This window comes from Leptosomus discolor, chromosome 10 (assembly GCF_034619465.1).
Source record: "Leptosomus discolor isolate bLepDis1 chromosome 10, bLepDis1.hap2, whole genome shotgun sequence".
Lineage (NCBI taxonomy): Eukaryota > Metazoa > Chordata > Aves > Leptosomiformes > Leptosomidae > Leptosomus > Leptosomus discolor.
The window spans coordinates 12,945,817-12,997,751 of NC_141400.1; the positions used below are offsets into that span (position 1 = coordinate 12,945,817).

The window sequence follows — 51,935 nt, forward strand, 5'->3', positions numbered from 1 at the left end:
GTTTGGCCCTAAGCGTCCTGTTGAACCTGAGGATTAGGCCCTCTGTGTCCATTGAGACTACACTCTTGATAAAGACAGGTACAAATGAAATTTTTGTTTCAAAATGCAGTACTAAGTCAGTGTGGAGCAGATACCCTCTGGGTTCTTTGCATTTTAAATTTATGTCTTATATCAACATTTTTCTGCTTTTCTGCTTCTGTGGGCTCATAACTCCATTTTCCAAGTGCAAGAGCAAAACCTCTCATTTGAGAACTACTGCATTTTGTAGCTTAGGAACACAAAAGCATGAGTAAAACCTTTCTACATTGCAACTGTGTTGTAAACAGCCCCCTGCTCCCGCTGCATCTTTAATGCAGATGAATCATTAAGAGGAAAGTCTTATAAATAGAGAAAATATCTGTTCGTTTCTAAATTATCTTCTCACTGAAAGCTGATCTGGCCTGCAGGAATGCCTGTGGGCAAATGTACTAATTCCTAAACAAGTATGTTTCAGGATATGAAACATCTGTTTGTGGGGTCATTCTCTAGATCTAACTCTCCTTCCATTTTTCTTTTTATACACTATGGAGCAGGATACAAGACCTATTTCAATGCACCAGCATCTAGAACGGTTGCTTGCCACGGATAATACGAACTTACTTCCTCCTATATGGGCGTGTCCAGCACTGTTTGAAGGGAGGTGCCTCAGAGCTGCTTGGTTTTACCCTGTGCGTGTTGTGAACTCGGTGCTGATAGCTCAGAGTGAGTCTCAGTGGGCTGAAGGATTCAGCATTTGCTGTGCAGCATCCATCTGCTATTGGGACCTTTGCTGTTCGCGTAGGAAAACACAGTATTATACCCTCAGTAGATATCTGTTCTGCTTAATACCACTAAGGCTGGAAGAAGAGAAGACAGGTTTAAACATCCTGGATATATTAATGGGAAACAAAATGTAGGGCTGATCCCTCCTTCCCTTCCAGCTAGAGCTGAAGTCCTGAATGGGTTGTATGGGATCTGTATCTGCAGGTCTACAGCACTGGACCCAGCCCTCAGCTGAGCTCTCTTGAATATTATGTCTTGTCTACAACAGAAGTGGAAATTATATGAACAACCCACTCAAACCTGGCTTCCTCTGAATTGTTCCTTAACATGCTCTGCAGCCCTGTACAGAGGAATTCTCTTGTGACAGAAGAGGTTTTTAGCTCCCATTTCTAGGTCATTTTCAGTCTCCCATCAAACTTACCTCCTAAGCACAGATTCCTGAAGTGCCAGTATCTGTGCTGTTATTTCTCCCCTTGAAACGGGTTGTAGGCAGGGCCAGTCCCATGGCAACAGAGGGTATTTGAGATGTGAGACATATTCCACTCTCTTATAATTCTTTTCTTCTTTCTGTGCTGTTTACCTTAATCTAAACTAAAAATCATCTTGCATGCTTCTGAGCTCGAAAAACAGATCAGATGCAGATTTTCCAAAGTTCGTTTTCCTCCTGCTGCGGTAAAAGCCTAGAGACATTCAGTAGTGCTTCCCAGTGTGTCACTGCCTGTGGCTATCCATTTGCAGAGAGAACTTTCCAAAGTTACTGGACAGTTTTATGGATTGGATGTTATTAAAAGCCCTGGTGCTGTTATACCCATTCCCCTTCTCTTACGAGAATAAACTACATCAGTATAATCACTATTGTGTTGGGCAATGTGGAGACTACAGTGCTTTACATGTACAAATACAGTGAAAAAGATGCAAGGGGTCCTCATATACAATCTTCTACCACTAAGTTCACTTGCCTGCAGGAATGAAGCAAAAGTAGCAGCAGTGACCCACCCTTTAAAAAATGCAGAGTGCTTTGATATTATTTCACTAACAGCACGTCGGGACAAGCCCTCCTCTAGTACCTGATCATCTTACAGCACTTCTCCTTCTGTGGCAGGACAGCTGCTCTAGGGCTCTTCCAAGTATTCCCGCTGTCCTACATGGGTGGTGGAAAACCAAAGCTAAACCGAATATCCTGGGTCAGCCAAAGCTTTTCTCAACTGTTAAGACTCAGAATAAAGAACTTTGCTGCTAAATCACCAGTTCCCTACGTGGATCCACAGCCTTCCTCCTTTGATCATTTCAAACGATCTGAAGGAGCAAAGAGTTCTGAAAACCAGAAGATTTCTCATTCCACTCAAGTCAGCCAAAGACATAAATTTTTTTTTCATTGGTGCAGGTGTCTGTAATGCAGGGGTTAGCCAGGACAAAAAGCCTTCTGTCTTCTCCTGCTAAGACTTTGATTCTTGGTAAAATTTTCTCGAGTGTCAGCAGGAGACTTTTCAGAGAAGTTTGTTCAACAACCTTTACTATTTCTGAAGAGAGAGTTCCAATGAAGTATTACTGAGCTTTTAGTCTGACACATGTCCAAGTCATTCTCTGCATAAGTCTGTATCTTGAACAGGCATTCTCCTCTGTAGGTCTGTCTTTCTGTTTTGTTCTAGGTGGCTAACTCCTGATTTACTATGGACAGAATGGGACAATCATCATCTTTTGCTTTCAAGCTAACAACAGTGTTAAATCACCTTGCAAACTGTTGATGAAGTGCACAAACCCCACTGCAAAAGCATTCTCCTCGGCTTCACCCTGGAGAAACTGAAACGCATAGTTTTCAAGCCTTCTGATCCACATGCACTGACCCTTGCTCTGGGTGCTGCATGGAGGCTGCAGCTAATAGGTGTGTCCATCCCTTGATCACAGGGGATGTAACAGATAAGGGAACAGAGCACAAATTCCCTGTTGATATTTTTAATCAGGTAGTTGGGATCCTGGAGGAAATGAGTCTGAGTCCATGTAATTCCTAGATAACCAAAAGCCTGACCTCTCTCTGTGAATCAGGCAAATGACTTTGGTAAGAGCTTTTTGAAGAGATGGGTACAGGCAGGATCTGACTCGTCCTGTGCCAGAGGCAGGAAGTTTTAGAGCATCTGAGCACTGTTAATAAGGCTAGAATGTCCTGAATCTTTCCATGCAACAACGTCTCAGTAATGTAAGTGATATATCATATATATATAGATTCAACTATATATAACGACTGCACAGTCTGTGGTTGTATTGTTATAGGGGGAGTTTCTGGTGATTATAAATTAAGATATCAATTCTCATATTACCAAGATCCAAAGATAAAAATATCACAACAAATGCAAATAGTGCATGTATTTCATTTTTATGATACTTGAATGCTGACAAAAATCACAAGCAGACAGTTATTGGCCTAAGTATTTTAACCATCTTAAAATAAGGCTCCTTTTATTCCATTTTATGCTTTTTTTTTTTTAGCTGGTCATCTTTTAGAGAAATATATGGAGCAGTCCTTGGCAAGATTTGTTGTACTGAGAAGATTTGTGACAATCTTTCAGGGCAAATATACATATTCCTCATCAAAGATGTTGGTTTTGTTTTTTTTTTTTTTCTTTGGGTAGGCAGAAATTTTGTGCAGGGATGAAAGCCGAACAGCTAAATTTGTGTCTAAATTTGGCTTGCATTTTCACTTCTTTATAATAAAGGCATCAACAATAGTGTCATTGTTTTCTTCTGTATTACAGGCAACAATAAATAAATGGGAGAGCTCACAAAAAATCAAGGTTTCCCTTCACGATACTCCACATGATTAGAAAAGACCTGAAATATGGTCCTCGGATTTTTGCTCTTGGAAATAACATGATTTAGTTCTGTAATGAAAATTTGTGACCTGTCTGTGGGTCAGCTAAAATGTCATTTATCACCTGCTCCCCCTGATGATTCCCTCTAGGTGACACACTCTAGGTGACTCCAGGATGTCCTAGCTTTCTTCTGCCGGAGTGATATTAGAAACAAACTGACCTTCACAAGATCACAAAGGTTCAGTGTGTGAAGTGCTGGGGGAGAAACGGGATGTATGTGAAAGTCATAAACCAAGATGGCATCTGCAAATGGAAACAGTCACATTTCCTTTGGGCATAGTGGCAGGAGTCAGCAAAGACCTTTAGCAAAAGATAGCTCAGTGGTTGCAATAGCATAAATGAACCTCTGGATAAGAGACAAAATCATTACTATTATCTAGCAAACCTTTGTTCTAAATGGAGTATTAATTTCCTATCAGCCTGATTTACCAATACACTCTGAAACATAGCCAGGTGCAAATTCTCCCCATTTCTTAAGCTGATTTCCTGGTGGTTGACCTACACAGGCACTTTAAGTATAGAAATGAATGGAAAGGGTTGTACGGATAATGCGGCTCAATGGCTGGCTGAAGAGTATGACTAAGAGGCTGAGAGTAGGACTTTTCCTGCTGCTCTGAGCAGGTCAGCTCATGTCAGTCCAGCCTCGCAGCCTCGCTAGTGTGGCTGAGGTTGGGCTGGCCAGGAGTCACAGCAGAAATACACTGACATATAGGAAAGCAGTTGCTTCTCTTGGGCTCAGCATGTGCAAGGAGCATCTACAGCACCACAGAGCTCATGTTTTGCAGCTGGTGACCTCAGCATGGCCTCACTAACTTGGACTGTCCTCTCCACGCTGGCTAACCCAGAACATCCCCTGCCTGTCCTCCAGGTGCCCATCTCCTGAAGGGCAGAGGGCCAGCAAAGAGATGATGTGTGGAACACGACACACGGCTCAGCCCTGAAGGATGCAGGAGAAGACAGGGATGCCTCTTTGGGAGCCTCATGGAGTAAGTGGATATCCCTGAAGGGCAGCACAGGGAATATGAGCTGTGGATGCTCCCAAGCCCTTCCCCAGGCCCAGCCCCTCCATCTGCCTTAATGGGAGAGAGGCAGTGAACATCTTTTCACTTCTGCCCTCTTATATGGGCACACAAAAATCTAGTCTAGGGGCAATGCATTTCCCAGGAGCAGAGGGCTTTAGGATGTCTCTGCCCATGGGTCAGCTATGGAGCGTTTGATAGGATTACACACAAATATAACAAATAAATAAATAAACAACTAAACCCATAGCACAGCTCCTACAGGAGCCTCTTGACAACGATTTGGCTCCTGCCCTCCACCAGGTCCCCCCTCTTTGGTAGCGTTTGAGCCACGATGGGTTTTCGTGCTGGCAGAAGAGCTGGGGACGGGGCGAGGTTTTGCAGGGGGAGCCCCAGGGAGGTGCTGGAGGGACAGCCCAGCCCAGCCCAGCCCCAGCGGGGCAGAACCGCTGTTGCAGCCGGGCTGCATCCCCGAGGTGCTGCCCGGGGTGGAGGAAGAAGAGGAAGAGGAGGAGGAGGCACCCCCACCTCCCAGGCAGGGGGCTGCAGGGGCGGATTTCGGGCCAGTGGTGGGAGGAGAAAGCGGCGCCGGGCGGGTTTATACGGCGGGGCGGTGGCGGCGGAGCGGCGTCTCCTGCCCGGAGCCATGCGGGGCCGGGGGCTGCTCTGCGGCATCGCCCTCTCGCTGCTGCTGCGGCCGCCGCCCCGTGAGTGCGGGGTGCCCGGGGCGGGGGGGGGGCGGCGCCGGCCGCCCCCCACCCCGCACAAGTGCCTCGGGCTGCAGGAGCCCCCGGGGAGGGAGGGAGGGAGGGAGGGAGGGAGGGAGGGATGGGTGGGTGAGTGGATGGGTGGATGGATGGATGGGTGGATGGATGGATGGATGGGTAGAGGGATGCTTCTGCTCCCCCTACAACCAGCGCAGAGCTCTCCCCACCCGCCCCGGCTTCGTGTTCTGTCGCTGGTGGGGGTGCGGATGGGGTCGGGGTCGTGAGCGGCTCCTCTTGTGTGTCCCCAGCCGGAGGGGTGGCCGCCGGCGCGGAGCTGCAGCCCGAGGCGGTGGTGCCGCGCTGGGCAGCCCTGGGCAGCCCCAGCAGCGAGAAGGTAGGTCGCGCCCAGCGCTTTATTTGTGTTGTGTTTTCAAACCTCCGTGTCCTTTCCAGAGGCGGCGGGGAACGATGTCGTGGTCAGCACAGGACCTTGCGATGTGCGTTTTGGTGTTTTTTTTTTTTTGTTAAAACGGAGCTCTGCGAGAAGCCGCAGGGATGAGCCCTCTGCAGCCCGGGGAGCTGCTGCAGCTCCTCCAAATCCCGAGGCAGGCTGGGCGAGCTGGCTGGCACATCTCGGGCACTGAGCGTGAGACCGCTCCTGGCGACTTGCATTCACTCTGTGCAGAGGCTTGTAATCGTTTGCCCCCTGCCACGCCTTAGAACCTAGACCAAGTCTGCCTGATGGATATGCCTGTGAAGGGGAGTGAGGCAGAACGGTCAGTGGCGTTTAGAGAACAGCCGAGTAGAGGTATCTGCTTCAGGAGCAGATGAATCCCCGCTGTGAGGGTGCTTCACTAAGAAAAGCCAAGCAGCAGCTAGGTGTGTCTAACTGCCTTAGGCACCATATGTATCGATACAGATCTCACCCCAGCTTCTTGTAGGAGGATGGATGAAGTGGCGTGTCAGTAGTGTGCGGCCGTTCTGAGAACTGCTGGGGTCACAGACTTAAACATCAACCACAAACGGCAGTTCAGCTTCCCGGTATTTGCATTGCCACAATCAAGAAGTTATCAGTTGCACGGTCAAATGAAAAAGGAAAATCCAGATGGTGTTATTTACTTTGTGAACCAGAAAAAGAGAAGCTGCAGTATTATACTAAAGAAAAATCATGGCATCTCCCCATAACTGGTGTTATTTTGGGGTTTAAGTCCTTCCCATATGATGAGACTTTCTAAAACTTTTTTTTTTTTTATGCCAGATTAAAAAAAAAAAAAAAAAAAAAAAAAAAAGCTACAATGATCTCATGATCGTAACTCCCTTTAAAATGTCCTTGTAGTGCTGCCTGGAAGTTGTGATTCTCTCTATTATTGATAGTAATACAAATATATCTGGACAGCACTTCCCCTTATACAAATTTGCTGGGTCTCAGGGGTCGTACTTGGTTTGTTTCAGGCAAGTTCCTGTTGGCTCTAAAACTGGTGTTAGCAAAGCTTATGCACAGCTGGGATATTTCAGTTACACAGTAAGTGAAAGACTGCAGTAGTGGGATTACTGAAGGGAAAGCATTATTAGTAATAATGATGTTTGCACAACCTTTGTGAAGAGCCTTTTATGATGATGGAGACCCACAGACCTCCCCAGTTAAGGGCAAGGCAACCTCCATTGCTTACATGTTAGTTAGCAAAACAACAAACCTACCCTGAGGTGTACTGAGCACCTGTGATTCCATAAACTAAACTCAGTCCCTTGGAATTAGCCCTTGTTGTATATACTAAATGTATCGACTTGTTTTGCATCATCTGCATGGCCCTGGTTCCGTGTCCTGCAAACTGAAAGGTGAACAAAACCCAGAATATGAGCAGGGAGCTGATGAAAGGAGAAGTTTGTAACTGAGTTTGGAGTTGATGAAGTGGCAAGTAGTCATATCTCTGGGCCAACAAATCTTTCATCAGAACATCCTATTCAGTCAGCCTTCCTTTATTCTGCTTTCAGTCAATCTGTTCTGCAAAATCCCCTCCAACACTGAATAAGGAAATACTATGGGTTAATCATCTCACCACTTTTTATTATTTTTTTTCTTTCATCTGAATAGAGAAGTCTGTTCTTACCAAATGGATTATTTCTGTTTTGAGTTTATTCATCCATTTCCTCATTTGAGTTTATTCATCCATGAGAAAGCACTCATACTCAGAAAACCCTAGCTGACCTTATCTAGTGGTCCTGCTTTGAGGGAGGTAAAACTGGAGACCTCCAGAGGCTATTCTGGTTGGTCCTCTAGAAAGGACTATACTATACTTTCAGTCTCTTGAATGATTTTTTTTTAGTTAGTTTTAGTGTATACGTTTGCCATTGCACTAAGAAATTAGGGTCCTCTCCATTAACACCAGTAGGTCTTGGGGAGCCAGCTGCCCTGTGCCCTTATTCAGACATGAGCCAGCAGTGTGCCCAGGTGGCCAAGAAGGCCAACAGCATCCTGGCCTGTATCAGAAATAGTGTGGCCAGAAGGAGTAGGGAGATGACCATGCCCCTGTACTCAGCACTGGTGAGACTACACCTTGACTACTGTGTCCAGTTCTGGTCGCCACAATATAAGAAAGAGGTTGAGGTGATGGAGCAGGTCCAGAGAAGGGCAATGAAGCTAGTGAGGGGTCTGGAAAACATGTCTTATGAGGAGTGGCTGAGGGAACTGGGGTGGTTTAGCCTAGTGAAGAGGAGGCTGAGAGGAGACCTTATTGCTCTCTACAGCTACCTAAAAGGAAGTTGTAGTGAGGCCAATGTTGGTCTCTTCTCCCAAGTAACTAATGACAAGACAAGATGTAATGGCCTCAAGCTGCACCAGGGAAGATTTAGATTGGATATTAGGAAAAATTTCTTTACTGAAAGAGTGGTTAGGCATTCAACAGGCTGCCCAAGGAGGTGGTGGAGTCACCATCCCCGGAGGTGTTCAAAAGACGTAGAGATGTGGTGCTTAGGGACATGGTTTAGTAGTGGGCTTGGTCGTGCTAGGATAATGGTTGGACCTGATGATCTTAATGGTCTTTTCCAACCAAAATGATTCTGCGATTGCGAACCAGAGCTGTGCCTGTGTACTTGAACACACTAGAAAGTTGCTCTCATGGTTTCCAGTCCCTTGGCAGCCTGGGGCTAATAGAAAAGAAGCTGTGAAACACTGAACAATGACCAGAGCCTAAAGATGTCTAAGGGACCCTGTTGCATGCCTTTTCCTAGCATTTTCTGTGAGTAAAGGAACTATGTGAGAATCTCTGGAAGAGGCATGAGTCCTCCTCTCCTGAAACAGGCTTCTAAAAATGTTTTTTTCTGCTATGACAACAAAGGAAGCCTTGGTTAACTAGCTTCTGTACTAGAATTGTAAACCTCTGGGGCAAGCTGGGCTGTCCTGTGATGTGGTCTTGAGCACAGTGTACAGGAGAAGGGGATGCAGCGCACCCCTCCCATCCAGCTGCACCTCAAAGTGCTCCAGCCCCAGGGCTTGCTGCCTCGTCTGAGCCCGTTATTCCTCCTGAGACACCAGGATCACTACCTCAGATACAGAACCCCACCAGCGTGCCAGTACTGCTTCCCAGCTCCGCATGGCTGTGCCATGGGGATGTGGCAGCATGCCTGGAGCTGGGAGCCATGGCCTGTCCCTTCCCTTCCTCAGCACTCCAGGTCTGAAGGTAGTAGGAAGGTGAGGAGCAGTTTAAGGTCAGCTGCAATTTCCAGGGGAACAATTTGTGTTTCTGGATGTCTTCATAATTACGATGATGTACAAGTAACAGGCACTGTCTCTTTCGCACGCAGCATCCATTCAGAGCTGAAGTTACAGTAAAGGCAGAAGGCCAGGAGCTCATCTTGGAATTGGAGAAAAATGGGTAAGTGTGCTTGTGCCTTGCATTGTGGTCTCACTGAAATAATTAATAAGGATTACAGTGAAGTCAACAGGAAAACCTCCACTGACTTCAACGGGGTTTTGATAAAGACAGGATGAGGAAGTTCTTTTCTGGATTTCAAGGTTATTCCAGGTCTGAGTCCCCACTGATGTTAATCAGCCAAGCAGTGCTGACTGTAACAGAGCTTTGTCAGCAAAAAGCAGACGGTGACCTGGCCCTCAGTGTGTAAACCTATTTGTGCATCATAATTCTTACTACATTAGCTAGAAAATGTTGCTGATATGAAGTGCACTATTTACCAAATGACTCGATGCTTTAGAGTCAGTGTGACTCTACTGAGGAGTTCATTTGCTGTGATCTGAAGAGGTCCTGCTCCGTTTCCTTGGAGAAAGGATCTGACAGTTTCAATTCCATTAGTGCCCTTCATGCTAAAGTAGACTGAAAAAATGCTTTTGCATTAACTGAAATGCAACCTCCTCTCAGGCATGGTACAGCAATGCTGTGTGATATCATAGGGTGTGATGTGTATTACATTCAGCTGAAGCTGCAGGAGGTTAAGGCAGGTTGAAGGATTCTGGTCTAGAGGCTGCTCCAGAAGCTCTCTGCCCTGTGAGTACATTAGTTTCCAGTGGTGGAACAGCATCTGGAAATTTAGCTGCAAGAAACTTGTCTTTGCTAAGCAGTCTACTTGCACTGTTGGTTGTGTTATTTATTTTTAAATGGGTCTGAAGATTTATCTATGGAAACACAACCAAATGATACTGGTATCAGTAGGAGTAATAACCTTGGAATAATGACCCTGGTTATGTTTTAAAGGTATTGCATGGACATCCCAACCACAGGGCTTGGGGGCTCAGCTTTCCTCCTGAAAGAGTCAAGTGTCAGAAGATCTTATTAGTCCTGATGGCAGTGCATAAACCTAAATGATATTCAGGCTGTTTTGGAGGAAAACCAGGTTTTTCTTGCGCTGTCTGCAGCAAAGACTGAAATCTGATGGCTGATAAAAGGCAACTACATCCTACGAGGTGTTTTCTGTAACAGGCCACGGAAGCTACTGGGAGTGCTGCAAAACCAGCTGTGTTTCCCAGGCAGAGGCCAGACATTCTGTGTGTTTTGGCACCTGTCATCTGGGAAAATAGAGAAGTGGTAGATAAGACCAGGCAGCATAAGCACTAACTCAGGAAAAAGGGCTGTTGCTGATGGCAGTGGTCAGCAATGCCAGTCTCTGAACTGAACCTGGAAGCAACGTAACGGCTAATGCTGCTGGGGGTCTCCTTCCTGGTGGAAGGGCTGTCAGGTATTGCCTATTCTGCAGTACACTTCGCAAGTATCACTGGCAAAGGTGAATTTATTTCTGGCACACTAGAAGCTGGCAAGAGTAAGGATCCTTGCTGAATTAATCTATTTGTGCTCCGAGCATGATGACATAATCTCCAGGTGCCTTGCGGGAGCTATTTCCAGTGCAGACAAACTCATTGCTGGTGTTGGTAAACAGAGTTATAATAACAGAAGGTTTCCATTGTGTTACATCCTGAAATGCATTTTCATTCATTGAGATGTAAACACACAGGCTTAAGTGTGCGCACACACTTCCACTGTGGGATGAATTGCCTTACTAGGACTGATGAAACACAGCAAGCGGTTTGGAGTTTTTTGGTTTTATTTTCTGTGGAAAATACAAGTGATTCCTAGATAGCAGCGCTTCACATGGGAGTCTTGCCAGGCCTCAAGTCCTCGTTCAAGAAAGGTGATGGTGCAATCCCAAAATACAAGCCTGAACTTGATTAGCTGAGAGGCTCTGGAGAGCCACCACTTTTCAGAGACTTGTGAAGGTGCAGAGTTAGTTTAGAGACACTCAAATTAAAAGAGAAACAGTGAAGCAAACAAAAACATGAGATCCCTGGGAGCCCTGTGTGTGCTGTAATTATCGATATCCATAGAGCACTTCTAAGCGGAGGCAAAACGCTTCTCCTTATCAAAGCATACAGAAGGCAGAGTCCAGGCTGGCTCCTCAGGTTCCCAGCCTGGGGTTGCTCCCCAGCACCCCTGAGCTCACCGCTGCTATTGCTTGTCTCATAGGGAAGCCTGAGGTTCTAGCTGAGGTTTGGGGTACTGAGTAGTTGCAGCATTAGGGACCTCTTCTCCGAAGGGCTTGTTGGGCACCGAGACGCGGAAGAGAAGGTGAAATCCCCCAAGTGTGAAGTGTCCCTTCAAAGTTCTCTGAAACCTGGATGTTCCTGGTTTCAAGTTCACAGAAAATTGGATATGACTGAACTTCAACTTTAAGGAAGATACTTGGGGCTTTTAAAATTAAAATAAACCCCAGAGTTCTGGGTCATTTAACAGACCCAGTTTAGAGGAGCCTCTGGAAACCCTCTGCCAGGGTTGGTGCTCTGCTCCCCCTCTGTCCCTGAGCTCGGCACAGGGGTGCAAATGCACCCGCCTGGCTCCCGTTTTACTCTCATATGCACATCCCAGACTCCCACCACTCAAAGAAAGCATGAAATGATTGCCATAATTTGGGTCTGGTTGGGATATGATTTACCCAATGGTTCCCAAAGCTAGAAAGGAGATACACCAAGCTAGTGAAACTGTTGTAAGCGATGTTCTCGGTGGATCAGGCAGCCTTGTTACACATTCACGACTCTCCTTATGGAGAGACAAACTGATGAGAGTATGAGCTTGCTATGAAAGGGCGGGGCGGAGGGAAGAGTCGTAATCTGTATGGCTTTGGTAGCAATGCACTAGCTTTGAAAGAATCATGCTGTTTTCAATATTTGAAAGAAATGCTCGCGCCAAGCCTGTGATTTCATATTCCATATGAAAAGGACATTGTGTTCATCCATAGAGGAGAAACACAGAAGTTATTGCATAACTTTCTTCAGAACTGTGCACGACTCTGTATTTTGTAACAAGCTCAGCACACATATGAATTTAGGCTTCATATATCAACAAATACAATTATTGCATTAGCAGTTAACATAATATTGCATTATTTCCTGTTCAGGAGTTTGATAAGAAGGTGGAACCACGCTGTAGTTCCAAGCAGAGTTCACAACACTGTTTAACATTTCTTAATAACGATAAAAGTATATCCCCCAAACGACTCAAGCTTGTTTAAAATGACTCAAAACTATGTCCTGCAGCTGCAGGACTGGAAAGCTCAAAGCTGCACAAACAACAAATATATGGAGAGATGCCTATAAAGGCAGCTTTCAATTTGGCTGGGGCTTAGGAACGGAAGAATCTGAGATGCAAACCTTGGATGAAAAGTGACTTTTAAAAAAGGCATTTGCATTTGTTAATAAAAAGCAGCTTTGAGACAAGCGGGGAGAAGATGCTGAGACACTGAATGTCTGTGGCAGCACTGCCTGGTGTGAGCCTTTTCTTTCTAGTGAAAAGGAGAGCTCATATTTGCATGGCAGAAACCTGCATGGAATTTGTCTTTTCACCTGACTGCAGGAAAATTATCAACAAGACTTCCCTCCCTCTTCTCCTCTTTGTCTTTGTGTGTCTCATGGGGAAAGCAGACTTCGGAAGGTCCACTCAGCTGCCAGGCACAGTGGAGGCTTCTCCAGGAGAAACTGGCTTTTCTAGGGGATGTTCCTGCCTGCAGGTGAATCCCATGGGCAGTGTGGGGCATGGCTGAGTGTTCTGGCTGCATGTTTCAGCTGCATGTTTTGGCTGCCACCCACCTGCAGCAGCCATGATGGCGTGGGACACTCGGTGGCAGAACCCCAGTGGAGATGTGCAGCAAATAGCTGAGGACACTGCAAAAAAAGTCCGAAGCTCATCTGGTCTGACCTTGGGAGCAATCCAGATAGTTATTTTCAGGCAACTGGATCTGATAGGGAGCAGTCTCGTTTCCAGTCTCTTCTGGCCCCACCTGAGTAGGCAACGAGCACTCCAGCCCTGTTTGATGCTCTCAGCAGTCTGATATGAGATCTGTGTCACTTGTATTTCACGGTTTCCTGCTTTTGCTCATTTTCAGGGCCTCTTCTACCAACTGAGTGAGGAAGAAGAGAGGTTGCTGCCCACTTCTGAGCAGGAAGGATACATGAGATTATTCCACTGATAGGCTATACATCATCAGTGTCTAATGGGCTTCCTGCATGGGGAGGGGGTAAGGGTTACGTAAAGGAGGGAAATTGAGTTTATCTGGCTCTACTGTCTCTTGGAGTCATCAGAAAAACAGGGCTGGGATCTGGAAAGCCATAGCTGCTTTCAGCCTCCTAATGCCCTTGGGATATTCAGTGATTTCTCTGTGTGGAGCAGGGAGGAAGAGACAAGGAAATGGAGTCCTTTAAATCTTTTGCTCCCTGACTCATTGCCAGCCAGTTTCCCATTTATTTTATTTCCTTTCACCTCTCTGAGTGACCTTTATGGTTCCCATTGGTAAGCCAAGGGGCTATGTGACAAATTTTGCTTTGGTTCTGTAACATGATTTACACAGTGAATGTCACATATGATGTGGATGGCAAAAGGGGATGGAGAGTCTTTAGCCTGTGATACTTTTCCCAGGCACTGCAAATAGCTAGTTTAGTTCCACCTCAATAGCTGGGAAGCTACTTTTCGCTTCCACACTGCTGCTGTTCCCACGATAAACATATTCTCATATATATCAGCAAAGACTCTTGAGGAAGGGAGCTTAAGAGCTTCAGGCTTCGTCTGCATGAAACTCACCAAGAAAAAAACTTCTGGATTTCATTGATTTTATGAAGCGCCAGGTTTTGGCTGGAGGATTCCAGAGAGGTGAAATCTCTGATTTCCCACTAGTGGCAGATACAGAAAGCAGGCCTGCCTGCTTGTGTTGTCATGGGTCATGTGTTGGTGATGTTCAAGATGGGGTCTTGGTTTTGATGATAAAGTCTGACGTTAGGGAACATTTAAGTGACTGGGAGGCAAGGGGTCAAATTTCCATTCTTACCCTACTTGGATTCTGTTGAGAGGCAATGGGGTGGGACCGCACACTGTAGATGGAAATCTGATGTCTAAACTTTCTTGGGAGAGTCAATTCCCTCCACGTCCAGATGCTGGCAGCCTGGCTGGACAGATTTATTGTGATTTGAGGAAAGGGAGAGGGAAAGAGATGTAAGAGAATGCAGGCTTCACTTTTCTTGGTCCCATGACTAAAAATTAAGTCTGTGTTTCTCACGAGGGCTTCATGGACAATTTGGCTTTTGTTTTTTGGGAGGAATTAAAAAATACGTCCATCTCCTAGATACTCATGGGTGTTTTTAAGTTGGCAGTTGTCCATGCAGACTAGCCCCTCTGTAAAATCAACCCAAACAAAGTTGCTAATGGGACTGAATTATAAAAAAATAATAAAATAATCCTTCTTGCTCCAATTAGCAAAAGCAGTAGTGTGTCTCCAGGGCCCTCCCTGTGCCCATGGGTGATCTCTGGCTGGTGGAGCTGAGCATGTTTATGGTGGTCCCCTGGGATGGGGCCTCTGTGCTAACATGTGATGTTTCACAGACGAGAGAAAACTGCTCTCATTTATCAGGAAAACAGGGCTGAGGTTCTCCAGAGCAGCTGGGAAACATGCCCTCCCTCAAATGAACATGGTTGTGTGAGAGAGGCCCCAGCTTTCTTTCTGCTGTTTTGGAGAGTTTGGGTGTGCCGTGCAGGCCCTCTCCCCGCAGCTGCTTCTCTGCTCCTCTGTGGTGACCAGATGAGCTGGAGGCCATGCTCTTGCACCGTCCTGGAGTGCCACAGGGGCAGCTGCCCGCCGAGAAAGCTGGGCTTTGGCCCACGCCCTCCGCCTGCCTCTCCCATTGAATACCATCGGCTCACGTGCAAAGTATGTGGCCTCCCTGGCATGGCATCTCGCTGTGGCATAAGGGAGCCACGCCGCCCTGTAACGTCAGCTCTGCACGGCAGGGCCCTTCTAGGGAGCAGCACGGCTGCACGGGGAGGAGGGTTTTGTTTCAAACGCTGATATCATTGACAGGCTGGAGCAGGACCAAGATCACTCCATGTTGGTCATCAGCAGAAACAGTCTCAAGCCATCTGTACATTATGGCACCGAGCCACTCCTCCTTCGTTTGGCTTCCTCGCTTGTATTTAACCCGGCTCCTAAGGCTTTCTGGGGAACAAATCCTGCCAAGAGCAGACTATTCCATTCTGAGCTGGATGCTGAGCCAGATCTTGGGGAATGCCAGATCTTGGGGAACGACTGACCTTGCCAAAAGCTGGTTGCTGTTGGAAAGGTGTGAGGTCTTCTCTAGAACATCCTGAGTGCTCGTGTGTAGCTTACCCTGGCCTTAAACAGCCCCAGGAGGTTTAGTAAAGGAGAGTGCTCCCATCCAAAACCAGCTTTTCCTCTGATTTCATCAGTTCTTCATGCTGATAACTCCTCTGATGAGGGACTCCGTGCTGCCTTTTAGGAAAAGGTGTGCTAGCAATCTGCCAGCTGCCTGACTGGACCTCAGAAGCCTTTAAACGATGTTATTTTGCATCCAGACTTTTGCAGCTTCATCTTGAGCTGCTGGAGAGGTAGTCACTGACACATATAATCTAACAGAGAAGAAAGGATCAAATCATGCTATTTTTTCCAGGCTTTCCTTCTTCAGCAAGGAGGTAAGCTCTGTGCTTTTCTGGAAATGATGAAGCAGGTCCATCAGCACTTTGCAGGGCTGAGCTCCCCTGGAATCAGCTGTACAGCCTTGCACTGATGCTGTCCTGAAATGATGGCAGATAAGGTTTTGGGGTATGTGTATCTCACTAATCTCTCCTGTTTATCCAACAACTGGTACACATGGAGAAAAGGGACAAGACTGGCTGATAGCTCTGGTGCACTCCAAGATGGAAAGAAGGCTTTTCTATTTATTTACATTTTGGTGGAAAGCTTCATGCCAGCTGAGGAAGTGAGCTGGGATGGGAATGAAATTTCACAGGCTCAAAGTGAGATAGCACCCCAAGGGTGTTGCAAGATGTCCTGTTGTTTTTCCTCTTTCCTCACTGCCGTCCCCACCGCACACCATGCAATGCGTTGTGATAGCCCTTCTCAGCAGTGCTGCAAGAGCTCCACAGCTACCCTGCGTTAATGCAGGGAAGGGTCTTCAAAACAGCACAGTTTCAAGCTGAGAATAAGAATTTGGACTTTTCACAGGAAGCCTGCAGTGTAGGACAGGAGTCAACTGGTGGAGGGAGGCTTGAATTTCATCATGTGGCACCACTCAGCCAGATGATACACACTTTCAGCTCAGCAGCTGCATAAGTATCCCTGCAAATCCAGGCAGACCTCTCAGCTCATAATCCACCCTAGAAGGGGCTAGAGCCTGAGACCGCAGGTGGGAAGAAATGTGCACACACATCTATTGTGTGTTGTGTGGCATCATCCTGTGCCCTGAAACCTGGTGTGCTAGGCTCAGCATGGGTCGGCTCAGCACCAGGGATGGATGGCAGCACCATGGAGCTGGGCAGGAGTCAAAGCACTGAGGAGTTTTATGGTCGATGCTGGAGGAGAGATAAAATAGCTATTCATAGTGAAAGCTTTGCAAGAATAAAGGAGCAGCAGGGACACATAAGCGTGCTTGTTTGGGACTGAAACAAGTAGGCTGTGCAAGTGTCAGCTACTAGAAATCCATGGGCTGGTGTCTGATTCTGGCTTTAGTAGCACTGGGCGGATGCACACTGGTTTACTGTCTGCTCTTGAGATGACAGTCTTACACAGACCAGATACCTGCCAGAGCACATTGCTCAAGGCAATTTCCTGTGAGTTAATGCAATCTGTTGATTAAACATTTGTTTCTTGCAGCTTCATGCTGAGCAAGCTATTGCAGTCAGAGAGATGAAGGGAGCTATTTTCTGTGGGATGGTTCTTCTGTGCTTATCTTCAGTTTACGTTTACAGGCCAGAGATAGCTGAACTGCAGCAATCTCACCTTCTGATCACTGACAGGATCTAGTGATGAGAATTAACACATCAGAAGGAAACAAAATAAAAGCTGTTGTATTCCTGACATTGAATGCTTTCAAATACACAGTGGCACAGAATTTTGTCTGACACTAAGCCATTGGTACTTGTTCAGATGTCTGAGCCTTTGGATGCTGGGGAGGCACTCTCAAACACTCTGATGAAAGGTTGCATTTCCTGTTGCTCTTGCCTAATTTTATTAGATGTCACAGGCACTCAATCCCTTATTTAAGCAGGGAGGCTTTCAAGGTAGATTAGACCTGACTGACACATACCAAAAAACCAAGGCAGATGGAAAAATTTTTGCTTCTGGTACAACTTTATTCACCCAGCCTAAAGAAATCAAGCAAAGAAAAGAAGTTTTTCTCTCTTGCAGGTCATAGTTCAAAAATCTGGTGCACGAAACACAGTAAACAGGGATGCAAAAGGACTGAACTGCAGCTGCAGTGTTGCTGGCATCGCACTGCCCAGCATCCACATGGCATCCTCATGGCATGGCAAGTGTGGTGCTTCAGTGGCCTGACAGCACTGCAGGGTTGCTGTAGAAGTGTGTTTAATAGATGAGGCATATTCTGTGATCCTTCTCCAAATTTTTGGAAGTAAGGCCATTGTTTTAAAAAACTGTTTTAAACCTACATTTTATGGCTGCTGAGATGGACACAGGATATGACCTTCTTGGTTTGGCCCAGATTTTGAATTGCTGTACTTTTTTTATATCACTGTTTAGAAAATGCAGATGTTTAAGAAGGGGAAGGCTGTTTCCTCTGGAACAAAATCAAAATGCTTACTATTCAGTGCACAGGAGCTCCTTTTATAGACTTTTGGTCTGATCCTAGGCTGAAGACAGGGAGAATATTGTCTATATGAGGATGACATGAACAAATTCAAATTGGGGAATCAGCATTTTCATAGGACAGAGATGTGAGTTGGCTTCTGAGCAGAAGTTGAAATGCAGATTTATAATTGTACTCAGATCTGGGCACTGGAGAGAGTCTGGGTTTGAGCTGAGAACTCACACCAGTGCCCAGATGTGTTCTGAACTGGACTGTGGTGTGCTGGCTACGCTAGTCTTGGTGCTTTGAATCTAATCCCAGTGTATCTGGGACATAACTTGGAATGTTAATGTGTAAAGGAAACTCTGCACACAGACTTGTACCCATCAAGGGATGATGATGATGTTGGGTTTCTGGTTTTATTTAAAGTCCTCACGTAAAAATTGAGTTGTTCATTTGCAGCTATTGGAACTGGATCTTGGCACCTACTTGAACCCAGGGACAGACTCTTCTTTACTGTTTTAATTTAATAAATGTCTTGAAAGATCACTTAGGAAGATGGCTTGCTGCACCCTTTCAGAAGTGGATGAGCTCCATGAGAAGTGCTCAGCTCCTGCCAGAGCAGCAGATAGATGGATGTGGCAAGGTCAACTGTGTTTCTATCTTCTGACCCTCTGCCATCACAGCGCACTCTGCACAGGGAAGCACAGCCTGTGGCACCAGTCCTGCAGCAGCTCAGGTGGCTCCTGTGCTGCCACCAGGAAGCCATTAGCTGCTGCCTCCCAGGGGACAGTGTGTTAACAAGTGCCTCGCAGACAGAAAGTGCTGGTCTGGAGCAGAGTGTAGAGATGCAGCACAGCTGATGTCCTACAAATTCTCCCGCCTGCCCTCTCTGTGTGTTGCGGTTGGTTTTGCACTACAGGTAGCAGATAGCGACCGCCCCAAGTCTATAACAGTGGTTCACAGCAACAGGAATATTTATACTGACTTCAGAAAGAGCAGGATCTAGCTGATTTTCTAGCACACCTAGGAAGCAGAAACCCAGGTCTAAAGAAAGGTCTTACTGTCTTTTTTTTCTCTTTTCTTTTGCCTCCTCTGCTGTGTCTGCAGAAACCTCTTTGCACCAGGCTACACTGAGACTCATTACAGCCAGACTGGACAAACCCAGACTGTCTCTCTGACCCACACGGTGAGTGCAGAGAGCACTTTCCCTCCCACAGCGTGCAGGGTTGACCAGGCAGGGGGCCCAGAGAAGCGGGTGGGCTTCTTTCCCCAGAGCCTTTCTTTGAGGCCACAGGTCCCCACAGCTTTAAGCTGAAGAGGAGGGCAGTCTGGCTTTCTGAGCTGGAAGGTTCCAGCGAGAAAGTGTCTGCATCCCCCAAAATGGTAAAAACATCTTATTGTTTTGCCTGAGCTCTGTTATGAGAGCCAAGGTCAGCTGCCAGTATTTCTCCCCTCTCTCTGGGTGCTGGGGAATCATTTATTCCTCCTGCTGCTCATCCTCTTGCTTAGTTTTGCCACTGGTTACTCCATGCTGAGGATGTTCCCAGCCTTTGGGGAAACCAGCCCGTGTAAGCTTGCTCCTGTTCCATAAAAATCCTATAAATTACTGATCTCACACAGACCTTGGCTGACTCCCTGCTGCAGTGGCACAAAGATGTGCATTGGTTGCGATGCAAAAATAAGAGATAAAAACCCCATGAGATCATCTGTACTAATGCTGCCCCAGGGCGAGGGGAAGGGATGTGATGAATACGTTGGCGTTTTTGCCCCAAAGCCTCCTTGTCCCTGCCAGAGGCTGCCTTTGTCTTGCCAGGAACTCCCAGACAGGGACTTCCCCCACTGCCTGTGGCATCACCCTCTCTGGGGCTGAAGGCACGTCCTTTGGGGCCTGACCCAGGCCAGCTGCCATTGATAGGCATCTCCCGTTACAGGCAGAAAGCTTTGGGTCGGCCTTAATGCTGCAGCCATCTGAGTTGCTTCCTTGGGGATTCAAAGCTCTTCATTTTTACTGTCAACAAGGAGCTGTTTGATGCACTCGCACAGGCCACACATGGCAGCTGAAAGGCCAGATTTCAATGCAGACTCGCAGAGATTTAGTTACGATAGTCAACTGCCAAATGCAGTGGAAAGAGAACAATTTCTGGAGTATCAGCAGTACTCGCATGGAACTCAGTGCTGCCTAAATATAGCACGCGTCCATCCCAGAGCTGCATTGCTAACCCTGCTCCCCTCTGCCTTCCAGGACCACTGCTTTTACCACGGGGTCGTGCGGGGCTGGGAGCACTCCAGCGTCACGCTCAGCACGTGCCAAGGGCTGCGGTAAGTGCCTGGTGATGCCAGAGCTGCGGGAATGCCTCTGCTCGTCTCCTCAGCGTGCTGCCACCCGAGCTCTGCTCCCCAGCAGCCTGGTTGCTGTATTTCTTTCTGGACAGGTGGACCTGTTCTCAAAGGCCACACAGCCAAGGGTCCCGGGCATAAAAGGGAGTGTGTCAGGGGAAATGCAGAAATTTGGGTATCATTAGTAACCATGGCCTCCTAGCCAGCTCCTACACTTCTTCCTCCTTTGTGCTAGCAATGTGGACTTGTGCAGTAAGTGAGTTTAACTCAAGAGTCCACTGGAGCGAAAGACTCTCTTGTTAGTGACTTGGGGCTGCAACCCTTACAAAGGCAGGGGCAGGACCCACCACACCCGAGCCAAATACTCTGCACTAATGCAGAAACCAGCTCCTTCTCCCAGCCTCTCGCAACTGGCAAGTTTTTTTGTGCTTTTTGAGGCAAAGTCTTCAAGTCTGAACTTCCTCTTGAGTTGTCAGCCCCGCTCTCTGCTTTCTCCCTGGGAGGTGCTGGGGTTGTGTGTGTTATGCTTTTAAAACCTTCACTTTGGTAGTAATGGAGCCTTTGGCAGGAAAAGATGGTGTGTATCCTCAGCAGGAGTAAATGCAATGGCTCGTTGCGACCAAGGAGCTGCACTCATTTACATCAGCTCAGAGTTTGTTTCCAAAACACCACACAGGCTTTATTGATGTTAGTGGTCATCTGCTCTCGAGCAGTGCTGATGGGACTGGCTCCAGCCAGGAAACAGCCCGTGCCAAAGCAAACCTGAGACATCTTAAGTGGATGTAGCACAGGCCAAAGAGCCCAGCGAGATAAACAGGACAGTGCAGCCACCTGTGGCTTGCAATAAATAATCCAAAAGCAAAAGTTGTCACAGGTGTGCCTTGCTTCTGCCAGCCTGTGTTTTCCTAGGCTCTCCCTTCCAACTGCAGAGGAGATAGAGTTATCTTGGTATGCACATGCAGTAGGGTTCCTGCACCCCTGAAGTGTGAGCATGTGCTGGCAACTCGACATTATTTTCTAATAGCCAGGGAGGCACAGGAGCTGAGCACATACGGCTGTTTTCTCTCTGAGCCTTCACAGGGAGGTGTGCTGCCCGTCGAGCCACACATCTTCTAGAGGGCATCAAACACAGATTTCCAGCTCTCCTGCGTGAAACATGCTCATTGAGAAAACCATATGTGCAAGTCACAGAGAGAAATGTGGGTTTTGCTGTTGACAAACAAAATCTTCACTTTTTTAGGTCAGTTCTGTAGAAGAAAAATTTCTTCAATGGGTTGAAAAGCTTCCACTGCCACTAAAGAAAAAGGTGAACTTTAAAAACCCCAGTACTTCTCAGGTTAGCACTGTTGCAGCACATGCTCCAATAGCCCCTTGATTGAATGTCTGAGGCCCACTGAATAAATTTTAATATACACAAGCTGGGGGATTCCCCCCTCTGAACTCAAAATATTCCCATCTTTTTTATTGACGAACTGAATGGCCTGATAAGGATAAGTGCCTTGCTAGGGCTGAACGGGAACTCAGTAGCAGAAGAAGGATTTGTCTCTGGTTGCTGTGACAGTAACTAACTTTCCCTCTTACTACTTCTTGTTTCAACAGAGGACTTATCGTATTGAGCAGCAATTCCAGCTATATCTTAGAGCCGGTTCCCGACAGCCCAAACCAACACTTGATCTACAGGTTGGATGACCTGAAGTTGCAGAAAGGAGCCTGTGGCTACCAGGGCAATGGGGGCGCAGCTGAAGACTGGCTCAGGGACTTCACAACTGGGATGAAACCACTCCACCAGAGGGTGAGAAGGGCTCAAACTGCTTCCATGCATGATGCTCCAAGTTTCCCACCCATTCCAAGCTGGAGGAGTGTGTTGTTCTCTGGGAGCATAGCTCAGAAAGTGAAATGAAGAATATTTAAGAGTGTCTGTAGCAAGCTGGTTGCCAAATAGTGGCTCCAGCAGGGAAATAAATGAGTGTTGGGGACCATTGTGCAGTGTGAGGAATCTGGGCTGTAGCTGTTCCTGCCCAGGTTTGTGCATCTGATACATGAACAAGTGGGTGGGCAGAGGACAGGCACATGTGCACTTGTAGTAACTACTTGTCATAGTTAGTTTCTGTAAATCAGTTACATCTGGAGGTCCCTGTGTATGATAGTGTGGAGTGAGTGGCCCATGAAAAACAAACTGGGAAAAATGACATGTACATATGTTTTGTGAAGAATTTTTGGGGGGAAATTGGGGAAGTAAACTGTGTTGCTGCTGCTGCAGGTGAAACGAGAGACTCTGCAGGCTACAAAGTATGTGGAGCTTCTGCTTGTGGCTGATTATGCAGAGGTAAGAAAAGGGATCATGTTTATACCAACTGAGCATCGGGCCCAGAGCAAGCATCCCACCCACAGCATCTCCTGGGGCAGGGAGGGCAGCTGGAGCTGAAACTTCTTGCCATACCAATGGTCCTGCCCCCACCAGCAGATGGAGAGCTGTGTCTTGGTCACTTTTTTCCTAGCAGCCATGACCCCTCTGTCACCACTATCAGCCATCAGTGGCCAGGGAAGAGATGCGGGTTGTGATTTGGATGAAGGACTAGGGTTGGAGGTCAGTTCTGGCCTCCCAAGGTACCAGTGGTCAGCCCTGGTTATTGGTGAAAGACTGCCTTCAGCCTAGGGTGAGTTGTGAGTTTCCAGGAATGATGTGCTTCTACCTCTGCAGTACACTTAATCTCTGGAGAAGATAACCGTGATTATCCTCTGCTCTGAGCTGCTGGCAGATATATAAATAGACACTTTTAAGGCTCTAGATCATAGAATAGGGCTGGAAGAGACCCAGTGAAGTCAGCAATCCCTCTCCCATCCCCAGCCTGGATGGCACACCATGCATACTTACTGACAGTGCAAACCGTGCAGTTTTTGCTGATCATTTAATCTCCAGCACAGATGGGAGTCAAGCTGGTCCTATTCATAATTTACAACTTGAAACTCCGGTAGTGAAAGCCACGTAGTGCTCTGGGCTATCATTTATTCTGAACAAAACTAAAGAGGCAGAACCTATTCTGGTTTCTCTATTAGGCACCAGGATACCAGGGAAACTATGAGAAAACACATTATACCCAGGAACTGCCATATGTTGTTCACCATCTGATTAGATGAGCTGGGGTAGACACCCTCGCAGTGTCATCCTCAACTGCCCTTACTTTACTGTCTCCCTCACTAGGAGAAAGGTCCTAGATTTTGTTGCCTGTTTAACAAAAATCTAAACATTTTGCAACTTAAATTGCTGGAATCAGTTTGCTAAAATTAACTTGGTAATTGCCAGGTTGTTTTAATAGGCAAATTCATTGGATGAGTGAGATGCATCCCCATGCACTGGATGAGTGAGTTGTCGTGAGCAGTATGGCAGCCTTGACCTCAGGCATGAGGTCATGTTCCCATGTATTTTACCTGGCACATTTGTCAGTTCTTTGTCAGCCCCTGGCTCTGGGGGCTCTGATGAGTTTGGATTGCTCCACTGTGTTACTACCACCATTTGAGCAACATCACTGCAGTGAGATGCCAGGCATGGATTCTGAATATACGTGTATGCGTGGGCGGATTCTGAATACATATGTATGGGTGGGCTTGTAGTCAGATGTACAGTGAAGGAAGGCTTTTGGGCTTTGCTTCATTGTTACCTTCTTATTCCCAGAGTAACGTGACTTTTTAAAACAAATTTCAGCTCTTTCTAGTTGCCTTTGTGCTCCCTGACATCTTCATTTTGTTCAGTTTCAGAAGCATCACTTCAGCATTGAAGCAACAAGGCTTAAATTAGTGGAGGCTGCTAATTACGTAGATAAGGTGAGATCAGGTGTGTGTGAACTGTGGAAAGCAAAGTCCAAATCATGAATTATGAGAATTAATTGTGGCGGAAGAAGACTGCTTTCTTGGGAGACAGAATAATGTTTCAACAGTTCTCCCCAGTGACTTGGGGAGCGTAGAGCATCTGACAAACAATTCTGTTGTTGGACATCAAGGATGGGGTGGGGGAGTCTCCATTCCTTACCTTGGAGCCAGCATGAGCATCTCTGTGTTTTAATACATCTCTGTGTTAACTGTGTTACCTAAATACTGCTTTTGACAAGAGACTAAGGTATTTACTTCACATTGTAGAAATCTTGGCAAGTAGAGCTGGAAAGCGCCTTCAGAGGTCATCCTTGCAGTGATACCCAATGCTGCTGAAGTAAACTTCACTACTTTTCAGATCTACTTCCTTCATACGCCTCTTCTTTCCTTAAACTCCTTCTACTACTCCCTTCACCCCACCGCCATGAAGATTTGTCCTGTTGGTACTTGACGTGGGCAGCAGATTATTTCCTTCCTCTTTTGAGGAATTTTGACATATCTAAAGATAAACATGATGTCAGTCTCCAGTCTTTGTTTCTCTAGATTATCTCTTTGTCGTTCATTTAAAAATGAAAGTTCAGCATCTCTAGTTCAATCAAGTTTAGGTTTGTGGTGGTGCACATTCCTCTCTGCAGAGCTGTGGCGCTAAGTTCCAATGCAGTTCCAGAGGAAGCATATTCTTTCGACATGTGTATCTGTAGTAGCATTTAGTAGGATTTATACTGAAGATTTAAAACACAGTCAAATAAATTAGTGGTGCTCATTTTGTCGTCTCTTTTCCTTCCTGTATCTTAGTTTTACAGATCCCTGAATATCCGGATTGCCTTGGTGGGGCTGGAGATATGGAGTAATTGGAATAAATGTGATGTAACTGAGAATCCCTACTCCACCCTGAAGTCCTTTCTGGCCTGGAGTAGCAAGGAGCGTTTGCACAGAAAACACGATAACGCCCAACTAATCACGTAAGTTTATTTCTCCTGAAATAACCTGTTTCTGACAAGTTGGTTGGTTGGGTGGGAAATCAATATGTAAGATTATATCGTTCTAAGATTCATAGTGGCAGATTTATGTAGTGGCTCCTCAGCCAGCATTAAGCTCTGACACCCAGAGCACAACCACATTCAGAGAAGTGGAGGTCCCAGGCTATGCAGCAGCCTCAATACACATGCCTCAAAGTGCATCATCTTTATTGTGTGTGTGTATCATGAGCAGCTGCACGTGATCTGTCACTGCTATGTGTACAATTTCAAGAAAATCTGAACCATAAGCAAGACCTGTAAAGGGGAGCTAAGCCCTTTGTGGAAGGCATTCATTCCCAACTCATCCTGCTGAGACAGAGGGGACACCACCCTGGGAGCTAGCTGATGGCCTGTGACTCATCCTGCTGATCTCAGTAGTGCCAGTAGCTAAGGCCAGCAGTGCAGTTGTCATTGGAAGAAAAATTTGCAGCAACCGTTAGACCTCCTTACCTCGTCCATGGTAATTCATCCATCAGTAAATAGTGGTGAGTCAGAGGAGAAACCTGTAGGACTGAAATGCAGAGATACAGTGCCTTTTCCCTTGTTTTCTTGGCTGATTGGATGTTTTTTCCCTTTAACATTACTGTGCTTCATCTTCACCTGATCGTGTCCTGAGCACAATTTCCAGAGGTCCCATCTTAGACATGTGGGCAGGGACAGTGCAGAATTCCCGCTCACCAGGCAGGAGCTGAGCATGGCTGTACCTCAAAGATGTTATCTAGTACTCTGTCAGGTCCCTGAATCCCAAGATGGCAAATATCAGGCTTAAGGTAAATTAAATATTCACAAACAGTACCCAATTAAGGATCCTGAAATAATCTTTTCTGTGCTTGTTGCAGAGCTCAGCAGAAGCACTTTTTTGGCACTAGACAGTTATAAAAAATAGGATTGGATGGTTGGCCCATAAAACAAAGTAGTAGTCCAAGAAAAATAGGTCTTAAGGCTTTGTAGCTCTGCTATAATGTCCTATACTTGAAGATGCTACTAAAGAAAATGTATTCACCTGACACTGTGTATGTATAAAGCTGTGGACTGCAGGATGCATTTTTCTACCTTGCCTTCTCAAGCGCCTCAGTGCCATTTCATGGTCTTTCTGGGTTGATTTTAGGGGTGTGCCTTTCCAAGGTACCACAGTAGGCTTGGCTCCCGTGATGTCCATGTGTTCTGATTTCCAGTCAGGAGGAGTAAACATGGTAAGTAATTGCTAATACCTAATATGATGTTTCTTGCCAGCAGTGAATACATAGGATAGATGCCTCCTAAAGCCCAGGAAGAAAGTAATTCCCATGAAGACCTCTAGCTCACCCTCTCATAGGCAGGAATACCTTCAGTAGATGTCTTCTACATGTAGAAACGAGAAGTGCTGCTTACCTCACTGTTTCAGAGGTGCACAGGACAGGCTCAGGCAAAATGCTGACGTGCCTCTTTGACCTTGCACAGGATCACTCTGATAATGCCCTTGGTGTTGCTGCTACCATTGCCCATGAGATGGGACACAATTTTGGCATGAATCATGATTCAGCTGGCTGCTGTACTACCCCTGCAGAAGACGGAGGCTGCATCATGGCTTCTGCAACTGGGTGAGTTCGTCTTACAGGGTCTCACAGAAAAATGCAAAGGGCTTCGTTACAAGAGCCTTGATGGAGTAAGAGCTAGAAACGCAGACTGACGGTGGGTCTGTTGCTGCCTGTTGGAGCCAGCGTGTTTGTAGAGAAGATACTGCTGGGCAAACCCTGGCTCATGTTTCAGTAGCAATTTGCTAAATTCCAATGAATTTATTCCTGCCTGAGATTTGCCTTAGTTAATGTAGGGACCTGGCAGAATTTAGAAGAGGAGCTCTAAACTGTCTGGTAAAATGGAAAATTTGCCTATCATCTTCTGTGCCTGAGAGACTGTCTCAGGACCCCCCTAATCCCTCGTCTCTGAGTTTATGCTTCCCACTCTGTCATAACAAATGATCCATCACCCCAAAGCAAGTTCAATGCATGTATGCACACGTCCTTCTGCAAAACCTGGACTGCCTGTTGCCAGCGAGTACAGAGAAGTGAGGGGTGACTGCAACATGTGTGACCTTGGCCTGTAGAGGTTTACATGGGTTTCATTTCTGTGTTGCAGATGAGATACGTAGATATATAGTTGATAGGGTTTCTAAAGCATCTCATGCAAAAGCTAACATGGGTTGTAATGTGGTAAAAAGAGAAAAAAGGATTGTTTCAGGAAATAACTGATTTTTATTAAAAGGCACAGCAATAGGGCTATGTTTCTAAGTCAGAAGACATGAAAACAGACCAACTACATGTTGTCTTAAGAATAATGCTTGGTTTCAATAAGCCACAGAAAGCCTGTGTTTAAAAGGGAAGAAATAGTTGCTTTGAGAGAAGAGGGAAATGAGAGTGATTCTGGAAACCCACAGGGATTCCAGAGCTCTTTTTGGACGAGAAATCACAACAGCTTCTATAATTCATTTACATAAAAAGTTCAGATGAACGCATTCACTTAAAGCCACATTCCCTGTTTCCTCAAGCCTTCCTCCTTGGGGTTCAGCAGGTTTTAACAAAATTTTCTCCATAGATATCTTCTTTTACATGCATGATTTCCTTCAAATAAGGAAAAACATTTAGGTGAGAGGTGAAAACATAGTGGCATGCAAGTAGAACACACAACATGAACTCGCATATGCACTGTCATCTATGGATTGCATAGGTTCTGGCATTGTAGCAACAGAAATTAGTAACTCACGTAACAGAAAATATTCACATCCTTTGCAATGAGGCAGTAGATAGAAAACAGAAATATTTTTAGCAGTTAGATTCACAAGCAGTTATTCACAATCTGAGTGCTGGATTCTCAGCCTTGTTCAAGCAGTTAGGAATAAACCACAGCTTCAGTATTGAGCAGGTAAGGACAGCCATACTTGTCAGCTATCAAAGTCAAATCTAACTCAATGTATTTTGTTTCAATAAAGTTTATTTTTTAAGGTCATTATATTACTAGACAGTCTTGCAGTGCAATCTCACCTTACCTTCAAATGTAATCCAGATGGATCTGATTTTGAACAGGCACACAAAATCATGATGCACTTTAGCACTTGTCAGGATTTACATGTGCTCGTTTTTGGTTCTCTAAACCGTTGCCCAGATCTGTCTTGATGTTTTTCTACACTGTCCATATTCAGGCACCCATTCCCCAAGGTGTTCAACCAGTGCAATAGGAAAGAGCTGGAGAAGTATCTGCAGTCTGGTGGAGGGATGTGTCTGTCCAATATGCCGGATACCAAAAAAATGTATGGTGGAAAGAAATGTGGGAATGGCTACTTGGAAGAGGGGGAGGAGTGTGACTGTGGAGAGGTGGAGGTAACAATTGTTTAGATCCATCCATTTGGGGTTTAGTGGGACACAATGGTTTTAGTATGTGTTTTGCAAATACAGTTATGTGATATGTAAAGAGCTCTTGTTCATGCAGGAGATATGCATACCTTCCCTGCATGTAAATGTATACACAAAGTAAATCAAGGTTGTAAAGTATCGTGCCTAACTAAATTCACAGTGTGTAGCACAATGCATCCCAGAACTGAGGGATAGTGTAATCTGTGGCTGAGCAGAGGTAATGAAAAATTCGTTTTAAAAAGAAAAGAAGTGATCTCGGATGTTGCAGTTTCCTGTATAATAAGTTCACTTTACCTGCAGCTCCATTCTTGATAAGGATGGGGCTTCTCTTGGCGCTGCATCTCACTTCCCCAGAGCCACACTTTTCCTAATAAGACAAAAGAGAGCTGGAACTAGCAACTCATCAGATGTAACGAGCACAACCTATGGTACCCAGTCAGTCCAGCGGAGGATGCGGTTATGCAGTACCATAATTCAGCACATGCTGGGTATCATAAGCTCATTGTGGAAGGACGGCTGTTACCTTGTTTGCATGTAATTCATCATGTACAAGAACAGATTAGCGTCAGCCTCACACTTCGATGCTCTGGCACGTTCTTGTCTTGAACATCTGCCTTGTAAACTCTGCTGCATCTCACTGTCTTGCAGGAATGCAATAACCCCTGCTGCGACGCCAGCACTTGCTCCCTGAAGCTGGGTGCCGAATGTGCCCATGGCAGCTGCTGTCACCAGTGCAAGGTAGGACCTCTGGGTTTTCCTAATAATGGTGGTGGAAGTGTGAGGCTGAAAAATAGAGGGGAAAGGGGAGCAGACACAGCCAAACATGGAGTTCAGCTCCTCACCTGCACACAACGTGGTCTGATTATTAGGTACAACAGCTATGAGTAATCAAACTAGTGGGGTGTTTTCTTCTAGCTGACTAATTTAATTGACTCCTGTGATAACTTAAGATGAGCTGTGAATGCTGCTGGAGTGAAGTCACACTGCCTCTCTGAAACACTTAAGGATGGGATGAATCAGAAGGCTGGTTAAAATGTGTTTCTGATTTTTGAGCCAAAGAGCTCAAGCTTTGACAATCAATTATCTCAAAAATGAACATAGGTGAACATTTCCCTTAAGCCCATTTTTGTGTTTGTACATTGACTACATGCTCTTACTGACCTACCTCGAGCGTGTGAAAAATAATTTTCCAGGAATCCACATGCACTCACTTTTTTTCAGAAAAGACTTGGAAAACCTCCTAGATGTGACTGTGTATGCCCTTCCATGTCCAAGAATGAACGGGTAAAGTCATAAGCAAAGGAGACATAAGTTACACATTAGGAAAATGTCTCCAGCAGAAATGACAGTCAAACACTGAAACAAACTTCAACAACAGGGAGGTTTTGGGGAATGGATTACACAAACATCTGTCAGAAATGGTTTAGGTAAATCAGATCCTACCCTAGAGTAGAGGGAGATGGATCGATGTCCCCTTGAGATCTAGCAGCTGTACTTTCTGTGCATGATCTCAGTGCTACCTGGGGAAGGGATCCAGTCATTGATTTGATTCTACACAGCTCACCCAGTTAGTGAAGTTAAAGAGTCACCTGGATCACTGCTGACCTCAAAAAAACCTAAAACAATGTGGGTGAAGAGATGTACAAAAGATTTTTTTCTTACTACTACTAGGGAGTCATTGTGCAGACATGAAACCACAAAGGAGCCGAACAAGAATTCATTTTTTTTCCCCTTTGTATATTTTTAGCTGATGTCTCCAGGAACTCTCTGCAGGGAAAGATCAGGACTCTGTGACCTCCCAGAATACTGCACTGGCGAGTCACCGTTTTGCCCCCCCAACTCTTACCAAATCGATGGGTCTTCCTGTGACGGAGGAGAGGCGTATTGCTACAGTGGCATGTGTCTCACATATAAAGACCAGTGCTTGCAGCTGTGGGGGCCTGGTAAGGACACTACTTGCAGCAAAATACATTGTCCTTTGAACAGACAATATTATGTGGCACCGTACTATTATTCACTCTGTGTAAAGCAGTAGTACCTTCCATACCTGTTACTGGTAGCAAAGTCTGAGGAGCCTTTTCTCCTGCCTTGCTCGCTTGCAGGAGGCAGCAAAAATTCCCCATGCTCAAACCACCCCAGAGGAAGAACAATTGAGCGGTTGGCATGGGGTGAGTTGGGCTGTCAGGCTCCACAGGAATCAGCCACGTGAATCTTTTCCATGCAGGAGCAAGGCCGGCACCAGACGCCTGCTTTGAGAAGGTTAATGCTGCTGGAGACATTTACGGGAACTGTGGGAAGGACATCTACGGCAACTACAGGAAGTGTGAGATGAGGTAGAAAGCAGAGTGGCAGCAAAGCGTTGCTTATTGGAGGAGATGGTTTTATATATTACAAAATTACGGGCCAGTAGATAAAACTGATCCATGCTTTGGTTTCACTCCCTCCCTCTGCTTTTTGGGAAACCAGCTGCATCCTCATTGGACTTAAAGCCCTTACAACTGCAGCTTTAGGTTTACCATTTTCCCTGCCTCTTGCATTTTAAAACATCTAGTTGATATTTTTTCAAAGCAACAGAAGAGGGGATTTTCAAATCTGTAATTTAAATGTAGCTTTTTAACTGAAACAAAAACTTAGTCTTATGTGTGATTTTGTTGGGGCTGGCCTACCCTCAGGGACAGTGAACTGGTACTATCAGTACCCACCAGACCCTGTTGCTTGGGCCAACTCTTGGGAGATACTTGTTCTTTTGACATTGAACAATGACTCAACACTGCTGCTTTAATTTACCTGTAAAGCTGGTAGCTGCAAAACATCCAGCAAGCCAGAAATAATCACTTTAGCCTTTCCTTTGAAATCAGAGATGCTAAATGTGGGAAGATCCAGTGCCAGAGCTCTGCTTCCAAACCCCTGCAGTCCAATGCAGTGGCCATAGACACAACTATCCGCATGCAGAGGACAGAGCTGAGGTGCCGAGGGACCCACGTGTACAGATCTGAAAGTGAAGAAAAGGAGATGCTGGATCCTGGCTTGGTGCTGACGGGAACAAAATGTGGGAGCCATCATGTAGGTACCGGCCTGGCTGCAATGGTTTTGGGGAGGTTCAAGGTGTCACTTTTCCACCTGGAAAGTGCTTTATGGCTATGAAGCCACTGATTGAGTAAAGCAAGAGAAAAATCATTTCTTACAGGTTTCTGAGAAGTAATGGAAGAATACACACCAAAGGCTATACCTTAAGTCTTTGCCAGATGAAGTCCAGGGCCAGTGGTACGCTTGGGATTTGCTAGTTGGTTGAGGATGTCTTGCTTGAGGTGACACACAGTTAGAAATCAAGACCCCTGGGAGCTCCTCCACAGACTTGCCACACGGGCATGGCCAAGCTATCAATTTCTGAGTTCTCTGACGTGCATTATCTGGGATTTAGGGTAGTGATTAAATGTTTGCTTGGAAACCAGGTTAACTTCGTGGCCTGTTGTCCTGCCCATGGTATTGCTTGTTTTGCCAAGGAGTCTGGGACCCTGCAAGTCACAAAATAGTAAGGCAGTAATATGGTACATAACCCAATGAGTTAACACTAAGTTTTTTGACCCTTTCTCTGCAGGTTTGCTTTGAGGGACGCTGCCAGAACACATCCATCATCTTTGACTCTGAAAGCTGTAGCAAGAAGTGCCACGGGCATGGAGTAGGTGTCTTCCTTTTCATCTCCATTTCAGACTGAAGCAGGATGGGCTGCCATTCATCTGTGGATGGTTGTTCAGCTCAGTTCTGATACCACACTTAGGTTCGCTCCAGGCTTTGGCTTCTTGATTATTAATTTTCACATTCCTTTCATGTTTGATGCAGTTTCTGGTCCATGAGTGTCCCTTTGGCATAGGATTTAAGGAGGGATGTGAATTACAAGGAAGGAAAAACAAGAAGGGGTAATCTTCCAGAAAAATATTCTGGGCCCAGTTTAGATTGAATAAAAAAAAAAAAAAAATCAGACTTACTGAAGGAAAAACATAGTAAAAGTCATCTTTAGAACAGTTTATCCCAAACTGTGCTGTGCCCCCAGAGGATGGAAAGAAAAGGCTGGTGAGAATTTTTTATACCTTTTTGCTGATGTTTCTGGCACAAAACATCAGCATCTCTCCATCTTTAGGGCCCAGTTGGGTAATGGAGAGGAATGATAAATACAGCAGTGTGCAGCAGTGTGTGCCTCCCTGAGCAGCTTGGGAGGCCCCATGATGTGCCTGACAAGGAGAGACTTGAAGCTGTGGGAAGTGATTTTCGGCTATTCCACAGAATCAAATTAAATGCTACAATTAGCACAGGACATCCCTAATCAGAGGGATCAGCCCCTCCTCCGGGGGCCACCTAGATGATAAAACAAAGAGCAATGGGCCAAGCAATAAACAATAAGAAATCTGCACTGGGTGGTAGGGACAGTTTAGAGGTAAGAACAAGAGAAAGGCATTTCTAAACGCTGCTTTTCTCCTGAATCCAGGTTAGTGGCACTTCAGCTGAAAAACCCTTGTCTTTTGGAGAAAGGGAGGATTTCTGAGGAAATAAAAGACACTGTCACTCCCTGAAATAAAAGTGTTTGCCAGCACTTAACTCCCTATTTATGCCAATAAGAGTTTCTTCTGTAGTGTTTTATCCAGCAAAGGCTTATTTTTTTTTCAGCTTGCAGATTCTTCAGGAGCTGGCACTAAAGTCTCTGTGTCTTCCTCCTCCAGGTCTGCAATAACAACAAGAACTGCCACTGCAATCAGGGGTGGGCCCCCCCATTTTGTAACAAGCAGGGTAGGGGAGGAAGCTTGGACAGTGGTCCCCCCGTGCCCAAAGGTGAGTGGGACCAACTCTGCTACAGTGGTGCTTCAGGAGGACTTGAGTTAGATTGGGAGCAGAGAATTTTCCGTTTAACTAACTCTACTTTCTTTCCCTCAGGCCCTTCAGCAGTCGTGATAACTCTCGCAATCCTGGCTCCCATTCTTGTTCTCATTGGAATCATGTTTTTATTCTATTATCTGAAATGCTGGAATAAATTTGCCATCTGTTCTCTAGAGAAGACCCTGCAGTTCAGGTAAATTGTCAGTGCTATGCCTTGTCCGCTTGCATCCACCCCTTTCAGTGCCAGGACAGAAGAGAAATTGCAAAGGCTGTGAGGAATGTAAATGGGTTTGTTGGTATAGTCAGTATTTGCTTCTCATTTTTTTACTTTGTTTAAAATATAATGGAAAATAGAGCAAAGAAAGGAAATAACATTTACTCTTTTCTTTCTCTCATTGTCAGTGACACCCCTGGAAATGGGCATGCAAACCCTGCCTTCAAGTTGAAAACCCCCCAGGAGCAGAGGAAGGTAGGGGCAAGGTCACCTTCCACCTCCCTGGGGAGAGATGCAGCTGCCCTAAGATATGGGATGTGGGTCCCTCTCACACTGCAATTAGGGAGTGGTTTTATCAAAGGATGGGAAAGATAGACAGAAGTCACCCATGGCTGAAAGTCAGCGGGAGCTGAATGTAGTATCTATTTCTAGCAATCTCCTTAAAGGCAGGAGCTGGGATTTGACCAGGCTGATGTGGCCACTTGTCTCTCCTGATAGATCCTCTTATGTCACGGTGCCCTCTCAAAACTGTAGAAATTGCAAACCCTGGATTTATTTGCGAGGTCACATACGATGCTACTGCCTGAGTTATTCTGTTCTCTTAATTCCCATTTCTGCCTCATGATCCCAGTCTATCTAGTCAACACTTAATAGACATGTACAACACATACCAGTGTCACAGGCAATATTTTCTATGTGGCTCATAGACCTCATGTAGATCGTCAAAAGTATAGCAGAGAGTAAAAAGGTGGTTTGAAGTGGAAATACCTAACTCCAGGGACTTGTGGGTCTTCTGCACAGGTGATCGTCTTCCCTGAAATCCCATCAAAACCTCCTCCCCAGCAAGCTCCAGGGCTCCGAGTAAACACGCAGCAGCCGCCCGCCATCTCCCCTGGCTGCGGCGTGGGGCAGCCTGCTGGGCCAGCACAGCCAGCACCTGCGAAGAACATTGCCCAGCGGACACCCCCAAGCAGGCCAGCACCTCCTGCTCCCAAACCCCCTGTCTCTCAGGTATGGAGTCGTGCCACTGTCCTGCAGATGCAGTTTGATGGGAAGTTTGTTCCAGGTGAGGCTGGGGAAGCCTCTCTAACCCAAGCAGGGGTGTAGGAGTTACTGTGCTCACTAGCGCATGCTCTGTCTCACCACAGGACAATTACTGCTGGTCCTCCTTGCTTTGTAGTGTAGCTGACATGACCGTGCTGGGTGCTAGCACACATAATTATTCTTAATTCAAGTCCCCTGGTACCTCTGACCTGGACCTGAATCAGGTAGCTTGGATCACTAAGCAGCATTCACTTTACCAAGGCCATCTCAACACTTTTTAGCTGCAAATCAAATAGGTAATTTGCCAGGAATGGAAGGACTGTACAGATTTTTCCCTAAGCAAGCCTAACATAGCTCCTCTTACCAATTGTGTGCGTTTTATCTCCTGCAAACAAGCCGTTCTCAGATTACCAGTCAGCAACAAGTCTGAGGTTCAGTACTGAGTACAGGATCTCCATTCCTTGGGATGATCCTCCAGCTATCTTGCATTTGGCCATTCCTGGACTAAAGCCTCGGGAGCCTCAGACAAATTTTGATGTGGAACAGAAATGGGACCTTTATCATGTTGCATAGGAAACATTAGACTTAACCCAGACTGACCCCATCTTATGTGAGCATCCTTGCCATAAGGTTATTTTGAGGGTTATAAGGAAAGGGTATTGATTTACTTCTTTTGCTGGCAATTTTGTTCTAAGTTTAGTACAGACCCCACATTCTTATGGAAAAGATGGCAAATCACTCTGACTTAAAAATATTCCATACTAGCTTTATTAGATTAGAGCCAGTGAAGAAGCAAAGGGCTCAGTTACAGGGGACAGCAGGAGGCTGGCTCCCAGGCAGTCTCTCTCTGAAGGATGTAGAGAAAAACAAACCCAAAATATTTTAGTGAATGGGATTTGTTTCTAGCTCCATTGTTCCTGTGAACGGCCGGCACTTCAGCAGGAAAGAAAACTAAAACAAAAGCAGGAAGCTGACTGTAGTAAATAAAGAATAGGTATCCTTCCCAGCTGGTTGTTGACAAGTTCCCCCCAGTCTCCATTGTGCTCCCCCCCCAATGCATCCAGTCTCTTTATCTCGGTCAGACCTACTAGATGGAACACTTTTCCTAGGATTTCCAAAAGAAACCTTGCCATTTCCAGGTTGGAGGAGAGCCACAAGATGCAGAATGTACAGGGGAAATAATTCATTTCACTGTTTGCTAGTGTCAGTGTCCTTCCTAGATGTTTGCAGTATCTGCCAGATTTGCTCTCTTGCTATTCCTATAGGAGCTCTTTGGACCCAGCGGTTGGTGGGATTTAGTCTGCCTTGTCCTTCCTGCAGTCACAGGGCAAGGTCCTTGGAGAGCAAGATATCCCCAAACATTGGCTGATGCAGCCATCAAGCCTTGCATTTATGCATAGTCTAAGGAGACTGCAGGGTTTTTAGGTGCCCTCCAAGTTGTGAGTGCAGCTGTGTTTATTAAATCAACACCTGTAAGCCAGTGACTTAGCACAGACACTGAGCAACAACAGGCAGTTAGTTCTTGTGTGGGTAACTTCTCCCCAGGGGCATGCTTTACACTGAAACTCATTAGACAAATGGAAAATATAATGCTCTGAGTATCCTATTAGGGACAGCTGCGCACACAAACAAAGTAATAACTGGTTGTCAGTGGGTGCAGGGCTGCGCGTGTTTGTACGAGCACACACATATACGTGTATATAGGGTTTACAGGCATTGTAGGGGCAATCATATGGTGAGTGTATGTGCGTGAAACTTGCTTCCAGCCTGACGTGCATCAATAATGGGGCTAATGAAAAGGCTCTAAGCACATAGCTTCCCTATTACTTGCAAAATTCAAGGCGTAAAACTTCTGGATCCTCTAGCAGCCAGAATATGATCTGCTTTCAGCCCACAGCCCCATTTAGGAGGCAGAGCGAGGTAACCCTGTTAACCCTGTTTGCTTGTCTTCTGTTTGAAGCCAGCTGCCCAGCAGCCTAAAACCAGTCTTCCTGAAACTTGATAGGTGAAAAGCTCTACGTGTTGAAAGCCACTAATCACTTCCATAATGTGATAAGTAATAGTGGCAGCCACCCACACTCCCTCCTTGCTTCAGAAAGAGAGAGGTCTTTGCAAGCATGGGTTTACCTGTATCCCTTCAGTCCTTTGTCTCAGGCAGCGATGCTACAGGCTGAGTTGTGATGGGGACTCCTGCCCAAGTCTGTAAGGTTTTTTTCATCATGCAGCAACTCCAAACCAGAGACATCGAGGTGTGCAGCTGCATACCCAATCTGCTCTCTCAGACTTACAAAATATTAAAAATACTGTCTTTTTTTTTCCAGGCCAGGCATCTCTCCAGGCTGAGAATTGAAAACTCTTTCTTTCTTGTGTAGGATATCTCTAGGCCCCGGCCACCCCAAAGAGCTTTGCCAGCTAATCCTGTCCCAACCAGACCCAGAGCCTGCCTGGGGAACAGCCCTGCCATCTCACTGCCTCCCGCGCACCCCAGAACCCCAGGACAGCTCCAGCCTGCAGGAGAGGTAGGCACTAAATGCAGTGATAGGAAGCACAGCAGCATCCCCTCACCACTGGGGAATAAAGTACTCTGAAGGGAGTAACCTTGCTATCATACCACAAAACACCTTCATGCACAGCCCCAGTGGGTGGAAATGGAGAGGGTTTATTGGTTGCCTTTATTGCAGGTGCCTCTGTTTTTACTTGTTCCTTATTAATCATTTACTGTGTTAAGCAAAACGGTTAATTCAGTCCTCCACATTCCTGAGCACTTCCTCAGATAAGACATTTGTGTGCGCGGGGCTGAGTGATGGAGGGGGTCAAGGTGTGTGTGACCCACAATGGTCAGTGAAGAGCAGCAAAACAGAAAAGTCCACACAAGACTTGAGGACCTCAGTAATGAACAGAAATTTTCTCCAGTCTCTCTAGCCATGGCTAAGGAGATGCCTTCTCTGCAGGGAGTGTTTCCCAAAATTGTCCTTAATAAGGACAGTTAATAAGGGTCTTCGCTTGCTGAGTTCAGCTCCCTACAAACTGGACCCCTTAACACAAAACACCTCCACTCCACGCACTACAGGTGCTGCCTCCAGCCTGCAACATACTTGAGGCCAGCTGTGAAAAACAGAGAAAACTGCATGAATTCCATCGTGCCCCTGGTGGGAGAGTTTCCAATGTGATGCATTAGGGCGTGATTGCATGTGAATGGAGACAGGCTTCCCCTGGCCAGCTGTAACATCAGCTCCAGGAGAGGGCAGGGGCAGCATTTGCTCTTTCATCAGTGCTCACTCGTCTCTCTTTTCCCCTGTTTTCCATCTCACCCAGAATACTGGTGTCAGGACGGCTGGAGCAGGGAATGTCTTGAAAGTGGGACAGCCAGGCTCCTGTGGGCACTCATGAAGCAGTCAGTTCCTGGCTTGCCGTGACCTTCACAGGGGACTGGATGGCCTTCATCACCCAAAAAAGAGATTCACGGCCACAGACAGTGTCTTGGTTCTTCTCCTTTAACCTCACCTGTTTCCTATGTGACTCAACAAGCTGCAGTCAGGCTTGGCGAGGGCGCACCCAGGAACTGCACCGGTACATGCCAAGCTGAACTCAGTGCTCTCTGCTGATAGCCTTTTCCATATAGGGATGACTTGTTTATACGGTATTTAAATATTATTGTGCAATATCCAATGCAGGGATGGGGTGATGGGGGTTTCACATGTTTTTAATCAGTTATTTAAATGTTACCAGGGAGAACAAGCTGTGAATGCAGGTGCTGGCCCCAATGGGCTTTCATGTAAGACCCAGCCCTGTTGGCTTCCTCAGCCCGTCCATGCAGCTGCAGGAGCATACGTTGGTGCTATACAGAAACCACTGCCTCTTGGGAGAGCAGAAGGCAGCTGTTGATAACTTTCTTCAGCTTATTCTGAGTTTACAGTGGGTGGGAAGTGGGGCCACAACAGGGAGCAAACCATGGAAATATTCCTGGTTAAAATAATTTGTGGGTCACTGTGGATTTTGATTAGCTTTAATAGAGCAGATTAATTATTTTTCCCATACTACTATCTTCAGCAAGAGCATTGCAACCTGTGTGTCCTCCATCACTCGCTTGTCTTGCCTCAGTGCTGTAAGACCTGACAGCATCCCCAGTGTGGCCCGTGTGCTCTCATCTGTGTCACTGGGACACAGTCAAGGTACGACACAGAAACTCTCTGGCCAAGAATACAGGGCAAATGGCCAGAAGGAAGCTCAGCAAAAGCTAATCCTGAAACCTCCTCTCCAGCATACGGTACCGTGGGTAATCAGTAGGCACTTTTGCATGGGTCTCCTCAGGCTTCGGTCTGTGCTGAGCAGTAATTCAGCATGGGCTGTCTGCTCCCCATACCAGTGAGAAACCTACCTTAAAATTGCCCAGGTGGTAAAACAGCAGAAATATTAATGCAACACGTGGTGCTTTTGTAGGGCAGCTCTCTTACCCCAGGTTTTTTCTCCATGATGCAGATGGAGAGAGCTGTCTGTGTGCACTTTAAGTAGCTGATTTTCTCCTAATGGTTTGGGCTTTTGTACATTTTTTCTCAGGATTTTAAATGACAACCTTTTGTTATGCCATTTTTTTTTCTTTTTTTTTGGTTTGAAATTATTTCCTAGGAGAACACAGGGAATTCTGGAGCTATGGTTACAATAACAATTCTGTTGTGTCTGATTTATTATGGACAAATCCTCGAATGGTGTGATTGCTGCTGCACATGTGAGAAACTGTATTATTGGCATAAAGAAAAAAAAGTCTTGTCTGATAGTTCTCGTTCCCTAAGCTCTACTGATTGAAAAAACAGATAAACCCTGAGCACTCATTAAATTTGTAGTTATATGTAGCAGTATAGCTATAGCATGACTTAAACCATACTAGTTTTTGCAACTTTACTACCTCTTTCTCCACAAGGAAACAGTACACAGGGTGTGTGTTGATTTTCTGGTTGATTACTCCTTATCTTGATCATTTTGGGCCTTTTTTTACCTTCTGTATGCCTGGAAACAAAGCAACCTAAAAGACTTCTCTCTGAAATAATGGATGGCAAGTGAAAGACATCAGCTTTCTAATCTTTATATGTCTTTTTTCTATAGTTGGATTATATTACATATAAACAACCTATATTCAAAAAACACCCAAATTTATTGTTTCTTGGGGTGCAGGTAATGTGGCTGTGTAATGTTGTGTTTTACTGCTCACAAGTGGAGCAGTAAGCTGGGCGCATACTGTACACACACTGTAGTACTACAGATGCTACCACAAGAACTTGATCTTATATCTGAGCCCTTGCTGAAGACAGCAGCAAAGTTCTGCTACAGCCCTTGATCTTTATCAAATGGCCACCAACAATCACTAAGAATATTCTCACTGCATTTCATGTAAACATGGGATGAAACTTTTAAAAGTTTCCCCTGAACACACAAAGCTCAGAGAACAACTGGGTGTGCCCAAACCCTAATGGAAAACTTTATTCTGGAACATCATAAAGTCTCCAAAAGGTAGTTTTAAGTAAGCCATTTTAATTTTTTATATGTGTGCAAGCTGAGTGAGTAAGAACAAGGGAACTGCAGGAGGAGTAAAAGATGGTAAAATGTGATTTTTTTTTTTTTGAAAATAATGTTACTTGGGAGAACATATACCAAAATACATCTCACTTTCTCCTGTGTCCACATATTAAAGGTTTACAATAATGCTCTCTGTGCATCTATGCAAATACTTGAAGAATGCAATTCATTGTGCCTTTTGCTAGTTTTAATAAATTTGTCTGTTGTCATTAACAAACATTCTGTTACTGTGTACTATTTGGTTCAAATCTTCATTTTCTGTGTGGCACTTGTCCAGAGATGGCAGGATATCTGAAGGAATTGCTTTTACGAAATGCAGTTCTAGGCAGGGAGAAGGACGAGTCCTATTCACAATCTATTTCTAAAATAAAATGCATAAAACATTATACCTATTAGGATGCCAAAACCAAAGCCAGGGTGCACGAGTTGGATTATTTTCTGCTACCAAAGGAGGGCGCTGCTGTTTTACTCTCTGCCCCTGATGCTCTTTCGGCTGTACTCAGCTGCCCTTCAGCCTGTTTATCCTTCACGGCTACACCAATAAGATCAGAGAAATCATTAAAAACTTGCAGATCCAACTACAAGGTTTGGGTTGGGGTTTGTTTTTTTTTTTTTGTTTGTGGTTTTTTTGGTGGTTTTTTTTTTTAGAAAAAGCCTTTATTTCCCTTTCCACATTTAAAAAAAAAAAAAAAGGACTGAAATGTTATTTAAATAAGAGATTGCATATTCCTCTCCCCCCCAAGCTGCATTTGCTCAGGGATGCCCAGACTCAGGTATAATCAGGTCAGCATCTCAGACAGCATCAGGGTGTACTGTGGTCCAGGACTCACTCAGCCAGAGCTGCCTCTGTCCCGAGCCAGCCTGGCAAAGCCAGCTCAGGCTTCGCCGCTCCTGGTTTGGGATTTGCTGTGAGAAAATGGGCTCCAGCCTCCCTGTGCTACCAGACCTAGCAGCAAGATGGGAGAAACTTTTAACTGCAGTAATACCTTCCTTTTTCACCTTCCAGCTCGAAATGTTATTTCTCCTATCCCTTCATCCTCACCATTGATATACATCTCAGGGGGTTCTGAAGGCAAGCTGTGAGCAAGAGTCCAGGTAACATCCATACTATATTGAGAAACATGGAGAGAGGTGAACAGGACCGCTCTGGGATAAGCTGCATCCCTACAGCTCTGCAGAGCATCACCCACTTATGCCTGTTTGGCTTTTAACATGCAGCTCAGACCTCCTTCTGAACAAACAAACAAACAAACAAACAAAAAAAGAAAGAAAAGCTTTTGGGCTTAAATGATAGCAGGACAGGTCATGGGGCTCAGAGAGTTGGGAGGGTCTCCAAGGTCAAGACATTTCCAAAGAAAAAAAAAAATCACAGCCACTTGGTCTTTCAGGCTGAAAGATTTTCACAGACCACAACAAGTCTTGAAGATGGTGGCAGTGTTTCTCCTGACATGAGGTTTACCCTGCCAGAGTTCCCCAGCCTGAGTAGGGGCTTCCCCTTCCTCAAGTGAAGTCTCAATCAGGCCCAGTGGCTTCACCAGCCGCATCAACATAGTCTGGGCACCACAGCTGCTAAGGAAAAAACCCAAACAAACAAAACCCCACATAAAACTAATTAACACCGTGCTGCAGGGAAACTCCTGCACCTCACAAAAAGCAAAAACTGAAAAAGATTTCTCCGTCGGGGTCCTGTAAAAACACTTCATGGTTTGGGTCCTGCCACTGAGCTTAAGTGAGTGCCTCTTCCAAAATTCACCACATTTTGCCCATATTCACCGATATTCTTGGCCCATATTTGCAGAACAAGTAATTAAACACGAATGAGTAGAGTCTCAACAGCAGGCGTGCACCATTCAGTCCTTGTTTCTCACCGCCGTTTGAGATACTGGTGTGTATTTTAGAGTTCATGCAAGTGCCTAGAAAGGAAAAAAAAAAAGACAAAAAACCACCAATCAATGACTCAGTCAGGGCCTGGAAATAAACACATCAATGGCCACCCAGGGGAAGGAGTGCGAGAGCAAACATTAGCCCTGCCAAGAATAAGAGATGGGAAGGGGCTTCATAGAGCAGCTTTGTTGCAGACATATCATACTTCAAGAGGATTTTAATTTTCAGTGGCTGCATGCAGTAAGGCCCAGGGAGGATTAAACACACCCCTTGCTGCCACAGCTGCCAAAGGTCCAACCCAAAAGCCCAGAGAAAGACTTGGCTTGACTCTACCAAGCCTTGGATAAGACACCACTGGTTTTATTTTCTGCTTTTCCTTTTTTAAATTGCTCACTAGCATCTGGAATATTGACACCATTCACCCAGCCTCCAGACCCTCGGATACAACTTGCTAGGTGTAGATCATGAATACTTTGGGTTTATCTTCTGGGGAGATGCTGGAGTTGTCCACCTCTATCAGGATGTTCTTGTCATCTCGGGTGACCGGTGCTTGCTGTCCACTCTGGAGAACTTGTGGTAGATTCCCTAAACTGACATCCATGTCTTTGAAGGCATGGAGTAAAAACACCCCCAAAATGATGGTGAAGAAGCCACAAACTGTCCCAATGATGTCGACTACAGTCATGGCAACCCACTCCTTAAAGAGGATGATGGAAGTTGTGATGACAATGGTGGTGAACAGCACATAGTAAATGGGAAACACTAAAGAGGTGTTGAAAATGTCTAGAGACTTATTGAGGTAGTTAATTTGTGTAGTGATGGATGCCACCAGTGTGATGACTAGGATCCACGTCAATGGGTGCTGCAGCACAGGGCGGCCAGCAAAGAAGCCCTTGATGGCAATACCCAGGCCCTTGACTGAGGACACGGAGAAGGCACCGATAACAGAGCAGATGGTGAGGTAGATGAGGATGTTTCTCTGGCCATAGCGGGGTGCGAGGTACAAGATCAGGAGGAAGCAGACAGCCAAGAGGATCGCAGCATAAGCGAGGAAACCTGGAAGAGGAAGAGAAGAAACTCAAAACTGAGCAGCGGGCATGGGGAGCAGTATGCACTGCTCAGCCCCGAGAGAGAAAACATGACCTCTGTACCTGGTGCTTTCAGCTTAGACAACATTTCATCCAGAGTGGTGACCTCCTCATCCTCTGGGGCATGTATCACCATCACGGTGCTGCCCACAAGGCTGAGCATGCAGCCCAGCTTTCCCAGCAGATTGAGCCGTTCTCCAAGCAAATACGAAGACAGGATGGCACTGCACGGGACAGAAAAATATCAGTTGGTGCTTTAAAGCCATTTAAAGAAAGAGCAGCAGATAAAATAAGGTAAAGAATGCCTTCATGTGATACAAAGACACAAATTTGGAGTAAATTTGTTGGATTCCAGTGTGTTAATACACAATCACATTGCATCTATTGACAGCTGAACTTGCAGAGGTGCAGGTGTGATCTCTAGATCACAGCTCATGTATCAGCAAGGTGAAAAAATGCTGAATGTGTTAGCACATCCTCAGAAATAATTTCAGGGTCTACAGATTCCCTCATGAGCTGTGGCATCATGAAGCCTTTAGTGCCCAAGGAAATTACTTCCAAGGACCAGTGTAACAGAGAAAAAAAAACCCCAACCTAACAACAACAGTTACATTGATTTTAACTAAATCATCAGAACTATTAAGCCCCGGAGAAACTCTGAAGGTACTGGGGCTATAAATATATCTGCAAGAATATATAGCTGTTGTCCATAAAAATTTGGGGCAAGACACCAGAGCAGTCCTAACTCTCAGTTTGCTTATGCATTTCACAATAAGAGTCCTCCTATAAAACCTTCAGTACATAGAGTCATGTATTTTGATATGAATCTCCTTTTTAAAAATTGAGAAATAGAGTTTTAGCCCTTTTGGCAACAGAAAGAAGTATAAAAACACCACATCAGAGCACTCTAAAAGCCTTGAAAATAAAAGGCAAACAAAAGACAGTCTAAAACAAGACTGATGTTTTCGACCCTTTTAGATTTTTAGTACTGTTCACTACAAGAACAAAACAAAACAAACCAGCCTTGAATTGGCTAAAAAACTGGAATAAGGAAGGAAGTAACACTGATATTTGCAATAATTTAACCTGAAGTGTACGTGGCTGCTATCTACATGCAGCATTTCCAGAAGGGCATGCTGCTTAACTCCGTGGTTTCCAAATGATCCCCCAAAAGGACAACAACTGTTACAGAGCTTTTTACAAAACACTGAGGCATTTTTTTCCTTTAGGCAGAATAAACCATATTAGAATCACTTCAAGTCTTTCCATCTTACAAGACAAACAGATGAACAAAAAAGGCAAATTGCAAACTATAGACACATGAATCACCTTATGAGCACGCTCAGAGCCCCCAGAGGCGTGACAATAGTTGCAGGGGCAAACGCATAGGCAGCAAAGTTGGCAGCTTCCCCTCCACCCACTAAACAAACACAAGAAAAATAAATACCAGTGAGTTACAGTGTACTTTTTGTGTTTTCTCTTGCGGGCTTGCAAACTAGTAAGACATCAGTTAGAGAGTGGGGTTTTTTTATGAGGGTTTCATGCTACTGCTAAACAGGGCTAGACAGCAGGTGAAAATCTCCCCATTACAAATTAATCCAAGCAGAGAGGCAGCCCTGGAGCCCACACGCGGAAGGGCTGGGGGGTGCCAGGGCTTGGCCATGTCACAGCTGCCCTGTATCAACTCAGTAAACCCCCATAGCCCAGCCGGGCAGCTACACTGGGCGTGGGTGTGATTAACAGGGGGGTGGGAGCTGCTGGGAGGCTGCTCCATGCCTACAACGTGTCTCCTTGGGGCTGTGGTGTCACCCTCTGGCTGAGCTGTCCTTGTCCCCTGAGCAGTGAGTATTGTGTGCTTGCTTATGGGTTGTGCTGCGGTGGTTGTGCAGCAGGAGCTGCAAGGGCAGAGCAAGGTGGGGACACCTTGAGCTGCGGCTGCAGCAGCGGCAGCCAGAAAAGACTGCTCTGGAAAACCTTCTGCTGCTCTTTGCACAGCTGTGAGTCCAATTTGAGAAAACACTGTAATGTGGCAGCATGAAAAGAAGGATTTAAGGTTTGCTCTAAGGCAAAACTTTGCTCAAGAAAGGAGCTGCTCCTAACACTGCTATCTCCCTTGTGCTGCAGCAGTAACCTTTCCTGGAGCCCCCAGGGATGCACAGGAGGCCGTTTGCCCTCTGCCTGCTACACAGGCAGACCAGGCAGCTGCCTTATTAAGACCTGGCTTTTCCTGCTTGTGATTGGGTAAAACTGAGCCAGCAAGTCCTACCGGGTGAGGTGAGATCCTGCGTGGCTCACTGCCTCCACTCTCCTTGAGGTACCTCTGCTGATGACGGGGGAACTGACCAGAATAAGGGCTTTAAGCCATCAGATGCTGGGCTCGTTCCACACCTGGTTCACAGGGAAAGACCCCTGAAAAGCTGCAAACTCAGGGAAACAGCCTCTACTTACTGGTTAGCAAGCCAGCCCACCAGAGCCAGTCCTTTAGGTAGCCATGGCCTCCATCTCCTGGGGAAGCAAAGCACACAGGCATGAAGGCGTTAACAACCATGTTCTTTGGGGTAAAAGATGAGAAACATCCCTCTGGAGAGGAGTAAATTGCAAGGAGCAGAGCGTGACAAAGAAAACAGCCTGGAAGGACAGGATATGCAGGCATGCCATCCTATGTGGAAATTACGTTGAGTCAAGGGATTAGCGGAAGCTGGAACTTAGGGCTGGACAATACAAATACAATAAAAGTTGTTTAATCCTGGGTGGCAATAGGAATGGCACCCACTGCCCCAAAGCCACAGAGCTTGGGATGCAGCCTGCCCTGCTGCAGCATGGAGCTTGGGTGTGCCCTTCAGCCCTGGGAGCTGTGGTCGTCCTCGCCGGTTCATCAGGGCGAATCGGCCCCTAAACCCAGCAACAAACACCTCACCTGAGGTCCCGTGGATGGGTCCTGTTTCGCCTTCCGTGTTCCACTTGCCTGTTTGCTATGGGGACTCCTGGAGCAGAGGGATGAAGGGTGGCAGGGGCTGCTCTGTGCTGGGTGCCCCCCACCCAAAGGCTGCTCCCTGGGACACTGTCACCCTGCATCCTGCCCGCGGGGAGCCTGCACTTCACCTCGCATTGCGCTGTCTCGCTGTGGAGTCTCGTGCACGGGCGCAAAGGTAAGGCAATGAGTTTTTTCCAAACCCAGCTCAAGAGTGATTACAGCCTTGAAAGACGAAGGGCGGAAAAACTGGTCGGTCGCTCTGTGCAAGTATGTGATGCCTCAGTTCATGTTGCTGTACGGTCGTGGTGAAGGCTTCCTGCGCCCTGTCCCAGAAGCTGTCTGCTCCTTTGGTACGCTGCTTTGTATCACAGTTGTATCATAGGGCCTCAGCCTGAACTGCCAGAAACCCTGATGTTAACTTTGTGTGGAACAGTCGTTATGTGACAGAGTTTCTGTTGAAAAATGATTCCTGGCATTGGAACAACTCAGTGAAAGAAAATGTGCATATAAATGAGGAAGAATGGACGTACTGTGTTGGGAACTAATCCAGCTCTGGTCTTAACCCACAAGCTGTTTGATGTAAGGAGCTTGAGCCTGGTGACATTGTGAACCCAGATTTTACTGGGTCAGAGAGAGCCCATGTTTTTGATAAGTCTGACCTGACCAGAGCTGTCAGCGACAGCAGTGTTTGACCTGCCTTGGAGAAAAGTGATGTGCTCAGATAGCAGGGGTGAAACACTGGGACTGAGTGATTAAGGGCGAGATATGGAAAGGAGGAATGAAGAGGCAGAGAGGAATTTGCTAGAGTTCAGCCTCTTCTGGTTCCTCAAGTTCCCAAATGCTCAAGTTCAAATGTTATGCTTTGGTATACTTTAGAAATTGCTGGGTCGTTTTGTTTTTCTGTTTGTTTTTTTTTTTTTTTTTCTCAAAACCTCTTTTTGTCAGCTGCAGTCTTCCATCATTAATCTCTAATTCCTGGTTAAACATCCTGAAAAACAGGGGAGGGTTTGCTCTTTTACTCGTTTGGCTCTGTTGTGGGAGGAGTTCAAGGAGGGAAGGGGAACAGAGACACCTTCTACAATTGAAACAATACTGGTATTTCACTGTGCAAATATAAGGCAGAAAGCAAACCCAGGTGAGTTCAGCAGTTGTGTCCAGCCAGCCTAATGTCAGGGGATGAAGAGGACTTGAGACTGGACTGCGGCTCAGGTGCTGTTGCTAGCTTTGCTGCTCACCTGCGGGTTGACTCTGGACAGTCGCTTCATCGTTCTGTGTTCTGTGTCCTCATATGGGGACACAGTAAAATGGGGACAGTGACACTGACTTCCTTTGTAAAATGATTTAAGAATTGTTCTGAGGCCAGAACTGGGAAGCAGTAGTATTTTAATTATCATTATTTTGTTTTGTTGTTATGCAAGTAGGTCAGCTGCCAGGTGGGACTTACGCTGCTGCTAGAGCGAATGTTTGCAATGCTGATGGGATGTGTCCAATTCCACGGTGCAATTCTGCCCCAGGCAGCGCTCCTCCACCATTTCCCATCTGTATATACGTGCACATAAACACAGGCCTTGCCCTAAGAGCTTGGTGGTAGAGGAAAGTTATCTACACATTGTTGAGCAACACACCTCAGAAGTATCCTTTCTGAAAACCACAAGCAGAGTTCACACAGATCACAGGCGTGCCATCCTGCATTAATAAATGGCTCTTGGTAAGGCAATTAAAGCACGTGGGGCTGCATCCTTGTCTCACTGACTTGGTAGCAAAGCTGCCTGGTGCATCGAGTGGGGTCACAGGGCTGTGCTGTTCTGCTCTGTGGCACAAGGAAGACTCGCACCTCTGTGCAAAGGGGCCCATTTCAAAGAGCTTTCAACACTCTGCTTCCTCCTGGCCTCACACTTTCCCATGCAAGAGCTGCGACGGGCACGTATTGTTCTTCTGGTGGGTGCACAGATGATCACACAGTGCACGTGACTTGCTCTTTGTGCTGCCAGGCAGGGGAATGCTGCTTTTAGCTGAGCCCTTCCAAGGCAGGGCTCTGTAAATCAGCTCTTCGGCTCCAGCACAGCACTGCTCTGAGTCTCACACACAAACGTACGTGAAGAAAAGTTCTGTCTTACATCGCTGATGGAAGGCTGACGTGTACCCAGAGGTACCAGTGCTGGAGTCTGGATGATGCGTATGGTTCTGGGAACAGGCGGACCTCCTCCCTCCTGCCCCCCACAAAAGCCTTACCTGCTCTGGTGCCTCCCTTCTCCACCAGCCGTAGCAGCCCCTTCTTCTTGAGGATGACGCTGCTTCCGATGAGGAAGCTGGAGAAGACAGCCAAGCCCAGGCCAATGTAGAATCCATAACTACTTTCTAGCCGAGTGACCCAGAAGTTATCCAAAGTCCCATTGTCCTGAGCGGAGTCAGCTGGGTCAGCATCGCCGATCACCCGACACACAACCCAGTGGGAAAGGCATGAAACGGTGACCAGAGAACCTGTGAGACCACCATGGAGATAAAGCAGAAAATTACTGATATAACTACCCACAGTACCTCTGTTGCTCTTTGGACGCATTCAGATGTCCCTCTGAACTGCCAACTGTGCTGTCACCGTAACAGCACATACCTACCAGCTCTCAAAAACTCAAGGCACCTCTTTACTTGCATATGGAAATGGCAAGGTGTTGAGTGACAGATTTATGGAGTGCAATTCAAGCAGCTCATTGACACTGAATGTGTCTGCCAGTCTACACTGAACTGGAAAGCCACAAGGACCACTATAATAATGTGATTTGAATTTCCAAATGTCCGTGCCAGAGTCTTTCCACCAAACTCCAATGTTATGAGTTTGAACTATGCCTTATCAACACTCAACCTTGTTGATTCAAAGGCTTTGGTGCTTCCAGCAAACTAATTTTCGCATTGGCCAGCTTGTCTGCAGCTTACAGCTTTGGGTTTGACGTGGAGTGAAGCCAGTACTTTGTAACTGTGCATCTGTTCCAGCTCTGTGTATCGAGCAGTGCCACGGGATCGCTCGTAAAACAACAACAGGTTCGTCACGGACGAAAGTTTCACCTATATGTTGCTTCTACTGTCTAATAGTTTTATTCTACCTATTTGCAGAGTGCCTGAGTGCTCGTAAAGCATGCCGAGTCCTGCCAGTGGGGAAGGCCTGAGAGCAGACACGGGTTTTTTTGCTGTTAAGACCAAAAGCACTAAACCCTCGTGTCTCTAGTCAAGGGGTGTTGCTGTGTGTGGGTGGGAGAACTGCTGAGTTGCTTCCTACCCTTGCACTCCTACCACACCCAGCATATCTTTCTATTGCAATCTTTACTCCAAGTCTAGTAAAGACTGTGTGACTGCAACTGTGGGGAACAGAACAGCCAGGTGGAGTGTCACAAAAGTCCCTTTGTAGTAAAAGACTTTAATTTTCTGCCTGAACTCACATAGGAATTATGGAGTGGAATGACGAGCAAGTATTTGTATCTCTAAATGGCTCTCAGTACTGGGCATGGGTCCCACCTTTTTCCTGAACCAAAAGAATGGCTTAAATCTTCTGCAGCTGCACCCCCCGTCCCCTGCACATGTAGCTCAGGATTTGGATCCAAACTGGATCCAAACTTTTTCTAATGGAAAAAATTCCAGTGACTTTCTAGATGAGTTTCCAAAGGTTCCCGCTAACAGGTTTATTTTCTAATGGAAAAACATCTTTGATTGTGGAAATATTTCCTGGAGAACAGGAGGGACATCCTGCCTCCTCGGCTGGGTAAAAGTCTCCCCAATGTGCTACTGGGCACCTGCTTAAGGCGGTGGGATGGGGTGATCACCGTCTGGATTAGGTAATCTTTAAAGGAAAAAAAGACAACCCTGGTGTCTCTGTGCGCGCTGCAGGGCTGACAGCGCGCAGCACTCGCTGCCGGCAGGGCAGGCTGTGTCTGCCTTGCGACAAGGGGCATTTCCCCACTCCTGCACAGACCTCCGGGGAAATAAAAAAAGAAGAAAGCCCCAACCCCCAGCGCAGTGACAGAGAACAGCCCCAAAGCCGGCGGGGAGCGGGGGGCACAAGGCCGGGGGCGCAGCGGGCCCAGCCCCCGCGGCGGGGAGCCGCGGCTGCCGCCCCCTCCCCGCGTCCCTCTCGCCGCTCCCCGCGGGGCCGCGGCCGCCGGGGTGGGCAGGGCCGGGCCGGGCCGGGCCGGGTCGAGCCGAGCCGAGCCGAGCTGAGCCGAGCCGAGCCCCGGGGCCTGTCCCGCTGCCCCCCGCGCTGCCGGGCTGCACCCACCGTTGCTGCAGCTGCTGTTCGCCTCCAGCGGGTCCATCTCTTTCGTCCTCCCGACGGCTCAGAGCATCCCGGCGCCGAGGGCAGGAGCCGCTGCTGGCGGGACTGGGCCGGGCTGTCCGCATACCTGCCCGCCCGGCTCCTCCTCCGGGACGGGGCCGGCTCCGTGCAGCGGCAGCAGATGCCCAGGGAAGCCACCCCCGCTGCAAGCCTGGCGCCCCAGCCCCGGCTGCAGAGCCCCCCTGCTGCCCCGGCCCCAGCCCTGCCTGCTCAGGGGCAGGGGGAGCTTTGGGGGCAGCGGCGGCTGGGCTCAGCAGCCTGTGCGCGGATCCGGGATGAGGGTCCCCTGGCTCAGCCAGGAGAGGGGTTTCTCCTCTGGAGTGGGTTTTTCTAAGTGCAGGTGCTGTGGAAGCTGGAGGCTGGGGGCGGCGTGAGCTCGGTGGCAGTGGCCGAGCGGTGGGATGCCACAAAGCTGCGGGATCGGTGGGTGCGCAGAGTAGAGTGGGACAGAAATTAAAAGGAAACAAAAGAAATTAAATCCTGAACAGTGTTTGTGTTCCTGAAGATATTTCATCTTGTTAGAAGAGGCTGTAACTGCAGTTGGTATAGCAAGGAGTCATTTCAGAAAGTGTCCTGTTGCTTCAAGCACTGTTCTCCCCTTAGTCCTATGTCTGTGCGCAGTAGGTGGTAGGACTGAAGGGCAAGGCTGAGGGACTGAGAAACACACAGGTGTCTAGGGAAGATGGGTATATCCTAATGGAAGTGTGGGCTGTGGGGTTCCCTGCATCATGTCCTTGCTGGGCAAAGGCATGTTCCCTGCTGAAGGTTGCGTCTAATTTCCCTGATGAGCCTTCCCTGACTTTTGAAGTGCAGCGGGAAAGGCCAGGCTCCCAGGAAAGGTGCATTTGAAAAAGAAATATCAACGAAAGACAAGTGTGTAATGACAAGGGCGCTCCTGTGCTGTGAAGTGTTGTGTACCACAAGATTGGAAGTCCAGGGCGCACTTTCGCCATCAGCAGCTGTGATTTAAAACTTAGCTGCCTCCATACTTGCAGGGATAGATTGCTGCATACAATCCAGGGATGGATTGCTCCATCACTGGCAGTGGTCAAGGCCAAGTTGGATGGGGCTTTGGGCAACCTGGTCTAGTGGGAGGTGTCCCTGCCATGGCAGGGGGGTTGGAACTAGATGATCTTTGAGGCTCCTTCCAACCCAACCCATTCTATGATATGATTCCATGATACTGAATCCCAGCCTTGAGAAAGTCAGTTCCAGCCCATGAGCTCCCTTAGACTCAATTTATAGCCTTTTATTTTGTGACTATTTAGTTGGCAGGCTGCCTCATGGCCGTGTGGTTCAGCCCATCCTATGGACTGGGGGCTGCAACTCCGCCCCAACTCCCCGTGCCACTGCAGCCAAAGCCTCTCTTGCTAATGTTAGC

At 46.6% G+C, this 51,935-nt stretch overlaps 2 protein-coding genes across 4 annotated transcripts; one reads left to right on the plus strand and one right to left on the minus strand.

The window, feature by feature from the left end:
* Window positions 1-5,333: 5,333 nt before the first annotated feature.
* On the plus strand, window positions 5,334-38,131 carry ADAM19 (ADAM metallopeptidase domain 19). Its single transcript, XM_086471128.1, has 23 exons — window positions 5,334-5,394; window positions 5,703-5,788; window positions 9,196-9,266; window positions 19,088-19,166; window positions 20,223-20,299; window positions 21,917-22,109; window positions 22,578-22,643; window positions 24,068-24,139; window positions 24,980-25,146; window positions 26,312-26,396; window positions 26,644-26,783; window positions 28,379-28,556; window positions 29,238-29,327; window positions 30,337-30,532; window positions 30,814-30,922; window positions 31,448-31,652; window positions 32,188-32,268; window positions 33,305-33,413; window positions 33,516-33,651; window positions 33,861-33,927; window positions 34,474-34,683; window positions 37,089-37,235; window positions 38,032-38,131. Exons 1-23 carry the CDS (start codon window positions 5,334-5,336, stop codon window positions 38,104-38,106), a joined length of 2,700 nt encoding a protein of 899 aa, XP_086327254.1. The 3' UTR covers window positions 38,107-38,131.
* A 4,491-nt stretch (window positions 38,132-42,622) lies between these two features.
* NIPAL4 (NIPA like domain containing 4) lies at window positions 42,623-50,534 on the minus strand. Of its 3 annotated transcripts, none has more exons than XM_086470956.1 (6): window positions 50,498-50,534; window positions 48,466-48,714; window positions 45,708-45,764; window positions 44,589-44,679; window positions 43,323-43,483; window positions 42,623-43,227 (listed from the first exon to the last, which is right to left on the minus strand). In XM_086470956.1, exons 1-6 carry the CDS (start codon window positions 50,532-50,534, stop codon window positions 42,623-42,625), a joined length of 1,200 nt encoding a protein of 399 aa, XP_086327082.1. The 3 variants fall into 3 exon arrangements, with proteins under 3 accessions (XP_086327082.1, XP_009958257.1, XP_009958259.1); XM_009959955.1 differs by lacking the exon at window positions 50,498-50,534 and adding an exon at window positions 49,785-49,804 and having other exon boundaries at window positions 48,466-48,584; XM_009959957.1 differs by lacking the exons at window positions 45,708-45,764; window positions 50,498-50,534 and adding an exon at window positions 49,785-49,804 and having other exon boundaries at window positions 48,466-48,584.
* Window positions 50,535-51,935: the final 1,401 nt, after the last annotated feature.

Coding starts and splice junctions, on each gene's coding strand:
- ADAM19 (XM_086471128.1), top strand. CDS start 5,334: ATGCGGGGCCGGGGGCTGCTCTGCGGCATCGCCCTCTCGCTGCTGCTG. Junction 22,110..22,577: donor TGAAACCACTCCACCAGAGG/GTGAGAAGGGCT, acceptor CTGCTGCTGCAG/GTGAAACGAGAGACTCTGCA. Junction 31,653..32,187: donor CAAAATGTGGGAGCCATCAT/GTAGGTACCGGC, acceptor CTTTCTCTGCAG/GTTTGCTTTGAGGGACGCTG.
- NIPAL4 (XM_086470956.1), bottom strand. CDS start 50,534: ATGGACCCGCTGGAGGCGAACAGCAGCTGCAGCAACG. Junction 44,680..45,707: donor GTGGGCTGGCTTGCTAACCA/GTAAGTAGAGGC, acceptor GTGTTTGTTTAG/TGGGTGGAGGGGAAGCTGCC. Junction 43,228..43,322: donor GTCTAAGCTGAAAGCACCAG/GTACAGAGGTCA, acceptor TTCCTCTTCCAG/GTTTCCTCGCTTATGCTGCG.